The 72,089-nt window shown below is 46.5% G+C and overlaps 1 long non-coding RNA gene across 1 annotated transcript; it reads right to left on the bottom strand.

Annotated features, from left to right (window-relative positions):
- Positions 1-33,399: 33,399 nt before the first annotated feature.
- Positions 33,400-70,262, bottom strand: LOC139765136 (uncharacterized). Its single transcript, XR_011716585.1, has 3 exons — positions 70,098-70,262; positions 65,419-65,639; positions 33,400-33,720 (listed from the first exon to the last, which is right to left on the bottom strand). It is a non-coding gene; the product is annotated as an uncharacterized lncRNA (long non-coding RNA).
- Between the last annotated feature and the right edge of the window lie 1,827 nt (positions 70,263-72,089).

The raw sequence follows: 72,089 nt of genomic DNA, 5'->3' as shown, positions 1-72,089 counted from the left end.
TTTCCACGTACAACTTGGTACTTCCAAGCTGTTATGAACAACAAGATAACCTCAGCCTGCACTTAGACGAAAGTTTCAAGCTCACGGTATTCATCCTGGGCATCACTAATCGCTAATTTGCTGTAGACGCGGGGCAGCATCTGCATTAAAATCAGCCGTGCAATATGCAGCATCAGCACTAAAATCAGCTGCACACTATGCAGCATAGGCATCAAAGTCAGCCGTACAATATGCATTACCAACACAGCAGCTGCACACACAGCAGCTCATACAAACCAAAGAGAAGAGCACGAAACATAACACAGGTAATCATCGATTACAAACCTCGCCTCCCAGGCGTGAAAAAGTAGGTCAGGGGGGGAGGCCTACTTTTAGAGTGTGGGATGCTGAAGCGCTCTTTAACAAGCATCAACATAAAAAAAAAATAAAGGACGAGTCAGAACAGCAGAAAGAAATATCTACAGTGGCACTTTGCGACTGGCATAACATGAGAGAGAGAGAGAGAGAGAGAGAGAGAGAGAGAGAGATGGGGGTGGCATCAGTAATACACACAGCGTTACTAGAGGCATGGCAATCTGTCTCTGGCAGTAATGCCATGATAAGAAAGATGAAGAACGGCCTGGCTCTGTACCACATAAGAAAATATACCAACAGCACTTGCGACAGCAGGAGAAACGCGAGTAACGGCAGTAGTAGCAGTAGTAGTAGTAGTAGTAGTAGTAGTAGTAGCAGTAGTAGTAGTAGTAGTAGTAGTAGCAGTAGTAATAGTAGTAGTAGTAGTAGTAGTAGTAGCAGTAGTAGTAGTAGCAGAAATAAGAGCAACAGTAAGAAGCATCAACGGGAGAACAGGTAACGCTATAAGCAGCCACAGCATCAGCAGCAGCAAGCAAGCAAGCAACGGCAGGCAATGCAGTAGTACAGTAACGGCAGATAGATGAGGAGGAGGAGGAGGAGGAGGAGGAGGAGGAGGAGGAGCAGCAGCAGCAGTAGCATGAAGAAGAGAAGGAGGAGGAGGAAGAGGAGGAGGGGACAGCAGCAGTGGAAGCAGCGGCAGGGTCAGCCAGCCTCCTGCAGCAGAGCAGAGAAGAGAGAGAGAGAGAGAGAGAGAGAGAGAGAGAGAGAGAGAGAGAGAGAGAGAGAGAGAGAGAGAGAGAGAGAGAGAGGGGCCGTGCGAAAGGACAATCCCTGCAGAAAGCGGGGGCGGGCGGCGGGGTGCTTCCGCGGTTCTCCCCGTATTACACGCTAATTACAACCGTGTCGCACTACTCGCGTTGAGATCATAAATTGTATTTAATTACCTGTGTTATTACCGCAATCACCCGCCGCTTTATTCAGTGCCACACATACACACACACACACACATATATATATATATGAATATACACATCATCTTCCTTAATGATAACAGTACTTGGTTTTGTTTAATCATTCAAATCTGTAATTAATACCTCTGCAGTGGAATTCTTACATTTCGGAAAAAGATTGGACATCATACGAACACAAATGTAATACGAAAATAAAAAGGCAAATTAGAATCAACAGAATCTAATGAAGGAATAAAGATATGGAGATATGCAAAATGAAAGAGAGACGGACAGACAGACAGACAGACAGACAGACAGAACGGACAGACAGGCAGACGGACAGACGGACAGATCACGCTATGAAAGACGTTCCTAAGAACATCAAAGTGACCAGCAAGCTCCCCCAACAGATCGTGAGTTCAGTCTGCCTCCCCTCAGAAGGTCTGGCACTTCGACTGAGAGAGAGAGAGAGAGAGAGAGAGAGAGAGAGAGAGAGAGAGAGAGAGAGAGAGAGAGAGAGAGAGAGAGAGAGAGACTTGTTCAAATACAAGACTTACTGTTCCAGACTAAACTTAACCTTTGCTTATGAAAACCATGTCTTTGCCCTAGACTTACGTGAACGCGGTCCTCGCTTCGTTGTGTGTTTCCCCATTACCACCGACAAGGCCTCGTCAAAGTCTTCACTGCTTCACTAAACCAAGAAGTCTCACAAAGCCTTATTGTACCGTGAGCCTAATTTCACCGAGAGCGTCACAGGCCTCGTTAATCTTAACAAGTCTTTGTATCGTGAGTCTTACTTTACTATGATAAGCCTTACTGGCTTCATTTAATCTATCAGAGCCTTATTAAGCTTCATTTAACAAGTCTTCCTAACCTGTTTACTACATCGTCAACCGTATTCTAACTACATGCATCAATGAACTAACCCGTTTATCATATCCTTATAGTTACGTGAGACTTTGATCGCAGCAAAAGAGACTCATTGAAGCAAGAAGCCTTCCGAAGCCTCTTTCTGAAGAGCCTAATTGTACTGTGAAAGCCTTATCAAACTTAAGTACAAAAGCCTTATCAAACTTTAAGTTTTCCAGGTCTTATCCTAACAAAAAAAGAATATATCCATTTTCCGTGTCAGGTCTTACCAAACTAACAAGTTTTCTCGAGCACTTATTCTGGAGAGTCTAATTCTACTTTATGAAGCCTCATTAAACTGAGAAGACTTCAGCATGCTTAATCTACCAAAATCCTGATTTTATACGAAGATAAGTCTTATCAAACTAATCTAATCCTCCAAACCCTTATTCTTACGAAGACCTCATCTTACTACACATAATCTAGTCAAATTATTACGTATTTCAGAACGTTAAATGATCTAGTATCAACCTAATTCTACTACAACAAGCCTTATCAAACTAATAATGCTCCCAGTGCATTATTCCCCTAAATGACTAGACAACAATCACTCATTCTTCTCACAGCCTCTCATTTGACAAACCATCCTCATCTCCATATCACGGCCCCTCATTTGACAATAAAGATCCTAATTTACTACCAGAAAGCTTTATTGTATTGTGATGAGACTCATTTTCCAATTAGACAGTATAATATCCACGTTAAAGGTCCTCATTATCATCCTCACAATATCTCATTAACGAAGCGCACTGGTCTTCGAGAGAAGGAATCACTCTCCATCGTAAAAAAGATTTTTATGAGGTAATTCCCTCATTACTGTGGCAGCATTTGGATAAATTTAAAAAAAAAATAACATTACTACCAAATGAGTTATTTTAAATGACATTAAAAATAATTCTATTCATAAGCACGTTGTAAAAAAGGGCGTTTGTTTGAACGCCTTCATGTTTGTTCTTTTTTTTATGTATATTCTTTTATTCATGCGAGTATATCTACGTGCATATACACACTGTATATCTATTGTATATTCAAGGGACGCTCGGAGACGAGCCAGCTTAGGTTCGAATCCAGGACGCGACAGTCGGTCCGCACGCAACCCAGGTGCTCATTCTTCCCTCAGTGGCTAGTTGATATATTTATATATATAAATATATAAATATATATATATATATATATATATATATATATATATATATATATATATATATATATCATGTGTCTTCAGAATAGCCCACTCACTCTCACCTTAATTTGATTAAAGTAATTCGTGTCTTCGGGAAAAAAAATTGCGACATCTATACACACATGCACTGCAGACATACACATCCATACCCACATACCATCATAAAAATTACACCCTCGACGTTCACTTCAAGTTATGATGCCTCAGTTCCCCAATACTCCAGAACTGATAATAAACAGTGGTGAAATCCTGGGAAATCGCCAGAGATTATGACCTTCGATTATTATAATCAAAGATCATAATCACTCTCCCAAACCGAGCAGGAAGTTATTATAGATATGATGGACTGGCCTTTGACCTCACCTGACCTTCAGGGGGGGGGGGATCAGGTCAAGGGATAAGTCCTCATGTACTCAAGGGTCGATTCGTCGTGTTCAAGGGTCGTATCGTAGTGTTTTAAGGGGCGTTCGGTCGTGTTCAAGGGTCTTAAATGTCGTGCATATGTGTTATACAGTTCGTGCTCAGGGGGTCGCACAGTCGTGTTCAAGAATCGTACCGTTGTGCTCTAAGATCGTATATGGTCGTGCTCAAGGGACGTACCCTTGTGCTGAAGGATCATTCCGTCGTGCTCAAGGAGCGTGCCGTTGTACTCAAGGACCACAATGAAGTACTCTAGGCTCGTACCAACGTGCACGTGGATCGTACCGTCGTGCCTCAGGGCCGTACCGTCGTACCTCAGGCCAGTACCACGACGCGTTCAAAAGGATCGTACCGTCGTGCTCCAGGGGACGCTTAACCTAGCAGAAGTTCATTTTCAAAAGACAGTTTGAGAAATCGTTGTGTGGCGGGTGAGGCGAAGACGATCGCTGGGCGGACGGGCGTCACGAAGACCCCGGCCCATTTCGAACCATTAATCGCTGTCGTCATTTACTTCAAGAAGTGTAATTAACAGCAGAGAAACACAAGCCCACAACTTGGCGCCCAGCAGTACTGGGGAGGTCACATATTCCACGACCGTCTTGATGTTTCCGGATAAACAACCAGGGAGTCAAACATGTGCTGGACACATTTTGCACCACACATCAACTGCTGTGACCTCAGGTACCTCAGCTAAATACATCCTCCGAAGCCACGTCAAAGAAATTACAATCAAATTTTATAGCAGGGAAATAATCCAGAAAAAATAATCTAGTTCTCGAGTTCTTGTACAATAAAAATTAATATATATTTTCCTTTCTTGTCTCTCTCGTTCGTCTAAAAACATATTTAACACAGCCAACGGCACACTAACAAAGTCTAGGGAAAACCACCATATACTCCCGTATATCTTATGATAACACCGCCTATAGATAAACAAATGAAAAAAAAATCGTTATAAACCATTATAGGCTCCTCAGTGTGCAAGGCACTGTTGATGTTGCATAGTCTATGGTCAACACTCGATCGAAATGGAACTCGAAGTTAAGTGACCGATATATCTATATATACTTATGCCAATTCAGAATCATTTTGAAATAAAAACTCATTGTTTACTATGTCAATGTTTTAGATAATATCAAATTAAAAAGTAGTTTTGATTATCAACGAGCCGTCCGCATAAAGCTATATACGTCACACACACACACACACACACACACACACACACACACGGACAAATATTACGCCCATAAATTTCAATGGTATAGAGTTCGGTACCAGAGGATTTCGACTGCATTACGGACGACGTAAATCTTACCCCTCCGCGAGCTGCCGAATTTCGGTTGTCTAACCAAAAAAGAAAACCAGGACGAGCCGCGATGGCTCATAATTTCCACTAGAAAAAAAAAAAGTGTGGGGGTCCAACGTAAAATGAAGTTACGTCATTTCCTTACCAATTCTGAAATGAGTTCGGCCACGAATTCCCCCGGACACATCAGCCTCCTCTCAATAATGACCTAACTGTCAACTCCCCCAGCTGTCGAAACTGCATGATGCGATTGGCTGACGTGATGCCGAGGGCCGTGACGTCACATAATTATAGCTTATCGCTGTGAATTGTCATACTGCCCAATGATTGCACCCACCGCCATCGCTCGTACAATTCAACAGCCGGAGTTTGTCCACAAAAATACTGAACACTCCTGCACTTCACCTACGAAACACCTGCAGGTATAAAGTTGTTAATAACTTGTACAATAATGTCATGGCCGATAACCACAAACGGCAACCTCGTCACTCACCGTTCTCATCATGGTGTCTCGAGCTTGGGGGGGTGGTTACCAACTTCCCACCGAGTTTCGTCGGGTTTCTTATTAAAGAAAACGCGTCATGAGACCGTATGATTCATATACCGTGCCATCTAATTAAATCTTCAAACGAACAAGTTGCCGAGAACACCCGCGGGTTTTTTTTTTTATGTATATATATAAATCCTATACCAGAAACGAAAGAAATCCTCCCTCTCACTTGTTGCACTTCACATTCTCAATTCTACGCAAGGCGTAGAGTGTGGCGTAACCTGACGCCGCGTCGTCATTCTGGGAAGCAGATGAATACCTGATTGACTGACGTTACCACAGGCATGATTCAGTGCTCGAATTGACGCGTCCGTCTGTACGTCAACATCAAAACCCTTAAAAAAAAGAAAAAAAGAAAAAAGCCAGTGGACATTTTTTTTTTCAAATTCAATCAAACCACATTATAAACTGGGGTTTATTAATAACGGAATTGTGAGGCTGGCACGGAGTCGTACAAGGTCGTATAACCATTTTTAGACTTTTGACTTCTCACCGTTTCCTTACCTCTTCTTTTTTTTTTGTCCTTTTTTTTTGACGGATGGCGTCCACGTGGGATTGAAACAGATGAAGAGCCGCCACATTTTTGCCAATTTCGTCTGCAAAATTATTACGCGGCGGGAATTTTTTCTTTTTCTTTTTTCTTATCTCGACGGCACGTTGCTGGTGTGGGAGGGAGGTGAGGTGAGGGGGTGTGTGTTCCTAGATGGGAAGGGGGAGGGAGGACGACACGGTGGGAGGGGTTGGAATGAGGAAAGGGTGGGGATGGTGGATGGATGGATGGAGGGAGTGGGGGGGGGGGGGAGGTGGAGGGTCCTTCAAGGTGAGGGGAATGGATCTCGGAGGCGCCCCTGGGTTACAAGATACGTGTGTAGGACGCTGATATAAAAGTTTATGAGAGATATATCCTTCTCTTTTTTTTTGCGCTACTGCCCGCAGGACTGAGCGTGAAGTGTGCACTTTAAGTTTGCCGGTGATACTGGCGCGAATCCATCAAAGACTGAGAGAGAGAGAGAGAGAGAGAGAGAGAGAGAGAGAGAGAGAGAGAGAGAGAGAGAGAGAGAGAGAGAGAGAGAGGATCCGATGTGAAAGACCGCTCTAAGTTGTATCAGACTCGAAGTGGACACTTTGATAAGAATGAAAACGAGAGGGCAAAACCTGATATACGACTACTAAAACGTAAGACATCAAAAAAAAATATATATCTAAAAGCGGTGAAGAAGAGGGAAATATGAGGATATTCTCTCGTGTCCTGCCTGTCGACGGGTGAATGAACCCAACACCCGTCGGACACATAAGCGTCTCCGAGCCTCCCACTCCAGGTCAAAATAACTATTCTTTGACCTTCAGGTCATCCAGTATGGATGACGACCACCTTTCTTCCCTGTGGTCTTCTGACCCTTATGTCTTCCTTATACACCCCAACCCCTCAGCAGATTTCTTCTTCATTACGTAAACATCCTATTCAGTTCTTTTTTCCTCTTCGTTACTGGGTAAACGACTTCCCTTTTCCTCTTTGCGTGAAAAGCTTTTCCTTACTTTGATCTCCTTCCTAACTCATCTTCAGCATCCTTCAGCGGGTCTACAATTCAAGGCTTTGTAACAGTTTTAATCATCTTTGCTTTCAAGCACCACACAGGCCTACTTAAGTCCGTACGAGGATTTACGATGAATCAAGAGATAAGGCAGGACTCTTTGAAAAAAAAAAAAAGGGGGGGGGGGAAAGCCAAGATGAATAGATGGGGAAATATATAAATAAAGGAGAAAGAGAACAAGAAGAGAGAGGTCATACGAGAATAATGGAGTGGAGATAGAGACAGAGCGAAGGACTGGTTGATGGAGGAAGCCGGACGGATGATGGCAGTGTGTCATGACACTTGACAGTTTTCCCGGCTTCAAAACATTGAACTGTAACGGGCAAGAAGTTGGGACGGGAGGCAGAAGGCGAAGGCCACGTAGATGAGGAGGAAGGAGGATGAGGTACCTGCGATACAAGCCACCTCCTTACAGCTGCTTCGCAACGAAAATGGTACAGACCACGGCTGCTACAAACTACCCGCTCCAGCTGCTCTAAAACACCTCAGCTGCTACACAACCTGAGGCTAACCATGCTATGGTCACCACAGCCCACAGGTAAAGGTACTTCAACGAACTGTCGTTACTGACTACAACAGCTGATGCAGGCTTCAGCTATTACATACACTACGCCTGATATGTGATACAGCTACGATACACCTAAGAGGATATAGATGCTCCAAGCTGTAACTATACCGTAAGTTACGGCACACTGTAGCTGCTTCAGCGTGACTTACAAACGCGTTCTGGTGCCTACTGTCCTCTTAAAGAATACGAGAGTTGCTTAAATGCACAGATCCAGCGGACTGTGCGCGATCTCTACTAAGTTACAGGCTATAAGTGATACAATATGTGGGCTGAGCACGATGAGACAGATATACAAGAGTCCAGCAGAGAATAACGTTTCAAAATAGCCACAGATCTGATCTCGAGAGGTAATATACCGTGATAAGTAAACAGACGTCTCACAATCACGTTCACTGTGCTTCAACATCTTTAAGGCTGACTTTAGAGTTCATAATCTTCATCAAGTAATCAAATACCTGGTTTACCAACAACACGATGTCTTTAGTAATAACACGATACCTTATTATTTTTTTTTTTTTTTTGAGAATCACTGCAACATACAGAAACATCCTGTAATGATACACTGTATCCATTAGTTGAATCAGAATTAAGGAGGATTTATTTTCAGAGATAAAAGTGTTGTAAGCTTTAATCACAACTCGTTCTCGCATCATGTGACGTGTTACCTCAAAAAACCTGACGTTGTATGCAATACTCTTCGTAACAACAGTTTGTGTCATGCAAGAAGTGCAGCGAATACAATAAAAGAGGAAGCAGCTCTGGTGATTTACGAAAGATTCTTTATGCGAGAAGCCTTTTTTTTCCTAATGCAGGTGTTGGTCAGGTCTAGCACCCACCAGATAATGACCAATCACACACAGTTCACTGGGCAATGGCCAGATCCAGTCCACAACGCGTTAGTCTGGTGCCCTACGCACTCACATTCTCCCTCGATATATTGACCTAAAGGTTCCAAGTGCATTCCAGAAGCATGGCCTAAAGGTGGTACGAAACAGTCAACAGGTCGGATCATTCCCTAGGGTCACTTTCAGGTCTGTGGAACTTTAGGCCACGACGTTCTTCTGAGGAAACTGTACTTCATGTGGAGATGTATAGTCCTTCTCTATAATGGTCCTCTTCCAAGTGTATCTAAATGTCTCTCTCCTCACCACAGGGTACTGTACTTGGATTAATAACACTCTCCTTTACCCTTGTACCTCCTCTGTGTACCAGTAACTACCTGTTTGTAATCACCTATCAGTGCTGTGCGAAGAGATTCCGACATTCGTAGGGCCCCTATCTCAGGGCGACACCCACGACACTCGGTATCTAACGTATGGCCAAGACGCCCTCCCCTGTGGTCATAACACCTCACCTGAGGCCCCTCGCACCTCCCCCGGTGAGGAGGTGGTTGGCCTATGCAGAACCTGATGGTATCTCACCTTAAGTACAGCTGCGACCAGAGCGGGTAAACAAGATTGGCGAGGGACGCTGTAGAGGGAGGGAGGCAGGCTTGTCGGCGGGTCGTAATAGCCTTCAGACAACGACGAACCTCAAGGTTCCCTGCCATGATATACCCAGACCGTCGAACATTGGAGAAGGAGGAAGTCAAGCTACCAGATAGGACGAGAATGCGCCAGTACGCCAAGAACTGCCGAGGCACTTAAGACGACCCTGATATGGAGGAATTTACTGCTCACTTTTTATCTAGGAAAGATTAAGACATGTTCGATACAACGATTACTCTATGTTCTTTATCATAATATCTGCTATCTGCACGTAATAATGTACTAAATGTGTTATCTTAAGTGATAAAAAACTTAACCATGAACTTTTCTGATACACATAAAGTTGATATATGCTCGGGCTGTGCGTGTGTCCAGGATCCTCATTCCGCCAGGCTTCTTGATGTCACTGTTGACAAATCTAATCTGGAAGGAACATGTGAGCGCCATTACCAAATCCCCCCCGTGCTAGCTATCGCCTCTACATTCTCTTGAGGCAAAAGTTACGAAGCAAAGAAACAAGCTGCCACTGCTGAAACTAACCATGATCTGTGTGTAACTTAAGAGGCAAAGAAACAAGCTGCCACTGCTGAAACTAAGCTTAATCTGCATGGCAAAAAAAAAAAGCAGATAAAGCAAGCTGCCAATCTTGAAAGTAAGCATAAGCCGTTGCAACGGTAAAAAAAAGGTCACATTCAAGCAGGATAGCAAGATAAAACTCCCGATTAGCATTTCACGCTTTATCGGATATGATAACAACTTTCCTCGTTAGTGCTCTCCTCGTCGTGTCCTTACCACGCCCACGCACTCTATCTCTCTCACTCCTAAACTGCTCTTCGTCAGCTCCCTGCGCTGGCCTGATCTTCTCAAGTGCCTCGGCAACGGGGAGGGTAAATGATCCGTGGCATGAGGAACGTTTTCGTGTATTGAACACAAGAGCTAACGCGGTACAATCCAGCTCCGGCTTAATAGTCAAACTACTGTGATTCCGTGTAGCGTTAAGGGGGGGAAATGGGTAGTCGTGGGGGAATGCAGTGCCGGGGTTGAGAGGGGGGGGGGGGAGTAGTAGTGCTGGGGAGGGCGTGAGTTTGTTGAGTGAATGGAAGTGGGTTTAAAAGAGTGAGGTTTCGGTGGACGGGACGCGAAGAGGCGCGCTGGTGTGTAGGAGGAAAGATCAGGTCTTCGAGGACTAAGATATAAACTGAGGGAGAGGAGTCTCACACGGTGTTGAGCAGTAGTGAAGATAATGCTCATCAACATATACATTCCAGGCCAGACTATCTGTTAGCCACCTGGGCTCTCGACCTGCCGGACTCACAGGCAAGTTGGACTGTCGACCAGCTGGTCTATAGACCTGCCGAACTCTCGCAAGTAGCTGAACTGTCGACTAGCTGGGCTTTCGACCTACCAGACTCGACCAGCCGGTGGACTCTTCACCACAAGGATGTTCCGTGTGTCTGCCGTTTCTTTGTTGTTATCACTGTTAACACCGAGAGATACGCAAGACTACAGGAAGAAATAAACAGCCACTGAGGAAAAGAAGAGATAAAATCTGTGAAGGAGAAAAGACCTTAAGAAGATTAACTAAAGACTTGGAACGGTGTGAAATTCCAGTACCATAACTGACATTTACCAGTCATTTTCCAAATAAAGAAACTTTATGATTCATAACTACTATATTTATTTACGAGGATCGTGTTTACTTAAAACTCGTCCTTTCCAATCTGCATAAAACGATTACATGGGTTCTTTCTTCAGCAGAGGTATATGTCTTCCCTTTTTCTTCTGCTTTTTAACTCTCCGTTGACGTGCCAGATGAGGGGGACGATTTCCTCACGGTGAGGCAAAGACTGCTAGTCATTCTTATGTGAGGAGGACGCACAGTGATGGTAGTGTAGGGTGTGGCATGGGATAGTGATGGTGGTAGTGTGTGGCATGGGATAGTGATGGTGATGTACAGTGTGGCATGGGATAGTGATGGTGGTGTATTGTAGCATGGGATAGTGATGGTAGTGTAGGGTGTGGCATGGGATAGTGATGGTAGTGTAGGGTGTGGCATGGGATAGTGATGATGGTGTAGTCTGGCATGGGATAGTGATGGTAGTGTAGGGTGCGTGTGATAGTGTCATACTGATCCCGAGTGCAGTACAGAACCTCACGTACGCGATAACTTTACCTCAAGTGCAGAAACTGAACTCACGGACACAACCCGACCTCACGCACGGGAGATCTGAGACCCATTTACAGAACCTGATCTGACATTCAGATCTGAACCCTTGGTACAGAACATGATCCTACATGGGGATCTGAATCCTTGGTACAGAACCTGATCTTACATGCAGATCTGAACCCTTTGGTACAGAACCTGATCGTACATGCAGATCTGAACCCTTGGTACAGCACCTGATCCATTATGCACATCTGAACATGAATCACAGAACCTGATCTTATATGCAGATCTGTACACGAGGTACAGGAGAACCTTATCTTACATACGGGAGATGTGAGTATCAGGTACAGACCCTGATCTTACATGCAGATCTGAACCCCAGGTACAGAACCACCTTAACCTACGTGAAGGAAGATGATAATATACACGAGAGGGGAAGGGGAGGGAAAAAAATCGATGAGAACAACAGTGAGAGAGAGCAATAACCCAGCGTGGCGCAAGGTGAACCCCAGGGTGGCGCCTCCTTTGTCCCCCCCCCCCTCCTGGGACTGGTGATGTACGGACGTGTCTCCCCCATGGCAAGACTCCCCCGCGTGAACACCAAGGGGTCCGGCTGGTCGCTCCAGCCACTCCCCCTGGTGAGTAATGGTTGAGCACTGAGTGGGAGGGTAGGTGGCCTCCCTGAAGAACTGGTGCAATAATGCTGGTCTTCGTGTTATCATTTCTTCCACACGCTCCTCTTTCACACGGGGGAAGGAGGAGGGGGTGGCGGTGATGGAGTGGTGCACGGCCTACCCCGGGGAGGGAGACGGGTGCGGATAGGTGTAGTAGGGAGGAGGGGAGGAATGTGTAATGGGTGTCTACTGTGCTGGTAGACTGCGGCGGATATTGTGGAGTGGGTGCAATACTGAAAATGGGAGTCGGGTGTTAAGTGGAAGATTTGTGGTGGTATGATGTGTGTGGAGGTGTGAGGTAGGTGTAGGGTGCACTGTTAGGGAAGTAAATGTGGCGTGTACAGGGTGTAGTGTAATCCAGTGGGTTTAGCAAGAAATGCGTAAACATTAACAACGTAAGCGTACTGAATAGGGCTCGGGGGAGACAATTTAATATCAGTACTACGCAGGAGGGAGAGTCAGCGAAGGGAAAGTCTTACCCGGCCGTTTCAGCAGCGTTGAAGTGTGTAAGGCGTTGAGTGAGAGGTTTCGTCCGCAATATATATATACACATGGGGACAGGACAGAATAGGAGGCTCCTGCCCACTTACCACTCCCTCCGTTACATCAGCTGGCAGGGAGAGGGTAGCACAGTAATCGTGTCGTGTAGGCCTGGCAGCGGGTGGCGCTGGACAAAGGAGGCGTTTAAGACACAGGTGACCCCGCTCCCCTCACACCCCCCAACAGTCCCTGTTATCCTAACACTCCTTCGCGTGCGTGTGCCTTACATCCCGCGCCACCAGCAGGGACAAAGGGCCTTGGCTCAGGTGTAGGGAAGGAGGAGACCCACCACCTCCCACCCTCCGTCACACGGAGTAGTCAAGAGTCCGGCCCCCTTCCGCCCAGCTCCTCGATCTACCGCCAATCAGACACCGTCTGTCTCACTCGTGTGCTCAGCCAACCTCCTCACCCTGCCTTCCATTACGACCTAATACCACAAGTCTCGTTTCCCCCGACCGCCGTTGGCGGCTGCTCTGACTCCGCCTGGGGGTGGTGCTATCCCTGTCCCCCCCCCCCCCCCCCCCACACACACACACACACACACACACACAAAGACGACGAAGGACGATGCCGCCTTTGCCTGCCGGAGGCTCTCACGCACGCACGCAAAGCACGCGACGCGACGCCGCGCCGTCATTCAGCGTCCTAGAGCTGTCACCGCCAGCACGAACTTAGGAGACGTTCTGAGTATCACCCTCTAACATAAACTACGACACCGGAGCGAAGCTACCTGACGCTACAACATGCCAGGGATGAAGGAGAAGGAGGAGGTTAACGTCTTACGTATTACACTACCGCCAACGAGAAACATAAAACATCTAATCGAAAAGAAATGAAAAAAAAAATAGTGTTATGCGGTACACAAAATGCCGGAGTTCTCTCCCTGCAGACTCGACTCGGGGAATAAATTACTAGTGTCGCCCCACCGCACCGCCTCCCTCCCTCCCTCCCACCCCATCCACCCTCCCACCCCGGTATCATTTAGTAACTTGTGGCGTGGATCAATTTATTCTCACCTGGTCTGGATCCTAAGGGGATGGCGAGGAGGAGTAGGGGGCTGGGGAGCAGGCAGGAGGAGGAGGAGGGGGGGGCGGGCGAGCCCCGGCTGGTGGGAGCATAGGACCTAGGAAGGGTCCAGGGGTCCTGGAGCGCTGATTATAGAGTATGGCAGGGGAGGTGTAGGCCATAGTTTGGACAGCAGGTGAGAGACTGGGGTGTTGTAGGGGCCTGGCTGTTAGGGGCACGATTCAGCAGAAAGCGAGAGCGTTGCTGGATGATGGCTTCGCTCGCTCCTGGGGCGCTAGCTAATATTCGGAATGTGGGCGTAAAGGAATTTTCTTTCTCTCTTTTTTTTTGAGCGTCATGATGCGTAATAATACTTAGGCTCCGGATAATTTAGAGGCGTAGAGATAAGCGAGTCGGGGAAGAGGAGTCAGCGGCTGACGACGGTGAATGGCCGCGTGCGGTGTAAAAATGAACTCACCAGGTGTGTCTGGCGCAAGACTTGTGTCTGGATGATATTGCTAGCGTTACGAGATGCCAATGTGGTCCGTACTCGGATGTCTGAAGTAACCACAACAAACGCGTGTACGTACACACAATTAGCAAGGCTGACTATACTATGGTGTTCACCGACACTGTCCTGCAAGGGTACGGCGATCACAAGTGCTTCCCATAGTTTGTGTGTGTGAAGATCGGGCACACGAGGATTGATCGTTATGTTACCTCCATTAAACAACTAAGCTACAGAAATCTTTCCCACCTTTCATCCTTCTTCCTAATACCTTCCTACCTTTAAGCCTGGTCTACGCACACCTGTGGTGCGCCTACTAATTTCTAAACTCTTTCTTTTTTTCCTCTTACATTTTTTACCCCTCACACCCAAGACTGCCTCTGTTTCGCCCGTGTCATGCTGGTCATTGTATGAGAGAAAGAAAAAGAGAAAGCTACAGCTCAGATGTGTCGAAATAATCTCCTGTAAACGTCCCAGCGTTGCATATGAAGGTGAGGAAGTCATTTTACAAAGGAAGGCAGCAAACCAGGATGCGCAGACTCCACAAGATGAGAAGTCGGAGGCTAGGATCAGAAAGTGCTAATATACACCCGCCACAATATAGGAGTACGACAAACAATATAACCACCAGGAGATACAATCCACCAACGACTCCTCACAGTGACTCACAACACCCTCTGTGGGCTACACAATGCTACCAGGATATACATGAGGCAGGGAGAGGCACGGGAAATTCCACGTGCCGTCAAGTACATCATGGCCCAGACTTCCCGCAGTGAGAGAGAGAGAGAGAGAGAGAGAGAGAGAGAGAGAGAGAGAGAGAGAGAGAGAGAGAGAGAGAGAGAGAGAGAGATCCAGACTGCTCATTCTTCTTGCATTTCGTTTCCGTTCTGAGGAGCACCTACACTCGCTAAGCTCCCTGTACCTCCAACCCCAACGAATGCCTCCTCTTTCCAATGCATGAGACAACGTGGTAGAACGAAAACACTACTGGTGTACGATACTGCCTGGCGATGACGATGGTTTAAGGTTTGCCTGACGAGCAAGCAAGTCTACTTAATGTCTCATCTTTTCAGATATCTCCACCTACAGGAGGAGGGGACAGTGGTTGAGACTAGATTTGGCAATCCAATAGAATTCGCGTCTCCACTCTCATTTCCTTCCAGCTGCTGCATACGATCAGAGATAAACCTGCAAACGTTATGAAATTACATGACTCTCCCTCTTAAAGAGGACATGTGCACGGCAGTCTCAACAGTGGCAATCGCAGAAGGACCCAAAATGTAATAAACACAATGCTGGTTACCACAGCACCAGGCGCCGTGATTTGAGAACAAGTGTGGGTAAAATTGGAGGTGCCTGACCCACCCTGACTCACCTCTGACCCCTCTCGGGGACACGTGCGTCTAGCGCGTATGTCCGACCTGGTGACGTGACCCCCCACCTCCATCCCCCTTTTTGGAGGAGATGATTGGGATGGTAATGAAACAAAGAAATGATTCAGGATGAGAGTGCGCGGTCTAGCACGTCCCGGCCAGCGTGGCGTCGGCGAGCAAGAGACAGTGGTGGATGTGCCTCAGCCGCTGCACAGCGGTGCCTCAAGGAGCAGTGAGGCGACGCAATTGCACCTTTTCCCTAGTGGGGGTCCGGGAGGGCTGCCCGACCCCGTGTGTTTCACCTCTGACGACCACGGATGACAAAGCCATCCCTCCCACCCACACATCCCCTCTCCCCCCACCACGCCCCCTACACAAGCTGTTGTACCGGGGGAGCGGGGGCAGGAATTCCCCCCCGCCCGCCCTCTCCCTCCCCCCGCCGCTGTAGCACCAGGCGTCCCCTTGCTGTTTCCCCCACTGTGACCCAACAGCTGAGATACATGCTGTTGCTGCTGCCGCCGCCGATGGAGCTGCTGTGCAGCCACATGTCAGGCCTCCAACACCGCCGTCCTGGCTTAGGAAGCCACCACAACCACTACCACCACAACAACCACACCCACCACCACCACCTGGGAGGGCGTCTCAAACTCTCTTAAGAGTAGTAACTTATGAGAAGATGAGCCACGAGTCACTAAGAAGACGGTTAAAAAAGAATAAAAAAAAATCGGGTTCCGTGACGCTCACTACCTCGTATAAGTACGAGTCACATGATAAGATTTCAACCTCACTTTTATTCAACTTTGAAACTAAAAAAGAAAAGTGTTTTGGGTTCCCTAATTTTAGTAACGGTAAGGGGAGGGGAGGGGAGGGGAGAGGGTAGAACCCACCCCCCTCTCCCCAAAGTCAAACCTGGCCGTACTGTGTGATACACAAGTATCGAAAAGAAAAAAAATCAAAACAATCGGTCAAAGGAAATTAAAAGTTGGAGTACAGAAACCCGTTTTCTACAGACGACGTAAAACGAAGACGATGAAGGCGACAGACAACGCTTTTAAACCATTACCACTACCGGCTACATGCTGCCGTATAATACATAACACACACAAAAAAATCCAGAGCTAATCCAATCAAGGAAATGGTTATTCAGGTGAACTGAGGTAACTCACACGACGAGAGAGAGAGAGAGAGAGAGAGAGAGAGAGGAGAGAGAGAGAGAGAGAGAGAGAGAGAGAGAGAGAGGCATCTCCCCGCTGCACTGATTAAATGGCGGTGAATTATCCTAACGAAAAGATAATGTTACACACAATGTCTCCTTGATCGTTACCTTCCGGAGACCTGACCTACGACCTCTCTCTCTCTCTCTCTCTCTCTCTCTCTCTCTCTCTCTCTCTCTCTCTCTCTCTCTCTCTAGGAAAAAAAACAGGCGTCCCCTCCCGGGCATTTGGCAATACATAAACTAGGAATAACATCGACGTACGCTCACTGAGCACACAAAATTTCAGAAGGACCATAATTCTAGAAGACGAGTGAAAAACACAAGAGCACAATCACTCACGCGCCGTTCTCGAAAACTCGGCTTTAAAGAGTTGGAACAGATAACGGAAATTGATTTTGATATCAGCGAAAAAAAAAAAAATCATATAATCAACGAGACGAGCGATAGCAAGATATGGCCCACCCGCCAACGGCTCAACAATGAGACAAAATAGCTATGTAGCAGCTTCGGAATCCGACACCGTGTTTTCACGGTGGAAAACAGCGTTTAACCTTGTGATAATGTATTGTATTGGAGAAATTATTTCCTTTTTTTTTTCGGGGGGAAAGGGTAAACAAACTGTTCGTTGTATACGTATATATATATATATATATATATATATATATATATATATATATATATATATATATATATATATATACTGGAAAGGATCACAATTTTGCGCGTGGTCAAGATATTCCTATGAGTCCACGGGGACTGATGATGTGATTATTACACGAAAGTGCACTTGGGAACTTATCGTGTTTCATTTTCCTCGTGGACTCATAGGAATATATATATATATATATATATAAATATATATATATATATATATATATATATATATATATATATATATAAATATATATGGGTGGTGTTGAGAGTTTGTTCTGATACGGTAAGAGTATATTATGACCGAACTACATACAATGAAGTGTGATGAGCAACGATACCTTGTGCCATCATACATGTTACTATGGGGGGGATTGGAAAGACTGCAGAGATAGATAGATAGATAATAGATACATGTCTGGCCGGGCTGGGCTAAATCGTGCCTAGTGATCGATGGTCCTTTAAGTTAAATGAGGGAGAGAGAGAGAGAGAGAGAGAGAGAGAGAGGTGGGGGGGAGCTAATATATCTTACATATTTCAAGGGAGAACCTATGAAAAATACACGTTTCGAAGGGCAAGATTTATCACACCTCTTGCTGCTGGCGGGTCGCCGCGGCTGCTCGTATAGTTCTACACGGTTATGTATTGAGCCTAGTGTATATATATATACGTATATGGCGTGATTATAGGATGTTTATAGCCAGCCTCGCGTCATATATCATTATCCTGGGCACAAGGTGTGTTGCTACGGGTGTATTTTGGCAGCCATAGCGGGCGGCCGGGCCGCCATTTTTTTATTTCCAGCCTCCACCACCAACCCTCACTCCTGTCTCTCTCTCTCTCCCTCCCTCTCCTACGGCTTATAACACCCGTTATTTCTGTCCTCCTAATTGTTCTGTGAGGCAGGGCAGGTGGGTCGAACGGGCCCGTAGAATTCACCAGCGCGCCACGTACGCTCGCGGGGCCCCGGCAATGAATCACGGTAATTTGACTAAGGTAAACACACACACACCCCCGGTAATCTTCCTCACCCTCCGTGATGCCCCAGCGGGGAGGAAGGGCCCAAGACGGGTCATAGGGGCGGAAGATGTCGAGGGGTCTTTTACCTCACCTAGACGCAAAGGGTTGACCCCCCCTTCCTTCGGGCGGGCCAGCGGTGAGGCGCATCCGGGCCATGTCTGACCTCCTCCACAATTCAGCTACGCTAATGTGCGAGATGTACCTCATGCATACCTCGCGCGTACCTCATGAACGACGAGGGGGGGTTCCTTTGTCCTCATAATGACCAGGAACTCCAGAAAGGTGTGTTGAATAAGGGCCATGACAGCCTTGGGGGCTAAGGGCCATGACAGCCTTGGGGGCTAAGGGCCATGACAACTTTGGGGGCTAAGGGTCATGAAAACCTTGGGGGCTAAGGGTCATGAAAACCTTGGGGGTTAAGGGTCATGACAGCCTTGGGGGCTAAGGGTCATGAAAACCTTGGGGGCTAAGGGCCATAACAGCCTTGGGGGTTGACAGGTCATGCAGAACGCCCTCTAAAGGCCGACAAGCCATGGGTTAAAGCTCCTTAACTAAGGGTGGACAACCTATGTGTGCAACGCTCCCTTAGGGTGGACAGACCTAGTGTCACGTTTCCTTAAGGACCAAGATGGCGTGGTATTGGTAAGGGCATGGTACATATAGAGCTAATTTACTGTATCTAACACTTTCTCAAAAACCTTATCGAGAGTCATGCACATTTTTCTATTGTGTGTGTGTGTGTGTGTGTGTGTGTGTGTGTGTGTGTGTGTGTGTGTAAAATTGGATGAGTAACAGATCTTATCTTCACCGCTCCCTAAAACAGAGATTAAGATAAAAAAAAAAAAAAAAAAAACGTAGCGAGGGCGTCGAGATCAAAAATGTTAAGTATCTTGAGACTATAAACATCCGAGAGGCAGTGCATCGCTAATTGGTCCACGAGAGAGAGAGAGAGAGAGAGAGAGAGAGAGAGAGAGAGAGAGAGAGAGAGAGAGAGAGTCATCGCGAGCGTTGCACTGCCCACACTGTGGTCTCCTCTCGTGCGACGCTGTTTGATTCCGATTCGACTCTTTACCAGCCTCCCTCCTCCTCCTCCTCCTCCTCCTCCTCCTCCTTCCCTCCCCCACCCCCTCACCCCCCCATAAAACAAGTGAGCAAGCAGGAACAGTGCTCATTAAACGTACTTTATTGCAGAATTTGTTATCATAACGAGGCAGGTTAATCACCCTCGCAATTTACAGCGTGTAGGTTTCTAGAATCACAGACAACCTCACTTTGTTTTCAGGTGTGTGTGTGTGTGTGTGTGTGTGTGTGTGTGTGTGTGTGGCCGTCACAGCCAGATAAAAGCCTGTTCTATAACAATGTCTGGGAAAACTCCTCATAACATTCCTAATTCTCTTTCCCCCGTTACACATTACCTCCGCCAACCAAGTCAAGCTCAAACACAATGGCTCATTAATATATATATATGTATATATATATATATATATATATATATATATATATATATATATATATATATATATATATATATATATATATATATTATCCCTGGGGATAGGGGAGAAAGAATACTTCCCACGTATTCCCTGCGTGTCGTAGAAGGCGACTAAAAGGGGAGGGAGCGGGTGGCTGGAAATCCTCTACTTTCTTGTTTTTTTTTAATTTTCCAAAAGAAGGAACAGAGAAGGGGGTCAGGTGAGGATATTCCCTCTAAGGCCCAATTCTCTGTTCTTAACGCTACCTCGCTAACGCGGGAAATGGCAAATAGTATGAAAAGAAAAAAAAAAAAAATATATATATATATACACACACACACACACACACACACACACACACACACACACAAACACACACACAAAAAAAGCCTTTGGTACAGCACCGTTTGGACTTGAATAATAAGACTTGACAGTACTGATCAGGCCTAGCCAGCCAGTCCAGCCTTTCTTTGGGTAATGACCTTCGCCCCCTCCCCACCCCCAACCCCCTCCAATTATCGGTAATGACAGGTGAGATGGCTGGCGTCGGCCGGCCACACATATACCAGCCACCCACCCGTCACATACCCTCCTCACACCTGTCGCATACCCTCCTCACACCTAACCCTACGTCAGCCACAAACCCCATATGAACCACACATGCCTACGGGACACTTAAAAAGTACATACACACCCAACACACTTCGGCCTTGTATCAACATACCTCACACGAACCCACTATTACACTCACCATACACTGTGTCGTGCATTACTCACATACCTGCCAAACACACGTACGAAGAGAAAGGCAGCCACATACATCATCACCAAAGCTACCGTCAACTACACACAGGCTGTGAGGAGTCTACAACGTAATTTCTACCCAAGAGGGAGTATGCCACACCATTCTAAGTCTCCCTCCTCACCTGAAGAAGCCACAAAAAAAAAAACTGCTGGGGAAAATGTCCCATGGAAACGATGCAGTAAAATGAATATATAAAATGGTGTCAGAAATGATGAGTGGAGAAGGGAAGATATCAATCTACCCACTTAAAAAGGGAGATAAAGGAAGACACGATCACCTTTCTATAAATTCCTTGAGGATCAGGAAAACGACGACGAAAAAAAAAAACAGTTGTATGAAGTGAAGAACAGAAACCACAGCAAGGGGGACAAAACTGTGCTTAAAACTCAGGTGAGAGAAAAAGTTCTAAGGGACATAAAGATGAAATTCTTCAGTAAAAAAAAAAAGAAAAAAAAAGACTGGGGTCACACGTAGCAACGCTAAACGAAGAGGTTGATGAGCATATTACTGGAAAAATACAACAGCCTGTATCATAACAGAGCAAGGAGAAGGTGTGGGAGCCCACGAGTGACGAAAACTTGGACGTGGAGAGACAGGTCGACAGTTTCATACGAGAATACCAATCATGAAATTTCCCCGACACGTTAATATATGATAACCAACACAGACATAGAGTCGTAGGAGCCATGATCTGGGCGATCAGACAGGCCTCCTCACTGGCAGCAGGAGGGGCGGAAGTGGGTGGTGTCTGTCCTCGGCAACACACAAGACGTCTCCTGGGGGGGGGGGGGGGGGGAAACACCCTGTCCTTTGTTGGGTATATAAATGGCATCTTCCACGTGCCCCCCCCGACCCCCACCCAGTTTATGGCGCATTGTCCACAGGCGAGCGTTTAGGCGCAAAGAGCGAACGACGTCTACGCTTCACTTTATCCTTTTCTTTTTTTTTTTATTCCCCCGCACAAACAACCACACACATACAGTATGCATACATCATACATGAATTTAAGATCTATGACAGCAGAGAGCGTTCAAGAGATGGGGGCCCCCATGAGTGTTAAATTCCCTCCCCGTCCAGGATAAATACGTAATTACACACACACACATACACACACACACACACACATATATACTACTGTGGTCTCCATGGTGTATAGTTAGCCTTTCTGACCATAACTCAGCATGGACCCCGCCTGAAGTCAGGCCCGCAAGGGTTCGAATCCTGGGCGCGGCAGTGGGCCTAAACCCAAGTGTTCATCCTTCCCGCGGAGCTGGTCGATAAATGGGTACCTACCTTAAGCTGGAGTTTGTGTGTGTGTGTGTGTGTGTGTGTGTGTGTGTGTGTGTGTGTGTGTGTGTGTGTGCATACATACATAATACATAGGAGGAAAGACATGGTATATGCCTATAGGGTTAAGAAACGGGGGCAACATGGGTGTATAACTCTCCCCCCGTAGCACACAAATAGTAATCATAACTGGCAATCACACATGGCCATGTAAATACACATAAGAATAAAGCTATGGTACATATATTCAAGAGGCGGAGCACTGAGGGCTTAAATGAGAAACTCCTCCCTTGACACACACACACACACACACTCACACACACAGAGTAATCGCGAGTCTCACTTCGCCACACACACCAGACACGTCGCCTGCAGTAGGCGAGGTTCTGACGGGCGATTATGCCTCCCACACCTGATGTATTACGGGAGTGTGTGGGTGGCCAGGAGGAGGAGGAGGAAGAGGAGGTGGTGGTGGCGGCGGTGGCGCTTTCAGCGTCAGCTCCCGTTGTAGGCCTAGTGTCTACTGCCCATTGTCCCCGGTCACACTGCCTTTCCCAGGTGAGGAGGAAGTGTGTGTGTGTGTGTGTGTGTGTGTGTGTGTGTGTTCCACTCATTCCTTTACCTACGTTCAACAAATATCTCTTTACATCCTTCGAAAACATGAAAGCTGCCACCTACGACTGATGTACACACACACGATCAGATACGTAGCTCAGTGGACAGACAGACAAAGAAACAGGCACAGAAATACCTGGGTGCTGATACCACACTCTACATTTACACATCTTGAGTACCTGTGCGAGGTATGTGTGTCACAACCGGGAACCAGGTTGTGGACTCTGCTACCCGTGGCTTCCTCTCCCGACCCCCTAGTACTCTAACCAGTACCGCTACGCTCAGGTAGAACATGGGCGTCACCCACTGACACCTGGTTATTACCTGTTCCCCACTGGCCACTGAATGCTTCGTGGATAACATCTGGAGGCTCCATGCCCCACCTACCTCCTCCTCCTCCTCCCTGTATGGCGGACGGTAATTATTTTCTAGTTAATACGTGTCTAGTCTCACACATATTTTCCTACACGCTAATTACATTCCATTTTTTCAATTTTTTTTTCTTTATTGATTACATCAACGAATGCCGCTCTGAACATCTGTCCGAATGTGCTGTTATGAAGCTTAAAAAAATCTTTTGAATAGATAGAAGAAATTTACATTCTCGCTAAAATCACATTATTTTTTTTCTTTATATACGTGAACCACGAGATCATCCATGCTAACGTGTTTCTTCCCTGCACACTAGTTTGATCCGGGACCAGTAAACCGCCGTTAAAGCTACATAAACCAGTATGAGACCCATGTATGTACTTAAATCACGGCGCATCTGTGCCTCTTGACCCACGTACATACTCCACAACGCCCCCATCTATGCCTCGAGACCCATGTATATACTACGCAACACCCCACCTACGCTTCGAGACCCACGTACATACCGCACAAAACCTCAATCGAAGCCTCGTTACCCATGTAGATTCTCCAGAACGCCCCCCACCTGTGTCTAGAGACCCACGTAGATACTCCATCACGCCCCACCTGTAACTCGAGACCCACTTACATCCTCCGTCACGCGTCCCGTGCCCCACTTACCGCGTGTATACCCGCACCGTAACACTGAATTCCCACACCTAAAAACAATTACACCCGAACCCTACAATGATGTACGGCGGAGGGCGCGGGCGACACGGTCACGGACACTTTATTCCCAGGGCGGTCCTCCGGTACCCACGACCACGGGCAAGGAAGAAGGCAGTAGGGAGAGAGAGAGAGAGAGAGAGAGAGAGAGAGAGAGAGAGAGAGAGAGAGAGAGAGAGAGAGAGAGAGAGAACGAAAGATAGCGGGGCAAGGGGTCGAGTGGTTGGGTGAATGAAGGAGGGGGTATGAAAAAAAAAAAAAAAGAGCGGGTTTGCGGAGGGGAAGTTGAGGATGAGAGCACAGGTAACGAAGGGTGTATGGGAGGCGTGTAATGCCATGTGTGATGGGGTGGGGGGGAAGAGAATAGCGTGAGGAAGATGAAGGACCAGGGAAAGTTCCAGGACACGAGGCGGTGTTAGGGCAGGTGTCGAGAAGGGATGTCCGGCGCCTTTCGGAAGCGAGGAGGATAAGGGAGATGACACACTGGAGAAACGTTAAAGGAGTTAGGAGAGAGAATATGATGTCAAGTGAGGTGAGGCATTTACATCATTCAGGACTAAAGGGAGATGATACAAGGAAGGAAAGTGAGGGTTGTAGGGTGATGATGTATTAAGGGAGATAATGAAGCTAAAGAAGTACTTATTAAAGTGAGCAGAAAGAGTGACAACATACCGAAGGGAAATAGGGAGGTGTCGTGTAAAAGGAGATAATGTAGTTAAAATGTCGAGGCATTTACAAGCGGCGTGGGAGGTGAGTTACCTTATGGAAGATGGAGGAAGAGGAGCTGAAAGTGGGGTGTGATGGTTACGACCTGGTGGGGAGGGACCCGGTGGGAAAGTACCTGGTAGGGAGGTACTGGGCCAAGGCCCTGTAGTGTAGAGGTGTAGGACGTAATAAGACAGCATATCGTGGTGGGCGACAGTCCCTCACCCCTGGTAGTGACCTCACCTCCCCACAGTATATACTGCAACCTTCACGCCTTTATAAATCACTTAGAACCTGCCGAGGTGTATAATATCGTCCGGGACGTTGACACAATTGCCGGGTGACGCAGCGGCCGGGCCTTAAATTGTCCCCTGGTAAACTGCTTTATTGAACGCGGCTTCTCACGTATTCTCTTTCTTCTGGTCTCTCTCTCTCTCTCTCTCTCTCTCTCTCTCTCTCTCTCTCTCTCTCTCTCTCTTCCCTTTCTTCGTATTTCTATTCTTGAATCTCGATCTCTATGTCTCTCCATCTCTATTTATGGCTCTCCATCTCTCCTTTCCCTACCTACGCCACTCAATAGCCCCGGTCTTTTCGTACCCTGTATACCTGTCTCTTTGTCCCTTTATACCTCCGTCTCTCTGTCCTTCCGTCAACCCGTCTGAGTGCCTCCAGCACTCTGTACCCCGTCACTCTGTAACTATCACTTTTCTCTAAATACCTCCGTCCTTACGTTTTCCTTTCCTTCCTATGGGTCAACCTCCTCCTCTCTCCCTAGGGGAGAAATGCCCCCTTCACATTGCCATCTGGGAGGTACCTCCTCCTTCGTCATCACATGACAGAGGTACCTCCTAATTTTCATCGGCGAGGAACACCTCCCAACCCTGGTATGAAAACAGAGGAAGGGAGTAGCCACCTCCAGGTGTTACATGGGAGAGAGGCAGCCACCTCTAGCTGTCCATTGGAACAGGAGTAGCCACCTCCAGCTGTCATATGGGAGAGAGAGGCAGCCACCTCCAGCTGTCCACTGGAACAGAGCAGCCACCTCCAGCTGTCCACTGGAACAGGAGCAGCCACCTCCAGCTGTCCACTGGAACAGAGCAGCCACCTCCAGCTGTCCACTGGAACAGGAGCAGCCATCTCCAGCTGTCATATGAGAGAGGGGCAGCCACCTCCAGGTGTCACACGAGAGGGAGGTGGCAGCACCCGCCTTACCTAACCTGTTTCATGGAAGAGCGAGGGAGGTACCTCCTTATTCAAGCCCCTGCGGAGAGAACGACCTCGAACTGTTTTCACCTACAGGGGAGATAGGTACACCCATCCCCAACACCACTTGGGAAACTTTATAATGTCCCCATTCAGTCCCCTGGGATTTTGATTCGTGACTGCACCACGGGTAAGAATAACCATTTTTCCACGACCATTAGGAACAATACCCTCCTCCCCCTCTCTCCCTGCGAGGGAGAGAGGGTACAATCTCCCCCTCCCTTCCTTCCACGCGTAGTGGGGGTGTTGGGGCCCATCCACCGTCAGCGCCTCGGGGAGGAAGGGAGGCGCGCCCTGTGAACACGTTATCACGTCTGGGCATCTGGCCGGCCCGACAGCCAGCCAGCCAGCAAGGCAGCCACACATATAGGCCTAAAGAGTCGCACCAGTTTAGCGGTATAATCTATTGCCCCCCCTCCTGCTGAATAGGCCCAGTAATCGGGTCCATCTATATAGGCCTACAATCAAGTCTCAGATCTCTATAATCACAGCGCCGGTCCAACCGTGGTCGACGGAAAGACCCCGAACGCCCGCTGAAGCCGTGGACACTAAACCGATTCCTCCACGGACTTAAGAGCTGGGGGTGGCAGGCGCCAGGCGACCTTGAACCGATCCGTCTCGAGGATAAACTCATGAAAAAAAAAGAAAAATCAATTAGAGAGATAACTTTGAGGTCAGCTGAGACGATTAAATGACTGATTACTGAATAATTAGGCCTCTCCTGTAGTCACCAGGTGGAAGGCTGGCCATTAGGAGGTGCGCCCTGTCAGGTGATATATATATATATATATATATATATATATATATATATATATATATATATATATATATATATATATATATATTCAATTTGGTTGAGAACAAATCGTTTGGTGTGGAAACACGTCCCCCCTTATCCGGCCCGGGCCCCTGAACCCTCCTAGCCACAAGGATCTGCTAGTCATCCGCCATACCACGACTCCCTACTATACAGGAACACAACTATATTTTTCCCCTCTATTTCATAAATCGTTGCTTTTAAAGAAAAACCGTCGTCATTTTTACAAAATATATAACTTCTGCCCTATTCCACCCATTCCTACCATTTCCCTTTCTTCACAAAACAGGATTAACTTCCCATTCTTCTGCCAACCCGGGGAAGAAAAAAAAAATCTTGTCCTAGGTAATCTCCTATAAATCAAGAGCGTCACTTCGCCCCTTCTATCTATCCATGTCCGACTCTCAACAAAATCTCGGAGGTTCCTCTGCCACACTCTTATAAACTTTCCGTACTTTCATCACCACACTCAACGACTGAGAAAACAACAACAAAAATGAACAAATATAAATTACGAAGAGTATACTTCGAAATGGATGCAGGACGCATATATATGAGTGGTTTCCAACAAGCGAGTCGAGCGTCTGGTAGCGGGGTGTGGGCGTGACTCGGCCTGTGATTGGCTCCCGTCGTTACCCGCCACGTTCACAAATGACCCAACATTTTTAACACGTACAAGAGTGAGTTACTCACCAGAAAGATTATTACCGGTATGATCATTACCTTTTCGACAATCGGGTTTTCTATAAATACCAATTTATTGTTCCAACATGACCTACATATTTGCAAGATTCTCTAAACAGATACTTTGTTTTTTATCTGTTTTACGAGGCTACGAATACCATGTAAACATCTTAAAAATGTATCTGAGTTAACCCAGAACTAAAATGATTAAACAAAAAATACGAAATGACAGTTTTTTTTCCCCCAGACAACCTCAGGCAACACGACCAAAGACTACGACACTCCGCCATTAATCTTTGTGGTCTTAGTGATTCTCTTAACTCACTTCCATCGCGGCGGGACAAGACTTACGCTCTCTTGAGAACACACTGGTCGACACATATATTATTCTGGAGATCACCATAAATTCCCTGACGCAGAAATTATTTTCTGGACGAATCGAGGGTGGGGTGGGGGGAGAGAGAGAGTTTAGTTTTCAGACGCAATCATTATCTATACCATAAATTTCTCCCAAGTACAGACGGAGTTTTCTCCCCATATGAACGTAAATTTCTCCGCGCACGAGTTATTCCCCAACCAATCACGAATTTCCCTGAAACTGATCGCGTCACCCCCTACCCCCTCAGCATAGCCATGATATTTCCTGGCACCCAGATGATGGCTTTCCAGGAAGACCCACCCCCTCCTCGAGTGATCGCCCTCAGGGAAGTCATTAGTTCTTAAATAATAATCATTGAGGGAAAAAAATATATATATATTTTTATATTTCTAAAATTGATTATATAACTCCCGGCGTAAATGGTGTTAATTACTTATTCTTGACCTCATTAATGATTCGTTTTTTTGTTTTATTTTAACTTTTCCAAAAGAAGGAACAGAGGGGGCCAGGTGAGGATATTCCAAAAAAGGTCCAGTCCTCTGTTCTTAACGCTACCTCGCTAACGCGGGAAATGGCGAATAGTTTAAAAGAAAGAAAATATATATATATATATATATATATATATATATATATATATATATATATATATATATATATGGCAACAATGTCATCAGATCTCGACATGGGAATACGTTGTTCATCACCTAACGTGCGGTTGCTGACTTGAACTGTCATCATTTTCTTTAAATGCCTCATTAATATTCACACCAAAATTTTACTGTTCTTCGCATTTCATTCAAACACGAAACTAATTTTGTGAAAGTCAAAATATCAGACGTCCTTAAACTCGACAAAAATAAAGCCAAAATAACCAACCTTGTTTTTTTTTTGTGTGACTCTTCAAGTACAGAGTAATGGAGTGTACTTTGCATGAAACCTGAGGAACGATACAGCACAAACCACTACTATAAGACCATTTTAGTACAAGGTCAGCATTACGTTTGACCTAAGACAGCCAAAGGTGACCTCTGTGACCCACTCAATTCAACTCAGGACAGTCTCAGGTCTCTAAACTACTCTTTTACCCTCACACATATTACCCAACGTTGCATATATATATCTGGGTATTGAATACAAAAGGATGTCAACCCACCTCTGGAACTTCCCTCATATTCGCCTACGTTTGCCCAACTCCAGATACTCCCGTTTCTCCCAAGCCTTTAAAGTCGCGTCCACGCCATGATCTATGCGGTGGTTAATGAAGTAACTAACTCCACACAAGTAGGATTGCGTCACTCAATACGCAAGCGTCCGGATCTCACACGCTACTCTTAGCTATCATTTGTCGAGAGCGAAAATGCGGCTACAAATGGATCTTTCGTTCCAGCATCTTCAAGAATACTTTCCAGTCGTAATCCTAAAAACGATTAGGCTGGATTACCCATACTGTTGAAATTCCACAAGCCATTTTTCCAGCGATTAATGAGAAAATCCATCGAGAAGTTGAGTACATGTGACGAAAAAAAAGACACTTTCAGCTTCCAGAGTCGTGCTGGAACTCTTGAAAATAAATACCATCTTCAGTTCAGAGATCTGGAAGAAGTCTGGTGGCTGAATTGCACATGCACTTGGCAGATGTTAACCTCCTCCAGTGGTGGTGGTGGCGTAGTGCCAGCTTCCTCCAGTGGTGATGGTGGTGGGCATAGTGCCAGCCTCTGGTGGTGGTTGTGGTGGTTGTGATTTACAACGTGTACATCTAGAACAGGACAAAACAACCCTTGATCCTTGAGCACGGCGGTACGATCCTTGAGCACGGCGGTACGATCCTTGAGCACGGCGGTACGATCCTTGAGCACGACGGTACGATCCTTGAGCACGGCGGTACGATCCTTGAGCACGACGGTACGATCCTTGAGCACGACGGTACGATCCTTGAGCACGACGGTATGATCCTTGAGCACGACGGTACGATCCTTAAGCACTTATGGACGACGGAACGACCCTTGAGAACGACGACTGAACCCTTGGGCACAACGGAACGACCTCTGATTATGACGGCGTGACCTCTGACCTTGACCAAGGCCAACAGGTCAAAGGGGTCAAGCAATCGCACCCAAAGGAGGTTGTTAGAATCTTGTCCAACATACGAAGAAAGGATCAAACGACACATTCAGATATGGGGTACTTAGCATCAGCAATTACGTCATCTAATTCCTTAACATAACTCGAAGTTGAGACAAGATAATGCTTACAAAAAAAAAAACACACACACAGTCCTTACAATCGGCTATAACAACTTACAAATACAAATGACTGCTTTCATGCCGAGCCAGCTATACATTTTTCACACAACTGTTCATCCGTAAGTAGTGTGTGTGTGTGTGTGTGTGTGTGTGTGTGTGTGTGTGTGTGTGTGTGTGTGTGCGCGCGCGCATGCGTCTGTGCCTTACGTGTGTGGCAGATATTAAAGTGTAACCGCGTTGGGAGATAATTTATGTTCACCTTAAATTGAATACTGTCAGCCATGACAACCTTGCGGGAGGGAAGGAGGGAAGGGTGGCCTCCCCCCCACACGCAAGGCTTTCGTCCACACCCACGCCTCGTCCACACCCACGCCTCATCCACGCCGGCGAATCGTCCACAATCTTCCCTCTTGCACGCCCACGCCCATTCCACAACAGCACCCACCCTTCGTCCACTCCTTCCCCCTGCCTCACTACATCCGCGTCCCCGCCCACACCCTGTTCACACCCGCGCCCCATCCACATCACCCCCCGTGTGTTCCGCCCACGCCTGGGCGTGAAGAGAGTCCCAGGGCACGGGACATTGCGCTTTACAGTAACAAGCAGCAAGTTTACTCCCGCTCGTAGTATTACCATCCGTGTTCACTTTCACTCCTTAATTAAGCCAACATGGACCCAGCCGACAGCTGGCGAGAAGAAAAAAAAAAACGCATACATGTAGTTTAAAATCTTAACTTCGCATGAAAGAGAGAGAGAGAGAGAGAGAGAGAGAGAGAGAGAGAGAGAGAGAGAGAGAGAGAGAGAGAGAGAGAGAGAGAGATGTAATGAGCCGATAGCATCAATGCATCACATACGGGTCATCAGTACAAGCAGTGCAAGATGCACTTCAAAAGACAACAAATTAACCCGCTTATCTAAAGCATCATAAGATGATAAAGAGTGAAGGCTTAAATTACCTCCAGTCGAATGCTGTACTGCGGACTGCAGGATGGAAAGTGAAGCAGAATCGTCTATCAAAATGTACGTTCCACGCTTATCTGGCCACGCTGGACATCGCTTGAGCATGTGTATGACCGGTGTTCAAAAACGCAACCTGATCCATGGAGGCGAAAGTGACAACCACTGTAGTGTTGGCTCACTGCACCCCCATGTGTGTGTGTGTGTGTGTGTGTGTGTGTGTGTGTGTTCTGGAAGCACACAAAAGGTGCCGGTCGATTACCGCGAGCGCCACAGCAGAACACGTCAGGGGACAACACGTACCTGCGAGGCTCGCACCGCCACCACGAGCACGCCAGCGAGTGAAGCAACGCTGGAGGAGGCCGTGTGTGTATTCTCCCTTGAGGCAACTCCACCACGGACACACACCTTCCGCAGGAGAGTGACCCCCAGATGCTGTGGATGGACACGACGAACATAAACGCTTATCGCGTCCTACTCGCCTCTTATTATTACATCAACAAACATTCCCACCAACCCAGAACCATACGACTGGATAAAGAGAAATTATATTCATCCATTACGATGGATTTCAGTATCTTAAATCCCAACATGAGACCGTCGTCTGTGACTACCTGTAAGTGGAGAGAGAGAGAGAGAGAGAGAGAGAGAGAGAGAGAGAGAGAGAGAGAGAGAGAGAGAGAGAGGTATGAATGTCTCCCTCACTGGTCGTCGTCTCGTGTGTGTGTGGGGGGGGGGGGGGGTTGTGACACCATTCAGCGACTGAAGGACGCGACCCTGAAGCGGACACAAACTGTTGGGGTCTAATCTAATCTACCACAACAACGCCAGACACACACACACACACACACCACCACCTACGTGATGTGTGTAGACGGCGCGCCTCGCGTGACCAAAAATTAGCAGCTGCCTTGGTCGAGGACGCAGGAGGGCGAGTTTACTGCCGAGCCACAGGCGGCGAGGCTGTCGCAAAAAAATAAATAAAAATACGACAGCAGTCCCAAATACGACTCTCTTATGGTTATACATGAAAAGGAAAATTGTCGCTAGTAACAGTACTGTACACACAAGAAAAAAAAAATAATCCTGTTCCAGAAACCCGTTTATTTCACGTAAAACGTACGTTAAGAATACAATTTGTTCCCATACAACAGACGACTGAAGAAAATAAAGTATTCAGTAAAACAGTTGTGAAATTTATTCCAACCCCAAGATTTACTTCATCCCAACCCACCACCAGCTCCTGACTGGTTCCGTACTTGCTATTCCATGATCCGACTTTCCTCACCCACAGCTGACCATATCACTCTCATTTCCTACGAATGTCTAAACTTCACGAAGCCCTGAATTGTCCCTAATTCTTCTTCCAAAAGGCCTTAGCACACACCCATGCCAGGAGCTACCCCAGCAGTGTGCGACTGCCTAATCAAAACATAAACAAGTTCTTCAGGTTGTCTGTATACTATCATCCCGCCTGGTTTGCAAATCGTCTGTCCAAAGAATGACTGGACTGCTGAGTCTCTAGCTAATATCATTCACTTATCAACACTGAAAATGGCTGACATGTAAAGTCCTGAGACAGGCATGATGTCCTGAGACGCATGTAAAGTCCTGAGAAACACGTTACGTCTTGAGACACATGGAAAGCCCTAAGACACGCATGAAAAGTCGAGAAAAAATATGTCCCGCGACACATGTAAAAGTAGATTCTTGTTTTGAGAAATTTTGTATGGCTTATGCTGGAACGAGAGGCGTCAAGAAAAAATGGTTCTCGTTGACGAATCTTTACTACAACTCTGTTCAACTCTATGATACCTGGATCCTCGGTCCTCAGACATTTCTCACACTGGAAGTGGAGGAGAACTTTCCTCAGCGTAAGCCACAAAAGGATGAATGTTCCAAACAGTTGGTGTATGGCGACGCAAAGTACTTTCTCATCAACTCCACGATATCCCCGAATCCTCGGCCCATCCTAAAATAATAAGCAGCGACACCTAAGCTGGCTCGCTCGTCCGGCGCTCCCTCGGTGCTAGTGGCTCTGGCCGTGCCCCCTAGTATCACCGCCCATCTAAACCAGCCAGTGGGCGCCGCCTTCCCCCATACAGTACCTGGCCGGGGCGCATGAATCCCAAAGGGGACGTGAGGAACACGGCCACCTCCGTCACCCTACACGCCCTTCAACCCGTCCAAGTTTTTTTTTCCTTTCATTTTTCACATGTCCGTCGCTATGGCTCCTCCTCCTTCTCTTCCTTCCCCCTAGGGCGTCCCCCACTCCTCCATCATCGTCGCCAGCAGCCCCCTTTCCTTCCCTCCCTCCTCCCTCCCAGCGCCCCACTCACGCTCCGGTATCATTACCTGAGATTGTTGCAAGACAAACGTGTCCTCCGGCTCCCTACACACCCACCGACCGCCGACCCACACACACACACACTTACTTCCAATGGTCTTCGTTGGTTTCAATTTGACCCACAGATCTTGTCAATTACTGAACAAAAGCCCGTATGGACTGGTCTTTTCTTGGAGGAGAAACTCAATTAGAAAAAAAAAGGCACAATGTTGTCTGCCAAGGGGGCCAGACTCGGCTGTAAGCAAGGCTTTACAGGTGGCTGATATGATTTTACTGAAGTGGACGACGATGACTTACCTGCGGGAGCCGGGTCGGACGGCCTTGGGACGATCGTTTGTCAGCGAAGTGCCCTTCGGACTCCCGAAGCCACCATCACGGCACAGTTTCCGCACCGCTCAACTGCTTGTTAAGGCCTGTAAGCGACGCCCATTAGACGGTGACAAATCGCCGTGCCCGGGCAACAGGGGGGTTTGGGCCGTGTGACTCCCCAGCTCAGGGCGTGTCCACGCTCGCCAGGTATGTGTGTGGTGCTGGAGAAACCCGCGCCAACTCTCGCGCCGCAGTACCACACTCACGCCACGATGGGCTCTCTTGGCAGAGCGGAGAGTCAGGAGGTCAGATGTCGGTCTATACTTATGTGGTATTTGTCAATATAAAATGTTAGAGAACCGACCACAAGCCTAAATGTTCCTAAAGAGCAATGCAAGAACGTTTTACAGTCATATTTTTGCATATAAACCTTGTCTTAAATCCTTTCTCCTACAGAGATGAGGAACGTAAGACCCCATTACTCTCCTCCAGCAGATAACCTGGTTATAAACCATCTGGTCCTCTGTTATCTGCTCTTCCCATGCACTGTCCTCCTGCAGATAACTTCGTCAGAGACCATCAGGTCTTCAGTCATCTCTCCTTCTCAATGTACCGTCCTTCTGCATGACAACCTCGTCACAAAACGTCAGGTCTGCCGTAATCTGTTCTTTCCAGGTTCTGTCCTACAGCAGATAACATCAAAGACCACCAGGTCTTCCGTTCTCTCTCCTTCCAAAGTGCTCACGTGTATACCAGTCCAAACTGTGTGTGTTCCATTACCAACTCATCCCTAAAGAGACCTAACTCTCGGAGGAACCATACTTAAGGTCAGCACATACAAGATGATGAAGAGGAATAATATGAAGTCACATGATCCACAAGAAAACGGACGGCGAGGACGAAGAGACACATTTATACCCACACACACACACACACACACACACGTAAAAACACATTTTACACATAGTTACCCCGCTTCCGCTACGCCTGCCCCCCTTCTGTGAAAATAAAAGAGGTGCTACGCAAGGACCCCAAGTTATGCCCAGACAGAACCATCATTCCACCATTACCGGAGTCTTGCGAAAGAGCCGACGCCTCTTATACTAAAAACATTACGACGTGGCAAACTCCTCCGGCGCCCTGGGGCAAAACGCGACGGCCAAGTTTTCTAAGAAGCGGTATGAGGTTACGACACGACACACTTCCCCGTCGTAATGTGGCTTTACGTCAAGGAAAAGTTCCCTAGTGTTGTGGCCTTACAACACAGGCGTAACTTTACGGATCTGGCGAACGCGCGACGCGCGCACTCAGCTTCCCTAGTACATGACGGCCTAATAAACACCTTCCTACAGTGAGTGCCTCCGACACACTCAGCGTCCCCAGTACAGGGAGCATGCGTTGTACTTGACGTCCGTAGCACTGAGAGCCTCTGACCCACTTAACGTCACCAGTACTGAGAGCCTAAGGCAACAATAAACTTCCCTTCACCAGTCCTGAGAGCCTAAGGCAACAATATACTTCCCTTCACCAGTCCCGAGAGCCTACAGCAACAATAAACTTCCCTTCACCAGTCCTGAGAGCATACAGCAACAATAAACTTCCCTTCACCAGTCCTGAGAGCCTACGGCAACAATAAACTTCCCTTCACCAGTCCTGAGAGCCTACGGCAACAATAAACTTCCCTTCACCAGTACTGAGAGCCTACGGCAACAATTAACTCCAAACAGACTACTGAGAGGGAAAAAAAATATAGAGCGAGTGACGGAATTAACTTTGGAAAACGTAACAAAAATCGACGGAGACACGAAATAATCAGAAAAGACAATAGAGAGAACGAAATGAATAAAAACCTATGAAAAACGTAACAAAAGAAGGGAGAATGAATGAACTAAAGAAAATAATGAAAAAAGCAAGCAGGAAAACATGGAGTACAGAAAAAGAAAGAAAATATGTACTGAGGACAAACATAAGAAAAAGGTAGAATGCGAGCAAAAATATATAAAAGAACATTACAGACAGACAGACAGACAAGAGGAATAAATCCCCCCTCCCACACAAAGAAAGAAAAAAAACATCCTCAGAAAATGGAGAAAGGGGAAGGATATCGTTATAAAAAAAATCGTTTTTACGTACGGACAAAAATCACAACCTACAAACAAGAGCCAGATTTTCCCCATATCCCAACACCTGGGACTGCTGATCGCTTCTGGGATCAAAAGCCTCAAACGTTCACATGAATTCCATGTGGTCTCCTCATGTTCTGCTTGATTAAAAAATAATACACACACACACACACACACACACACATATATATATATATATATATATATATATATATATATATATATATATATATATATATATATATATATATATATTTATACTGTTCGCCATTTCCCGCATTAGCGAGGGAGCGTTAAGAACAGAGGACTGGGCCTTAGAGGGAATATGCTCACCTGGCCCCCTTCTCTTTCCTTCTTTTGGAAAATTAAAAAAAAAAAATGAGAGGGGAGGATTTCCAGCCCCCCGCTCCCTTCCCTTTTAGTCGCCTTCTACGACACGCAGGGAATACGTGGGAAGTATTCTTTCTCCCCTATCCCCACGGATATATATATATATATATATATATATATATATATATATATATATATATATATATGTATCCACGTGTGCCGAGGACATAAAACCCGAATCATTACCTCGTTCTACCATTACAGATGGGATTAGCTCGCCCCTCCCACTTGGTAAAATATATAAATACAAATGGACAAATAAGAACGCCGGCCGAACGAATGACCATGGAGATATAAGACCTAACCTTCATCATACTTGAGCCTTATGTAATTGCGCTAACCCCAAGGAGAGGAGGGGGGGGGGGAGAAAAAAAGAACACCACGATGGCTGGGCTAGACGTAAAGGCCGTGTCTTAAAAATACTGCAAATAATACTTCTGTTTAATTTCAGACGATGTCTTCTTTCTTTTTCTGGTAGTTTTTGTTGCAACTGGTTTTAAAGTGAAGTCAGATAAATTCATGAGTGTGTGTGTGTGTGTGTGTGTGTGTGTGTGTGTGTGTGTGAGGGCGGAGGGGCGAGAGAGAAAGAAGAATCTAACTGTTTTACGCCTGACGTCTAACATCGGCTCTTGCTCCATAAAGATAAGTACCACAATTAAGATTAAATTAAATGAGGTACTTGAAAGAAGTTAGGTTGGGAGCCTCCCGCTAGACGAAGCCCTCGTGTTGCTGCATACAAGGGAGTACAACTGATGCTCGAGGATCCAGAAGAAAAAAGAAGTCTAGAACCCACTCTTTGTGGAGTTCGACTCAAAGGAAGCCCAGTCGAAGCTTCGCCAGGTGGCTCTTCTCCTCTACAAGAAACCAAGAGGTTTAAAAGGGAACTTAACTGTGTCACTTGAACAAAAAACTCACCTTGCCCCCCCCCCCCCCACACCCCTCTCGTAGGGTTTAATCTAAGTAGGTGAGGTGGAAGCTTTCCTGAAGCCACTGGAATTTGAACCCGTGAACCACTGAGGGAACTGACTCATCCCACCAGACTCCTGCAGCTTCGTCCCGGTGTTGGGATTCGTACCGAGTCAAGTGAGGTTCATGGAGCTTCACTTACCGTTTTCTTTGTTTGTTTGTTTGTTTGTTTTTTGTCGTTCAACTTTTGATACCGTGACTTGAGCTAGTGCCACTAAGGGTTTTTAAGTCTTCCCTTAAAGCGCTTTCTCGAAGTTAATTTCGGAAATTTCGGGATAAAGAAAACGGTCCTCGGAGCTTCAACTGCAACGTTAGTGTGTTCAACAAGGAGTCAAATGCACCACTTTATCAAGGTTTCACCAGAGGGCTTACATTCGGCCCAACGACTTTTAGCAAAGCTTTTCTCCTAAGCCTCCTGCTCAGGAGACACCTCTTCACCTGGATTCAGGTGAGGTCATCTTAGGATTCACGTGGCATAATTAGGTCACACGCAACCTCCAGAAACTCCAAAGTCTGTCGGTACCATCTCGACCATTAACCATCACTATCACCAACATGGGCAATAACGACAAGAACAATACCATCATCATCATCCATCATCACCATCATCATCATCACCATCTCCACCATTATCACCTGACGTCATCACCAGAAGAACAAATGATATCATCGTCATTTTTCACCCTCATTTTCACCCTCAGACACCATCACCACGACGCGCTACTATCACTAACCATCGCTGCCAACCATACGACCATCACCAACCACAACTACACTAAACTGCAACCGCCACAATACACCACTGCCACCCAGCGTCAATACCACCTGAAAAAAGAAAAAGTCTCCACTACCACCCACCACCACATCTCTGCTACCGTACAGATAGCACCGCCCGTCTCAACCACCACCACCTACCACCACCATCTACCACCACCATCACCAAACAACAGCAACAGGGGATAATGTGCCCCCCACCCCCTCTACTTCCAGCAAACAATGGGGCAGTTACGGGCCTTCCAATCGCCACTCGAAGAGACGATCGAGGAATACCGGTCTGGGTGAAATGGCCGAGAAAATGCGATAATTAGACTAACTTTACCATTCTAAACCCAAGGGGAAAACAGCACGAAATACTTATGCAAACGATCGATACTTCAAGATATATACATATACAATGCTTCACTTGGCTTACCAAGGTTCACCTGGATGTGCAATAATTGACTGAGAGAGTTTGTGCTTTCAAAGGAATACAATCTGATCGTAAAAAAAAGGGTAGTGCTTGCAACTAGATTCTGTCTGCTTCACTTGGCTTACCAAGGTTCATCTGGATGTGCAATAATTGTGATTGAGAGAGATTGTGCTTTCAAAGGAATACATTCTGACTGTAAAAAAAAGAATATGGAAGCGCTTGCAACTGGATTCTGCTTGTAACTATGCGCTTCTCCAGGAATGCTGATATATACGATGGCTAGGGTCTGGGGGTAGGTTTGCAAGTGGCTGGGCCACTTATATCTAGCAAAAACAGTATTTAAAGTAATTCACTGTATGGGTATGTTCTTCCAAGACCTCGTGCCCAATGAAGAAGCACTCACTCAAGCCAGAGTATGTATAGGGTGAAGAAAAGCATCCTCTCAGGTCACAACGAGGAAGGGGGCATCGGAGAAAAAGACCCACAGAAACCCCACTCATGCCACACCCACGTAGGAGGCACCAGGAGGGGATCCTCTCTAGTCACACCCAGGGAGGAAGCACCAGGATACCCTCTCAAGCCACCCGAGGAAGGAAAGGGGGCATAGGGCGACGCCCTTTCAAGCCACGTCCAAGAAAGATTCACAGGAACGACCCTCGACAGCCAACAAGCTCTGCACAACGGCAAGCGGCGAAGTGTCAGGAGAGAGAGAGAGAGAGAGAGAGAGAAACCCGCCTCCAACAGAAGAGACCAGCACAACTACACGCCGTGCAACCTCTCCTCGTGATCCCTGGAGGACTGCGAGCTCTCCTGCAGGAGTGAGGGAGGGGAAGGCAAGGCAGGGCAGGGCAGCACCAGCACCGCCATACATATTATCCTGCAGGATCATGATTCATCTCCTATTGTCCTGGGTGAACCCTCCTGTAACCCCCGCAACACGCATTACCCTCCATGACTGGGCGGCGGCGCCCCTAATTTATAAACATCTGTCAGCAAGTCCCGCCAACATTATCTCGGTGGATTTTCCGTCCGGAGGCGACCTACTGTCTCGAGGTTATGGAATAATGAGGTGGAAAAAATAAAAAAAAGGCGATGATAGAGTGAATAATGGTCCGTCTGCCGAGAACGGTGGCTCCGGGCGTCCTTAAAGGAGGTCTTGCTACCCCCATTTTTCTTTGCCTCTTTCGTTATGATGCTTGTTAAAGCATAATTCTCGTTCAGGATATAATTCATGCGGTGGAGATAACATTGTCTACGACCTTCAGAAGACCCCAATGAATGATCTGGGTATAAGGACTCGGCGAAGCACTGAATGAGGCACTCTCGGTGTAGCACCCTGAATGAAGCACTCTCGGTGTAGCACCCTGAATGAAGCAGGGAGAAGCATTCCGGATGAAACACCGAGTGAAGCACTGAGTAAACTACTATGAAGTACAGTGAGTGAACCATTCTGAAACAATCTGAGTGAAGGAACGGCGAAACAGCACAAGGATCGAAGCATCCTGAGTGAAACATCCTCAGTGAAGCAATGTAACGGCCTATGTACGAAATGTAAACCTTTAATAATAATAATAGTAATAGCAATAATAATAATAATAATAATAATAATTTTTTTTTTTTTTTTTTTTTTTTTTTATACTTTGTCGCTGTCTCCCGCGTTTGCGAGGTAGCGCAAGGAAACAGACGAAAGAAATGGCCCAACCCCCCCCCATACACATGTACATACACACGTCCACACACACAAATATACATACCTACACAGCTTTCCATGGTTTACCCCGGACGCTTCACATGCCTTGATTCAATCCACTGACAGCACGTCAACCCCTGTATACCACATCGCTCCAATTCACTCTATTCCTTGCCCTCCTTTCACCCTCCTGCATGTTCAGGCCCCGATCACACAAAATCTTTTTCACTCCATCTTTCCACCTCCAATTTGGTCTCCCTCTTCTCCTCGTTCCCTCCACCTCCGACACATATATCCTCTTGGTCAATCTTTCCTCACTCATTCTCTCCATGTGCCCAAACCATTTTAAAACACCCTCTTCTGCTCTCTCAACCACGCTCTTTTTATTTCCACACATCTCTCTTACCCTTACGTTACTTACTCGATCAAACCACCTCACACCACACATTGTCCTCAAACATCTCATTTCCAGCACATCCATCCTCCTGCGCACAACTCTATCCATAGCCCACGCCTCGCAACCATACAACATTGTTGGAACTACTATTCCTTCAAACATACCCATTTTTGCTTTCCGGGATAATGTTCTCGACTTCCACACATTTTTCAAGGCTCCCAAAATTTTCGCCCCCTCCCCCACCCTATGATCCACTTCCGCTTCCATGGTTCCATCCGCTGACAGATCCACTCCAAGATATCTAAAACACTTCACTTCCTCCAGTTTTTCACCATTCAAACTCACCTCCCAATTGACTTGACCCTCAACCCTACTGTACCTAATAACCTTGCTCTTATTCACATTTACTCTTAACTTTCTTCTTCCACACACTTTACCAAACTCCGTCACCAGCTTCTGCAGTTTCTCACATGAATCCGCCACCAGCGCTGTATCATCAGCGAACAACAACTGACTCACTTCCCAAGCTCTCTCATCCCCAACAGACTTCATACTTGCCCCTCTTTCCAAGACTCTTGCATTTACCTCCCTAACAACCCCATCCATAAACAAATTAAACAACCATGGAGACATCACACACCCCTGCCGCAAACCTACATTCACTGAGAACCAATCACTTTCCTCTCTTCCTACACGTACACATACCTTACATCCTCGATAAAAACTTTTCACTGCTTCTAACAACTTGCCTCCCACACCATATATTCTTAATACCTTCCACAGAGCATCTCTATCAACTCTATCATATGCCTTCTCCAGATCCATAAATGCTACATACAAATCCATTTGCTTTTCTAAGTATTTCTCACATACATTCTTCAAAGCAAACACCTGATCCACACATCCTCTAATAATAATAATTTGATTCAAACTAGATTCAAGTCATTATCCTATCCTGACAACTTCCACTTGCCTTAACAGCCTTAAATTAAAAAAATAATAAGAAAATCGGTCATTATATAGTATCATCAACATCTTCAATATACGAAAGTTCACTGCAATAAGCTTCTGACGGGATGTGGCACTAGGGTCTGGTTTGCAACCTTCCTTATTCTGGCTCTCCTTCGTCGCTCACTACCCTCTCATTCAGCCTCCCTCTACGGCCAGTCTGCCTCCGTAATTATTCATGGATCTACCTCTCCCTCCCTCTCTCTCTCCCTCCCCAGTTTAAAGAGAGTGCAGAAAAAGAGAGAGTGAAAAAGTGAGTGAAGTACGTTCCTCAAATACGGCCGGGACCAGGTCCCCATGCAGTGAACCACCTCACTCCAAACTCTACGGACAGACTGTGTTTCATTTCATTCGTTGTGTGTGTGTGTGTGTGTGTGTGTGTGTGTGTGTGTGTGTGTGTGTGTGTGTGTGTGTGTCCTGGGAACTGAACTACTGTCCCTTACCTACTAAAGTCCGTAAAGTTTAAAACAAGTAAATTTCCTGGTCCTGAACGTGAAAGTATGAAGGCATAAGTCTAAAACATTAAGCACATCTCGAAAGCGAGGAGGAGGCAGCCCAACATGGATGGACTTTCGACGAGGCAAACTGCGAGGCGTTGAGAGAGCTGAAGACGCTCAAAGAGTAATAGATAAGCGAGATAACGTGTAAATTACTGAATGAGATATGAGCACACACGCGTGGACAATGGCGCTCATGAAAACAAACTTGTATAAGGTGATTCTGAGGAGTTTGTAAGGCGCGAGAACCCAACACATTATTCAACGTCCTTTCAGCAAAAAAAAAAAAATAAAAAAACTATATATATATATATATATATATATATATATATATATATATATATATATTGGCTTCCCTTAAATGCCATATTTCCAACGCGTTTCTTTAGCCTTTGCAGTTATGTGCTTCCAAGGCACATCTAGTCTGCTATTCATATCTGGCATAATCATCTATTCCTCTCACACGATTACTATCGTGGGCTATAAACTCTCCCATATAAGGTGCCAGATGGACGCTCTTCAGCCTTAGGTAGGTATCTGGGTACTGCGTCACCGATATGACCGGCATATACAGGTCGCCGGCAGAATCCTACATTCTTACGCTCTTGGGCGGAATGCGGGTCCGATACACATCCATGCTGGCGGATTAAACTGTGTCGGCGGCGGGCCAAGGACTTGACACAGTTCTCCAGGCTCTGGCACACCTTTAAGAGAGAGAGAGAGAGAGAGAGAGAGAGAGTCGGGGGCGTCAACAAGAAGGCAGGAATATGCCAAATCGACACAGTCTACGAAGCAGCCAAGGAATCGATCCCTGACCACCAGGTAAAGTCCAACAGAAAACTGCTTGAGAGATAAGACAAAAAGAAAAAAAACAGTGGGGAACCATCATCATTATCCGTCATCGTCCGTCCGGGAACAATTAAGAGTCTTAACAACCGGAGGAACAGGGAAATGAAAAGAGTGATGGCATTTTCTCCAAAGCCCAGTCGTCTATGTATCTCTGACGCAACTGAGCCACCGACCATGAAGGAAAAGACATCTATGTATATATATAAAGAAGAAATCACCATCTACAGAGAATATAAACCAACATTCTCTAGAAAGGTCTTGTTCTGCTATGTCGGTCGACACAGAACATATGATACGAAACCACGAGTCTTCAGGAAAATCAAACTATTGCTATCACCCAGGAAGGAATGATGCCGTCCTCATCAAGAAGGAAAAGTAAACCATTTTCTGTATAATAAAAATAGTCAATAATGACATAAACCATCTTCATCTATATAAGAAACATAGTCAATAATGACATTAACCATCTTCATCCTAACACTGAGAGAACCCAATACAATCTAGAGTTTGGTGTAAACAAACCACAGCCTAGAGAAAAGGTTTACCATCTTCGTCTACCAGACGGGCATGTGTCACTTATCATCTTCGTGAGAAGAGGCCAGCACTATCTACGGCGATGGGGCGACTCTTCGCAAGCACCACAGACGCGACGCCCACCACAAGACGGGCACAAAACCACCGCTGCCCCCTTCAGGCAGAGCGTTAAAAGAACCCGACCCAAGACTGGATCCTGGCTTGCATGCGAGGCAGTTAGGATAACACCTTTAGGAGCCCCCCTTGCACCCAGGTTGAAGGTGGGGGCTCTTACACCTGACCTTGTCCGACACATTTGTGCCTGAGGAGAGTGGCTTCCCATTAAGATCTGGAGACGTTATTCACCTGCACGGCGTCTGCCAGACATGAGCTGCTGAGGCCTTAGCAAAGTGGACCCTTCTTCCTCTAACACCAAGCTGCTTTTCCCCCTCTTTCTTTCCTCCCTTCTTTCTATTCTCAAATCCTCTTTTACTGATTTTACTCGTAACATGCCGGGCCGTAGAGTGCACTTCGTCATGCTCAGAAACAACACACACAGGAACCCCAGACACACTCAGGAACACCACACACACACACACACACACACACACACACACACACACCCAGGAACACTACACACACACAAGAACACCACACACACACACACACACACACACACACACACACACACACACACACACCCAGGAACACCACATACACACACACACACACACACACCCAGGAACACCACACACACACACACACACACACACACACACACACACACACTCAGGAACATCACATACACACCCAGGAACACCACACACACACACCCAGGACCACCAAACACACACCCAGGAACACCACACACACACACACCCACGAACACCACACACACACCAAGGAACATCACATACACACTTATAACCTCCGACAAATCCAGTGTCAATGTTACTAACCAATTATCTAAACAAAGTATCAGCTAAACTATCCCTGTTGTGAGTCAGGATTATATTTCCCTCCTCTATTTCTTAAAAAGTAAAGTTAATCACGCGGGAAAAGTTACACCTGCACACACCTGCGTGTGAAAGGGTATGAAGGCATTAAATCTGGATTCACGGGTGTTTTATGCCTTCCTCCTCTCGCAAATTTAGTGTTAACTACACGTGCATAATAATGGCGTATCTCATGGTGTTCTCACATGATGTATTCGGGAAGCCTGGCGTCGTCTCATGAGTACATTATCTCTTGATGTATGTACGACGGTAAACATGTCACAGCGGTACCAAACAAGCTGCCGGTTTAAAGAGTCTTGTGGTAACTTACACTTTTCCTTTTACTATTATGCCCGCACCTGTGGTTCTGCCATCCATAACTGCCCGTAAATTGGGACTCAATCCCATTACCCAAATATGAACGTCTTCCAGGAGCAGCGACGCTCCTCCAACCTCACACACACACACACACACACACACACACACACACACCATCTTCCAAACAATATTTTTCCTTATAGCAATACGACGTTTTCCTTCCTGGTACCCCTCGCACCATAACCTTCTTATCTTCACTGGTGTGTCCCTTACCTTCAAGAAAGTCAAAGCGACCAGCTACCAGTATGATATCCAGTCTATGAAATAACCTCCAATGACCTACCAGTATGATACCCAGTCTGAGATATAACCTCCTATGACCTACCAGTATGATACCCAGTCTAAGATATAACCTCCTATGACCTACCAGTATGATACCCAGTCTAAGATATAACCTCCTATGACCTACCAGTATGATACCCAGTCTAAGACATACCATTCCCATAACAGCCGTCTAAGCCAATTTGAAAATACATCAATTGATTAATTTAAAAAAAGAAAATAAGAAAAGGTGATTCATCACAAGTATTCAAAATTACAGAAGACTTTGAGAAACTTGTATGCTCTACACTTGCCTCCACCTAACCTTTGGCCACGTACCCTTCACCCACACTAACACAGAAATGCTATGTATATCTACACAATACGATTTGTAAAACTAAAATATTTGATCTAAAAAAAAAAGCTATTTAAGGCTATATCAGTCTGAACTCAGCCAAAGTAATGAACAGATAAACTCGTAGATGAGTGCTTTTTTGATTCGAATGAGGCTGCTAAGTCCTTTATTTATACTGGCATTTTCCAGTGCCTAAAAACACCTAAAAAAAAAAAAAAAACCGAAAACTGTAACTTCATTTCCTCCGTCAAGCCCTCCTTTACGTACTTAATACTACCCATTCCAACGCCTCGTGTGTCAACCCTTCGACTCGAAATTTTTCCTTTTCTTAACCAATAAGTCTTACGTCAACACTCATTCATTCAACACACTCCATCATTATCAAATCAATACTCATTGATTCAGTCATCCCATCACCCATTATACTTAACCACAACACTCAGTGAACCATCACTTACCTTTATCTGTATTTCTCACATCAAATATACTCACTTAACAGTTTCTTACAGGAACACTTGCTGCAGCAATACCCTTCCTTCACTTACAGTCCTGTACCCTCCTTTCACTGTAACATCTGTATCTTCACTACGTTCCTGTTGTACCTTCCTACTATATACCGACACTTCTTATTGTGTACTGTAACCGCAATACCTATATATTCGACCTCTGACCCCAATCAATCAAGGGTCGAGTTATCATACTTAAGGGTCGTGCCTTGGTGCTCAGGGGTGGTCATACTGTCGTCCTCAAACTCAAGGGTTCATTCTCTTGTTCCAGGGTCACCTATATTGTTCAAGGGCAAATTATCTTGTTCAAGGTTACCTATCTTGTTCAAGAGCTAATTATCTTGTTCGAGGGTCACCTATCTTGTTCAAGAGCTAATCATCTTGTTCAAGGTTTAGTTATCATGTTCAAGGGTTAGTTATCATGTTCAAGAGTTAGTTATCATGTTCAAGGGTTAGTTATCATGTTCAAGGGTTAGTTATCATGCTCAAGTTTTCGTTAGCCACGCTCAAGGTCTATGTCATCGTGCTTACAATTAGGACACTCACCTTCAGGGTCAGTCCACATATTTCTCATGGTAAGTTATCGTGACTAATGACTCCAAAGGTCACAGGTCAAGCCACACTCCCAGCCAATCCTCTACATTGAACAGTCAGTCCCTCACACCTCGTTTTTCCTCAAATAATCCATTTCAGTTTTTCCATGGTTAATAACGTGACCACATCATAACATAATGTGACCACATCACAACATAATGTGACCACATCATAACATAATGTGACCACATCATCATCACAACATAATGTGACCACATCATAACATAATGTGACCACATCATAACATAACAGCAAATCTGTGCTTGCGTGTTTCTCAAAACCAGAAAATTACAGCAAAAGAGGTCTAACAACTTGAAAAAAAAAATATATATATATCATGTAGCGGGAAGACCTGAAGACTCTGACAGTCTCGAAGACTTTGACGATCCCGAGAAAAATACTTGATGACCTCAATTTTGATGGAGGGAAGGAGGGTGGAGGTGGTCATCAGGTCGCCAAGACCGAGAACCCTCTGCTATACCACTTCTCCTATGATATTTTCAGCAGGAATGTACCTTAGATCTCTAAGACAATCTTGGGTTATCTACTCCGTTTCTGTACATCAGGGTCGCTTACGTGCAGTTGTTAAACAAAAACGCGATGCTCAGCAAACTCGGCTGACAAAAATCGCCACGTCCGACGCGAACAGCAACGCGTGGTGGAAACTGAAGAAGAAGCGTCAAGAGTGTACTTACTCATGCTGCGTCCTCGGAGTGTTCAAAATCTTGAATGCAAAGGACAATGAAAAAAAAAATTACAAGCGCCTGTGCAAAATGCTCGGAAGAAATGAAGGTCCAAATTCGCCATGCTTCTTTATAGCTCTCGCAATATGGGGGCAAATGACACGAGCAAAGGAAATAATTAATTGAATTAATTATGAATTATTAGTCGTATATAAACATCATTAGTCGTATATAAACATCATTAGTCGTATATAAACATCATTAGTCGTATATAAACATCATTAGTCGTATATAAACATCATCAGTCGTATATAAACATCATTAGTCGTATATAAACATCACTGAGACAAGACGTGCGTGAAGTCGTAATTCTGAATAGATCTCAGTAGGTTGGGTCGGCTCTGGGCCCCAGCAGGTCCGAGTTTGTCCCGATCGAAAGCTGTTGTTCTCTGAAGCTATTCACGGATTCGGTCTTCTAATTGAATCACCTCAGGAGGGAGCGAGCCAATCAGGCCGTGCCTGACTCACGGATAACATCCTCTCCCTAGTTCTACAGGAAGAAATCATTACAAAACTCCAAGGATGAGAGGAGAAAAGAAAATAGAATAAAAGGAAGGAGTCTTCATAATAATGGGTCACCATGGCGCGAGGGGAACGTCGCTTGACACCTAGATGGTCACTTGACATCTAAGGTCACTTGACATCTAGGGGGTCACATGACAAGGAGGGTTACCTTGGCAACAAAAGGTCTTGACAAGGAGGGTTACTTGATATTGAGGATTACTTGGCCTCGAGTGTCACTTGACAACGAGTGTCACTTAATGCCGGGGGTCGCGAACACACGGCCGAACTGGTCATCAAAGGTCATTTTGACATGGGTGGGGGTCTACTGACACCGGGGGTCACTTGACACAGGGGATCACTTGACACAGGGGGTCACTTGACACAGGGGGTACTTGACACGGGGCACTTGGCACAGGGGATCACTTGACACAGGGGGTCACTTGACACAGGGGTTCACTTGACACGGGGGGCACTTGACACAGGGGATCACTTGACACGCGGGAGGTCACTTGACACAGGGAGTGTCACTTGACACCATGGACTCACCTATCGTCAAAACATCTACTTCATTCCCGGAGTACAACTTGTGTGGCAGCGACAAACAACAAATATTCGTTCACGACTCAGGGAAACCATAAAAGCAGTTGTGGCAGAGAACACAGCAAGAGTTTTCTTTACTACGACACTCTACATACCGTAGTTGTGACGCGGAAAACAGAATACAATAGTTTCATTAATTCTCAGGAGAGTATTACGTCACATGTTCTCCTGTAACGAGGAGCTTTAAACGTCTGGGGAGGAGGTCTAACTAGCTTTATAAAACCAGAACAATTGGAAATTTCAGTCGAACGGCGTCCATTCCAGTCTGACCTTAACACGGAAATTTTTCTCGGACCGACAAATCAAGTGAGAGAAAAAAAAAGAGAGAAACACCGACTGGTAAAGCCCCGGCCAAGAACCGTCTTCTTGAGCCATTCACCCGCTGGAAAAATCGTTCCCAGAACTAATTATACATAAGTCAGGGGCACAAAAAGTTAATTTTTACCCATGTGACACGGGCAATAACTCCGGTACAAAGAGGGCTCTCAGGCACCCATTACATAAATATTAGCAAGGAATGTCGGCTCGTAAAGCGTCCGGCCACGAATACTAACAGGTCGGTCCGACAGGGTATTGCCACCGCCCACACACACACACACACACACACACACACACACACACACACACACACTTGTGGACTCAACCTACTTCCCTGCAGGTGTGGGTGCTCTCCACTTCTCCTTACACACCTGCAGGTACACTCCCACTCCTGTCCTCTCTCCACACACCTCCTAGTATCCCCCACCTTAGTCATCCCTGTACACCTGCAGGTACTCTCCCCTAAACCTCCCTCTATACCTGTAGGTACCCCTTCGACTTCCCTCCACACCTGCAGGTACCCATTAGTCTAGTCCTCCCTCTACACCTGCAGGTACGCCCAAGTCCTCCCTCTACACAAACAAGTACCTACCCATCCATACTCCAACAACATTGCATTTTCCTATTACCGATGTATCTCCACTTCTCCAACATCCTCCCTACATCTACATCTGTCTGTAACTTCTCCCCAATCACCAATGAATGTACACTCCCACACTCCATCTTCACTACCACTGATATTCATTTACACAGCCTATCATCACTAACACTAGTATTTGCACTACCCTCTCCACCACTACGGATATTCTCACTGCCCATCTCTCCACCACCACTGGTATTTCCACTGCACATCTCTCTGCCAATGGTATTTCCAGTATTCATCTCTACACCAGCAGTGGCATTTCCAGAGACCATTTCTCCACCAGTACGAGTATATACTCCCACGGCCCATCTCTTGACCAGCCTTGTATCTCTCCTCTCCTACCATCCACAGGGTGCAAGGCTCACCTCGGAACAACACTCTCCCTACCCACCGTACTACCTCCATATGCAAATGCGAACAACATGTCTGTGTAACATAAGAATATGAGAATAACACTGTAATTCACGTAAAAAAATAACATACAAAATGACAGTCTCATTACCACGTTTTCGCAAGACGGTTTTCGATTTAAACTCTCGGGGTATAAACTGACGGGCGTGTTTGTCCGTAACTCTAACTGTTTGGGAAATGCCAAAGGCGTCTCCCACGACAAAAGCTGACGGACAACTCGGGCCAGAAGGGAAACTCCTCCTGAGCGGCTGGTGTGGATGACAACAACGGTGCCCTGAATGGCGCGCGCGACTCTCGCTGCGGAGGAAATCCAAAAACCCAGTAGCGAGGTCAGTAGGAGGCAGGCATCCACTAACGCGCCCTCTCTACATGCCCTGGATTCATGTGAGAGGCTTTTGACGACTGTATGTCTCCTAAAATCTTGGGGAAACTAAGAAATCCTACCACGCTTCCCGAGGAGGACGAGAAAAGAGGGTCTACTAACCGACCGTCAGTACGTGTGTCTTATCGGAGGAAGATCAAAGTGCCCCGACGCGTCCTGTAGATGGGGTCGAAGCGCACTAGCATGTCCTGCATGGGGGTCTGCAATGCCCAGACACATTCAGAGAAGGGACATGAAGGGCCTTACATGTCCAATAGGGGACCTGGCAGTCCCTGACATGTCCACTGAGTGGGAGGAAGCGGCCCTGATCTGCCTAGAGACCTGAAAAAAACCTGATATGTCCTGTGAGGAGAGCCTGGGATCCTAAATGCGTCCTACGGGAAGAGGAAATAGTATGAACCTACCAAGGAACCGGAGGAAGGAGAGGGAGAACGACTTCCTCGCCCTGCAGGGGGTACTATGTCGTGGGGCGAGGCTCTGAGCACAGACCAGACCCCCTTCCTCCCTCGCGTGTCTCATTCTGAACCCAGAGTGTCTCAGTACGCGTCGCTCCAAACGTGGTAAAGTGGACAAAATAGCTCTAGGTAAAGGAGAGAACAAAGGGGGTTTAGTGAGCACAGTTCTTTGATGTTACTCTCTTGTTATTTCTTTTTTTCTTTTTATGTACGAAGTTGATTAGAAAACGAGGTGGACATGAGGTGAACGTGAGGCGAAGGTGTCACGAAGGAGAGGTGGAACTTTACCGTCGACTCCTGGCGTTCCACATGTTCCCCACGACAGTGACGTCCTCGAGGATAAGTGTACCTGGCTACAGCATTGTCATCGTGATGACCAAAATAACCTACCTTCGTAGTTCTGATTCTCCCTCTACAGTTCTTCAATGGGAAACACTACATAGAAAACTCTGTAGTTCAGTGGGTATTTTTTTTCCGTAGGGGGGTTTCCGGGGGGATTGCAATGGGGTCTCCAATGGGATTGTAATGGGGTTTCCAGGGGGATTGCAATGGGGTTTCCTGAGGTATCGCGAGGGGGTCTCCCGTGGGAATGCATGGGGGTTTCCCCCGCCTTCAAACTCCATACCCACCAGGCCCATCAACCCTCCCCCGCGCCTACACACAATCCCTCTATCACGCCCACTAACCCCCACCCACGCCTTCGAACTATCCTACACGCCCATTACCCCTACCCCACAGCCCACGTCTTCACACACTCCCTCACCCACCACGCTAAACTCCCTCTCAAACCCCCACCACACTCACGCACGGAAACCCCCCTCAAAAAAAAAAAAAAAAGTTACCCCAAGCCTTCACATAACGCACACAGATACGCGCTCGGTCCTCAACCCTCCAGCGCGGGAGCCGACGCGAGCAGCACCGTTAGGTGAGGCGGGGTCGCAGTATCGTCCCGCGCTAATGTCTCGCGTTCGAGAATGCGCTCCCCTCCTCCTGCTCCTCCTCCCTTCCTCCACGCCTGTAGCATACCCCGTTCACTCTGCTCCTCCCTCTAATTAGTAACCTTACACTCTTTATGGTCGTCGTTAACCGTAGGAAACCCCCCCGGTTCACGCTGGTTAACCGGCCTAAAATTAACTGCGGCTTTGTCCCAAATGGGTGACGCGTCACTCCGGCCGTTCGAGTCATAAATTAAGGGGGAGGTCGTCTGCGCGTCGGCCCAAAAAAAAAAAAAAAAAAAAAAAAAATATATATATATATATATATATATAATTTAAATGGACACGCAGGCGACGGCTTGGTGATTGAGGCGTGGCAGGTCTAGGGGGAAGGGAGGTGGTGCTGCCAAGGGGTGAGGGGCGAAGAAGATTTTTGGGAGGGGAGACAGCGAGCTGTGTAGCCAGTAGACACGTGAGGTATGTGTAAGAAGATGTATGAGTTTCCGCTGGGGGTGTGCGAGGGGAGGGGAGGGAAGGGGGTTAGTATGTGTATTTTACATAGGTATATGTGAATAACTCTTTGTGAAAGAGGGAGAGAGTGAGTGAGTGAGTGAGTGAGTGAGTGAGTGAGTGAGGGAGGGAGTGTGTGTGTGTGTGTGTGTGTGTGTGTGTGTGTGTGTGTGTGTGTGTGTTTGTGTGTGTGTGTCCCCACTCGTGGATTTAACCATACTCCAGCTCATTCATGGAAGCATATATGCATATAAGCCTGTCGAATTATACAATGGATATAAAACCTGCTCTCTCTCTCTCTCTCTCTCTCTCTCTCTCTCTCTCTCTCTCTCTCTCTCTCTCTCTCTCTCTCTATGACCACGATGGCGGGAATCACGTAATGGCAGCGGAACAGAGGCTGTACGAGAGAGTGTATGTGTATGTCTCTCAGTAACAAGCATTACCATCAGACATACGTAGACACATTCACCATCGCATAGTTTCACCCAGGATGAGAATGTCACACATATGTCATCCACCACAAACACACACTCACTGGAAGCTTAATGAACGAACTTAAATTCATCAGGCACGCGAAGTCGCTTTCAACACTTCAGCGTAAACAACCTGGGTCGAAATTCCCTCCCGATATCATATATATATATATATATATATATATATATATATATATATATATATATATATATATATATATATATATATATAAACACCCTAACACCATAAGGTGACTCGGTGGAGCGGAACAATTAGTTAGTAACATTAGCGCAACACCCAAGGCTAGACTCCCCCCCCCCCCCCCTTGGCGTTGCTTGCCGGAAACGAAAATAATCGAGGCAAATTATAGAAAACAGAAGGGATTACGTGATGTACATTAGGATTAAGTCTCGTATGTTGCTAAGCCTAAGAGTGTTAACCTCTTGAGCGGGCCATTACTGTGACTTAAGTTTAATCTGAATCTCTTGAGCATTCAGAACGAGGATCTAACACGCTATTTCGTATTTTCACACGATGAAAATAAAAGGACATCTAACTCAAGAATAAATTAAAGTGTATCTTTTTATTATTCTGAACTTACCTTGTTAATTTCACACACACACACACACACACACACACACACACACACACACACACATAGCGTTGCTTGACCATGAGTCACTGCGAGCCAGCCCGGGACCGAAAACCGCAAGGGTTCGAATTCTGAGATTGGCAGTCAGCCTACACACAACCCAAGGTTTTCATCTTCTCCCCCCAGAGCTGGTCGATAAACAGCTACCTGGATTTGTGTGGGATGCGCGCGTGCGTGTGTGTGTGTGCATACATACATAGAGGTAAAGACATATATAGAAACCTTAGAGACGAAGCAACAAGAGATATAAACTCTCTCTCCGCGCGACGCAATAATCGCAATCACACAGACATAAACACGTCTGTAGCAACGTCAAACTTTCCAGCTACTGCCTCAACATCTTTCCAGCTACTGCCTCAACATCTTTCCAGCTACTGCCTCAACATCTTTCCAGCTACTAGCCTCAACATCTTTCCAGCTACTGCCTCAACATCTTTCCAGCTGCTGCCTCAACATCTTTCCAGCTACTGCCTCAACATCTTTCCAGTTACTGCCTCAACATCTTTCCAGCTACTGCCTCAACATCTTTCCAGCTACTGCCTCAACATCTTTCCAGCTACTGCCTCAACATCTTTCACTGGCAAATACGAAACATAAAAGGATACAGTAACTACCTATATACTATCAGGTTCTGTACTGGTATATAGTGTGTCATAAACCGCATAAGGGAGTACTTGGCAAGGAGAGATAATAGAAGACCTGATGGTCTTTGTCGAGATCATCTGCTGGAGGACTGTACACGGGAGGGAGAGATAATAGAAGACCTGATGGTCTTTGTCGAGATCATCTGCTGGAGGACTGTACACGGGAGGGAGAGATAATAGAAGACCTGATGGTCTTTGTCGAGATCATCTGCTGGAGGACTGTACACGGGAGGGAGAGATAATAGAAGACCTGATGGTCTTTGTCGAGGTCATCTGCTGGAGGACTGTACACGGGAGGGAGAGATAATAGAAGACCTGATGGTCTTTGTCGAGGTCATCCGCTGGAGGACTGTACAAGGGAAGGAGAGATAACAGAAGACTTGATGGTCGATAACGAGGTCACCTGCTGACGGAGGACGGTACATGGGAAGGTCAACTGCTTACAAGAAGCAGTACGAAGTAGATCGTCCAACGCGCGAAGCCCCCGGGGGGGTTTTGCCCCTGGGGTGGGTGACGGTTAGGTATGGCGGTTGGAGGAGGGGTTGGTGGGTGGAGGGCAAGAGGAAGCAGCCTTACAGCCATTTCCATGCCACAACAAAAAACGGGTATTGGTAAGGTCGCGCGTGGCACATCAGTCAAGGGGGAAGGCTCTGGCGTGAACCACAAGCCGCCTATTAGCTCGTAATCGATAGTCAGCTCAAAAGCTTATTTCCATCCCCTGCTTTAATTCAACTGACAATTTAAGCTTTCTTTACGATGTTCGAAGCATTTTCGTAAAACGTAACGGGAGACTGTGAGGTGCTATTACACATAGCTGCTTACACTTCGTTACCGTGTTTAACATTGCATGCACAGCATCTGCGTGATAACGTCCAATTTATATATATATATATATATATATATATATATATATATATATATATATATATATATGTGTGTGTGTGTGTGTGTGTGTGTGTGGATAGGCCATTCTTCATCTGTTTCCTAGCGCTACCTTGCTGACGCGGGAAACTGCGATTAAATATAATAATATCTGAATTCATTTTGTCGTTTCAAGACATTGTTGTTTATATCAACTTTATTACAAGAGATGCATAATAAATAAGCATATCTAAATACAACTCCTATGTTAAGCTACCCTAATACTAGACGAAAAAAAAAAGGGAATATTATGAAATATATAATTGGTGGACCTGTCATTATTTTACGTACGTTTTCCCCTCCAAATTTGTCATTTTGGAGCCGTAACGCGAGCCGAGTGCGAAACAAATGACTTTAAAATGACTAATTAAGGGGAGGAGTCATGATCGTTAAAGTCGCATGTGGAAGTCGTTTGACTGGTGGCGGGGAGTGGTGGAGTCAGGGGAAGGGGAGGGGAGGTGGTTGGGTGATGAGGTACAGCCTGGGGAGAGAGGGTGGTGGTGGTGAGAGGGTAGGTACAGCCTGGGGAGGCGGTGGTGGTGGTGAGAGGGGAGGTACAGCCTGGGGAGAGGGTGGTGGTGGTGAGAGGGGAGGTACAGCCTGGGGAGAGAGGGTGGTGGTGGTGAGAGGGGAGGGAGGAAGAGCTTGGGGAGAGGGGGTGTGGTAGAGTCAAGGGGGGAAGTACGGAGAGAGAGAGAGAGAGAGAGAGAGAGAGAGAGAGAGAGAGAGAGAGAGAGAGAGAGAGAGAGAGAGAGAGAGGTAGGACCGAGGGGGTTCGAACACCGACCACCACAAGCAGATGTGTAGAAATACCCGCACCTGGCTTCTTCTTTTTCCCTTTCTTTTTTGGAAGGCGTTTAAAAATCTCGTTGTTTGCACCAACATGATTCAGAGGGAATATTATTACCACAACCTTTTCACCACAATATCATGAACATCGTGAGTCTATAAATACGTTTCCACGCTTAAGACTTTAAAAAAAAAAATAATTTCCTCACAAGTACCATAGATTGTTTTTTTTTCATCTATATTCTATGGATACTTCTCTTCGATCAATAAACAACGTATACAGTGGCCCAATTTAACGACCCATTACTCACGAAACCTGAAGTAATGGCGCGTTTGAAAAAATGTTTAAAAAAAATCAGTTTCGGAAACAAGGTCATGAAGTTCTTAAAATTGTGGTCCAGAAGTTGAGACTTGTGGTCGTTTAAAAAAAAAATTTTTCTTTTTTTTCAGCATATTAAGGCAACACTTGCCCCCCCCCCCCCCCCACCCGGCTTGTTCGCTCCTCGCGTACCTTATGAGCCAGGAGACACATCATCATCATCTGCCGACCTTGACCCCTGTCTGACCTGACCTGTGACTAATAATTCATCCACCCTCTTTCCTGACCACGAGGCAGAGCGTCAGCCACAATGACCCGCTCCGAACTAAACGACTGAAACTTCTCCCTGACCCTAAGATAACATGCACTTTATTAATATATCTCCGTACAGTATAACCTTTCTGCCGTTTTCTTACTATCACTGAGTCTGGAGTTTCAACGGTATCTTAACAATGAGAGCTTAACACCATAACGAATAGCCTTTCTGAGGGTGGGCCAAACCCAGCTGATTTAAAGAGCTCATTGGCGCTCACTATGCTGTGTTAGAATCATGTTTACAGTAGGCTTAACAAGCGATATATTTGACCCCTGACCCTCAAAATGTCAAATCAAAGGTCACGCCGTCGTAGCCAAGGGGGTCGTAAAGCCGAGGTCAAAGGGTCGTATATGGCTGTGTTCAGGGGTGATTCAAATCATCCCTTCTGCACGTGCTTTACCTCGGCCCTCTGATGTCATCAATCGACGAGGACAATATAGCGGGTTCGCTAACCTAAGCACCGAGAAATTCCGCACCAAAATAGGATAAGGCTATATGGAAATCACTTTGATACGCGCAGCGGCCATGTTTGCTCACGGTGACAGGGATACACTGCTCTTTTCTCCAGTCTAATTGCTCTCCTAAAACAGTCACTTCACCCCCTCTCCCTCCCTCAGCGGCCCGACCCTGGTGATAACGGGCCCAACTAACCATTGTAAACAAACCGACGCGAACACCGTTACAAATCTCCCCGCCATTAATGAGCATCCGTTTCAAATCTTTAAATGCACCATAAGAGATGTCAGCCAACAATGTGGTAGAATATTTAACTAACCAAGTGCTGCGGTGAGCACGTTCTGGGCTGATTCCCACGTGACCACGTAGGAGCAGACCCCACACCGTGAACCCGCAGGGCCGAACCCTACGTGACAAAATGTTGGCAACTCTGACAGCCATGAAATATCACATGAACAGAAATAACAGATAACAAAACATAACATTATATGGACAAATAGAGTCACAAACATGAGTGGGCAGGTGCCTCACAAGTACATAAAGTCATAAGACATATGTTGCCGATATCAAATCATGGAAAAGATATAGTTGTTCCAAAGAACAGAAAACGGAACCTTAACGCATAAGTGCGTAACGTCACATAAAACAAGTGTCGCCATAACTTTAACGCTTCTCTTAACTCACAAGTACAACCTAAATGCTGTGTCAATACTCACCTACTATCAATATCTCCCAACACCAATCAATTCAAGGTTCATACTCTCAAATAATGATGAAAAGATTACGGAGTCACATACTCCCCCCGTCCACTTCCGCGCCCTTGGGTATGATATGCTCACGCCGCCCTGTAACCCATATTACGCCGCCGCAAAACCTAGTTCCTGACTAAACCTTCTTTCAACGGCCGATGATCAACTTGCATCAGTCCACGCTACAACAGAATCTTTTCTGCTACATATTTCGAAGCAAATTTGAACTCTAATCTCACATTACCGGTTATATTCATCATTTGTGACATATATTCCTCCGCGTGTAATTGCGCCAAATCTTCAAATGTCGCTCATCAGAGGCATCGCATCTTTCGAAACCTATACACAAAAGAACATTTAAAAACCGGCACATATATATATATATATATATATATATATATATATATATATATATATATATATATATAAATCAGACGTGATATAAAACAAATCCTTATCACAAAACCTGTTTAAACGGAGTTTGTGCAAAGTGAATTTCACATTGATGGTGATCTTGTAAAAGGAGGGAACTACCTCAGACCTTCATTAGGGAGATATTACAACTGATGTTATACAATTTAAATAACCCTGTGGGGAAAGAGAAAGACAACAGCCTAGTGGACACAAGGAGAGAGAGAGAGAGAGAGAGAGAGAGAGAGAGAGAGAGAGAGAGAGAGAGAGAGAGAGAGAGAGAGAGAGAGAGGCGTCACTAAGAACACAAAATGATGATGTTTGAGAAATGGATGGAAACATGAAGACCAGACGACGGAAACAATTATGAGCTGGCACGCGGGTGAGGCTGAAAAAGAGTAATGCCCAAAAGACTCAGTCATGGTTGAAAATTGGAAGACTTGGAAGAGCAGGTGTTGAGTACCACCTAATTAACAATATACAATAAAGCGAGAAAAAAAAATAAGAGAAAATTTTCCTGTAGCTCCAACTAACAATGTCACCGAAGAATCAAGATGAAACAGACTTACAAACAAAATACATAGAGAACCAATTTGAGATGCACGTCAAGTTTTGAGATCAGGTCAACGTACCACAGGAAAAAAAATCCTGTAGATAACTTAAACCCAAGCCCGCCAGGCGTCAAGCGACCAGCAATGTACCAAGAAGAAGAAGGAAAAATACCCAAAGAAGAACTTCAGGGAAGCGCCGAACACCTGAAGAGTCTCCAGGTCGGGGATGGGACTCCAACTGGTGTTCTCTCGTAAAGTGAGTGAGGGGGTTGGGGGTTGGGGGTTGGGGGGAGATGGCGTTGCCTGGGTGCAACGCTTGGGTGGGAGACGAGACAGCTACCTCCTAGAAAGAGTGGAGACACGTTCAGCAATTTGTCCAACAGGCGAGCAAAGGGTAAGACTGAACGCCGTAAATTAAAGAGAGGGGGATATCTGTGATGGTTCACACTGAGTATGATGTACCAGAGAGAGAGAGAGAGAGAGAGAGAGAGAGAGAGAGAGAGAGAGAGAGAGAGAGAGAGAGAAACATTATCGTAATGAACAAGGATGGACTCAGTAGAGCGGTGGGTAACGCGGCTTGAAACCCAGGGAAACGAAGGGTTTATCTCGTCTCCACTCTGGAAAATTATCGTCGAAACAAGTTGCAAGTGGAGTAGGAAACATACCTGAATATTTCAGAGAATCAGAGAGTCTGTGTGGGCAAATAACTGTGGGTAACATTGTAAAGTGGATGACTGTAGCCACAAAAACTCATCGGATCAATAACCATGCAAGACAACCGTGAATGCAGCGATAATACAGGAGTGGGAGAGACTCTGGGGGGTTCCGACAGGGAGGTGTGCTGTCGCCTCATCTGTTTTTGGACTGTGTACAAATGCTTGAAGCAAATGTGTTAAAATGAAGATAGATATAATCGATTACTGCAGATAATGCAAGCTTTTGGATAACATGAGTTCACGGGAGACCTAATTCCAGGGAACAGTTACCGGACGGAGTGAAACCTTGGGGAGATAAACGAGCGAAGATAAGTGAAGGAAAAGGTGAGGTCCTGGTCTGTTTGGAGGAACCCCGTGCTCAGTTTCAAGCGGATCGTTAATGATCACGAACTGAGGCAGGTCCAGAAGGTCTGAATACGTGGGACTCAACCCTGATGAGAAGAAGACAAGCTAGTTCAAGCTCAGGAGTAAATGTGATGGCTCTAGCGGAGATCTTATATATATATATATATATATATATATATATATATATATATATATATATATATATATATATATATATATATATATATTATTATTATTATTATTATTATACTTTGTCGCTGTCTCCCGCGTTTGCGAGGTAGCGCAAGGAAACAGACGAAAGAAATGGCCCAACCCACCCCCCATACACATGTATATACATACGTCCACACACGCAAATATACATACCTACACAGCTTTCCATGGTTTACCCCAGACGCTTCACATGCCTTGATTCAATCCACTGACAGCACGTCAACCCCGGTATACCACATCGCTCCAATTCACTCTATTCCTTGCCCTCCTTTCACCCTCCTGCATGTTCAGGCCCCGATCACACAAAATCTTTTTCACTCCATCTTTCCACCTCCAATTTGGTCTCCCTCTTCTCCTCGTTCCCTCCACCTCCGACACATATATCCTCTTGGTCAATCTTTCCTCACTCATTCTCTCCATGTGCCCAAACCACTTCAAAACACCCTCTTCTGCTCTCTCAACCACGCTCTTTTTATTTCCACACATCTCTCTTACCCTTACGTTACTCACTCGATCAAACCACCTCACACCACACATTGTCCTCAAACATCTCATTTCCAGCACATCCATCCTCCTGCGCACAACTCTATCCATAGCCCACGCCTCGCAACCATACAACATTGTTGGAACCACTATTCCTTCAAACATACCCATTTTTGCTTTCCGAGATAATGTTCTCGACTTCCACACATTCTTCAAGGCCCCCAGAATTTTCGCCCCCTCCCCCACCCTATGATCCACTTCCGCTTCCATGGTTCCATCCGCTGCCAGATCCACTCCCAGATATCTAAAACACTTCACTTCCTCCAGTTTTTCTCCATTCAAACTCACCTATATATATATATATATATATATATATATATATATATATAGTACGACCTTCCTTGACGTCAAGATGTGAATCACGGATCTGAGACTCCAAGACGAGACATCGACTTAAAGCACTGGAGGTGAAGATGAAGACACGAGAAGGCAGCACCCAAGTTACCGACTCGTGTGCCCGGGCAGGAAGGGAGAGGAGGAAAAAAGGCTGGGAGCGAGGGCCGTCTGAAGAGCAAGGTCCGTGGCCAGGCTAACGAAGACCACGAGAACCTTCACCAATAAAAGGCCAGGTTATCCGGGGGAGACGCACGGTACATGTGGCTCCTCCAGACAACAGATATCCGGACGTGAAATTGACTGATGGGGGTAAGTACCGCGGGATCACAATGCCCGAGTGGATTACTTTTATGAACGCGAAGATGTGGAAACTTCGCTACTCTGTGATATTGGCCCACTGAGCATGACGCTACGACCCTTGAGCACGACGGTACGATCCTTGAGCACGACGGTACGACCCCTTAGCAGGACGGGACGATCCCTGAGCACGTCGGTACGATCCTTGAGCACGACGGGGCGACCCCTGAGCACGACGCTATGACCCTTGAGCACGACGGTACGATCCTTGAGCACGACGGTACGATCCTTGAGCACGACGGGGCGACCCCTGAGCATGACGCTACGACCCTTGAGCACGACGGTACGATCCTTGAGCACGACGGTACGACCCCTTAGCAGGACGGGACGATCCCTGAGCACGTCGGTACGATCCTTGAGCACGACGGTACGACCCCTGAGCACGACGGGACGATCCCTGAGCACGACGGTACGATCCTTGAGCACGACGGTACGACCCCTTGAGAACGACGGTACGACCCTTGAGCACGATGGTACGACCCTTGAGCACGACTACGACACTTGGAAACGTAGATTTGACCTTTGACCTGATCCTCGAGGGCCAGGTCAATGGCTGGGTCATTGTATCCGAGACTGACACCGTTTTCTGATCAAGGATCGTACCTTCTTGTTCAAAGGTCGTTTTATCGTGCTCAAGGGTAGTATCGTCGTACTCAAGTGTCGTAATGTGCTAAACAGTCGTTATGTTCGTACTCAAGGGTCGTAACGTCGTGTTCAAGGGGGTTACGAACTAATAAGAACGGAAGCTGAGTCAGTCTTTAAGGTTTTCGGTTCCCATCTAATGACCATTTTACAGACAAAGTCTGTTGATTACGGATAACATTTCCGTGTACAGAAGTGCATTGCGTTTCTATGTACGTTTCTAGTTCCCAGTCCACCTTGACCTATAGCGACAAAATCGAAAAAAAAAAAAAAAGTCCACTTCTGTAAGTTAAGGCAATAGTTCGTCCGGATTACAGAACAATTCGTCCGGATTACAGAACACTTCGTCCGGATTACAGAACACTTCGTCCGGATTACAGAACACTTCGTCAGGATTACAGAACACTTCGTCCGGATTACAGAACACTTCGTCCGGATTACAGAACACTTCGTCCGGATTACAGAACACTTCGTCCGGATTACAGAACAGTTCAACCGGATTACAGAACAGTTCGTCCGGATTAATGAGCGACTCATCCGGATTACTGAACACCTCGTTTGCATTATCGTACAGTCAGTTCGTCCGGATTACTTGTTGTAAAGGGTTCATACATCGCCTGGGGCCTTCTCTGAACCTCAAGGTAATTAGAAGTATTTACGGGGTCATCAGACGTAATTTGTGGAATGGAGGGAGGTGCTTCGGGGACGAAAGGATCGCGCGATGTATGTTTCCTGTCAGGGTACGCAAGCACTTCACAACACGTATAATCTGGTGCCATAATTAAGACATTAAGGACCACGCCCCGATATCCATCACGTGTTTACCACGACGAGGCTAACGAGTGCAAGAAGCGACGACTCCCGTAGTAGCGCGCCCACATCAGAAGTGGCCACGCTGCCGCCCCTCCACCCTGACAGCTCCTCCTCCTCCGACAACGGCGCCCGCCCAGCAACACCTCCGGTCAGTCAGCGCCCACTGAAGAAGGCGCCTCGAATGACCACACGTCGGGAACGTCGATAGTTCGTTGGGGGGGTCGGATGGGTGTGTGTGGGGGGGTGTAGTCGGCTTCACACATGCCGCGTCCGGGGGGGGGAGGAGGAGGGGGAGGGAGGGAGGGGGGGATGGCCGTAATTATCGCGCGCTCCGCCACTAATGAGTGACGACCGTATTACCTAAATGAGACACTCCTAAATACTCTCGACCGTCGCCGGGAAAAAAAAAAAGAATTAATAAAAATTTCTGCCCAGGAGACAGCTGGGGGGGGGGGGGGGGCGGAGGTGGCGTCTGCTCCTGGCGCAACCTCGGCCCACGCGGGAAACGGCCATCAAGTATGAAGGGGAGAAAAATTAAATATTCCAATACCATGTCGTGTGGCTACGGTACAGAAGCGGTCGCGACCGCTCGGGGAAAAACAAAAAATGTTTTGAATAAAACATATCAAATATTATAAGGTTACAAAGTCACTGTAACTGGAGAGAGAGAGAGAAAAAAAAAAAAACGCTTGTTACACAGCAGAGAACATATGGTAAATGTAGCGAATGGTGGCGAGGGGGGGGGGGGGAAGAAAGAGAGAGAGGGAGACAAACACACATCTTTGGGCATCACAAAACAACCCCCCCCCCCACTCCCCCCCCCTTAAGGAGCGACCACAGTGTTAAGAGAGAAAAAAAAAATGAGGAATTAGTGAGGGGGGGGGGGGGGGAGTTAAGGCCGAGCGAGCGACGCCAAGGATGACAGATCGGGCCAGCCATGAAAGGGTAGGGGGAGGAGGAGGAAGGAAGCGGGGGTGGAGGCCAGGGAGGAGGTCAAACAAGGCTGTCCCTCTAACAACCCCCCCCCCCCACTCCCTCACTCCCTCCCCCCCGCCCCCCCTCAAGATCTATCCATTGTCCGCGTTCGATTCCGTCAACACGAACCATATATTTCAGCCCGGGACGATAATGCGTTTTCTATCACGCTTATCGACATGTTCAGACGCGGACATATGACCTGAATCTCTCTCTCTCTCTCTCTCTCTCTCTCTCTCTCTCTCTCTCTCTCTCTCTCTCTCTCTCTCTCTCCCAGGAGGTTATTCATCGATTTTCGGACGGGCACTAATTCATGACGGGGGTTCCTCCTCCTCCTCGCCGTTTTCATCCCAGTCCTCAACTCGTCAAATCCTCCAGCGTCACGACCTGATGATGTCTTAACTGGGCTCCGTCTGGCAGATACACTGGGCTCCGTCTGGCAGATACACTGGGCTCCGCCTGGCAGATACACTGGGCTCCGTCTGGCAGATACACTGGGCTCCGTCTGGTAGATACACTGGGCTCCGTCTGGCAGATACACTAGGCTCCGTCTGGCAGATACACTGGGCTCCGTCTGGCAGATACACTGGGCTCCGTCTGGCAGATACACTGGGCTCCGTCTGGCGGATACACTGGGCTCCGTCTGGCAGATACACTGGGCTCCGTCTGGCAGATACACTGGGCTCCGTCTGGCGGATACACTGGGCTTCGTCTGGCAGATACACTGGGCTCCGTCTGGCAGATACACTGGGCTCCGTCTGGCAGATACACTGGGCTCCGTCTGGCAGATACACTGGGCTCCGTCTGGCGGATTCACTGGGCTTCGTCTGGCAGATACACTGAGCTCCGTCTGGCGGATACACTGGGCTTCGTCTGGCAGATACACTGAGCTCCGTCTGGCAGATACACTGGGCTCCGTCTGGCAGATACACTGGGCTCCGTCTGGCGGATACACTGGGCTTCGTCTGGCAGATACACTGGGCTCCGTCTGGCAGATACACTGGGCTCCGTCTGGCAGATACACTGGGCTCCGTCCGGCAGATACACTGGGCTCCGTCTGGCGGATACACAGGGGCGCAGGGTGAGTACGATGTAAATTCGTCGAGTTATTTTATCACGAGACCCGCGTCAAAGAAGGCTAGGTAAAGGATAGATAAGGTGAGGGATACAACGCGTCTATCGGGAACCTGGGTAAGGGTAGAGAAGATAAGGGGAATACTGCGTCAACTGGTATACTGAATAAGGATAGACAGGACAGTGGAAATCTAACATATACAAGGAATTCCTCCCCACAAAAAATATTGGGGTACCGTTCCTCAGGCTATGTTAAACAATAACTAATGTACCTTTATCTGCGATATAACCTTATACGCTATACAGATACAGTCTATCTATACAGCTAGCTAGACCGTTAGCACCCCCCAAAAAAATATATAAGGGGTCGCGTTATTACTAAAAATCATCATACCTGAAGTAATAATTAAAACACATCAGTAAAAACAAAAGACTCGATTCCTTTGATGTGAACTATTTCACTGAGAGAATATGCAATATAAATCATTTGTACTTTTTTCCGGAATTAGACTCTTTTTTTATATGCTTTTCTGAGCCATTTTAAAGAGATGTTGCCAAAACAGAAAAGGCGAAGGACTTATGTCGCTTCATGATATGTGGTAATTTACATATATATACAAATATAAACGCACTTGATTATTTACACATATATACAAATATATACGCACTATCATTATACAATATAGTAAGACATAGGACGTAATCCATCCCTCATAACTAACCCTATTGCCCTCACAACGCACCCCCTCTCCCCTCATAATCCCCTCCCACGTCATTTCCAAACACTCAGCCCTCACAACCAACCCCCTCATGCAACCACGGCCGTCGCCACCGGGTACATGAAGGGTCAAATATCCTCGGTACAGAGTTTCAGGACCCGGTACAGCGGGTCATGAGGCAGCGGGAGGGGACAACAAAAACACTGCCCTGATGTCCAGTTGTTGAAATTAATGCTGGAACGCAGGCGTGTGGGTGCGAGAGCGGGAGGGAGTTAGAGTGTGGCCCTGTCGGACACCCTTCACCCTGCACGCTCAGGGGGGCATGCCTACCTGAGAGAGAGAGAGAGAGAGAGAGAGAGAGAGAGAGAGAGAGAGAGAGAGAGAGAGAGAGAGAGAGAGAGAGAGAGAGAGAGAGAGAGGACGCAATGAGGAAGGAGAACGAAGAATGACATCCTTGAGACAAAAGAAGAAAACAGGAAGTGATAGAATGCATCCGTGGAAGAGAAACACATGCTGGGGGTGACAACGATACAGCGGGACGACAGATAACAGACGGTCTGTGACGCGTTCTCTACTGGAGGACAGGACATGAGGAGGACAGATAAGGGAGGACCTGATGAGGACCCGATGTTCAATGACGAAGTTATCTGCTGGAGGACAGGACATGAGAAGGACAGATAACAGAAGACCTGATGGTCTGCGACAGACAGGTTATCTGCTGGAGGACACGACTCCCCAGCCTCTCCACTTACCTCCATCCACCAGTCATCCTGCCGTCCGCTTCCCTCCATCCTTCCACAAGGATCTTCGCTTCTCAAAGTTACCCCAGTGCAAATCTTCCTCCATCTTGCCCGCTCCACCTCTCATCCTATATAAAGACTTCCTACCCGCGCCCCAATTCCTCCTGCAATACCGACCCGTCTCCATCTAGGTCGATAGTCCAGTATGCCTCAGTCTAGAGGCAAGGTTGTACCTACGGAGAAACAACCTTCCATTAGAGCACTAAAAGTATACAGTGCACAACTATACAAGCATAACAATACAGCGTATCACAAAAATGTGGCAAGAAAATGCATATATATATGGATGAGGCACCAAACTTTTGATCATGAGGAAAATAAGGGCAACCTGGCATGGGTTCGAATCCTGACTGTGGCAATCAGTCCACAGTCAAACCAGCTGTTCATCCTCCCCAAAGGGCTGGTCGATAAATTGGGTGCCAGGCTTAGGCAAGGATATATATATATATATATATATATATATATATATATATATATATATATATATATATATATATATATATATATATATATATAATGGGTGTGTATGTGTGTGCGTGTGTGTGTACCAATCCTAGACAGCCAGAACCAAACCAGTTCCCGGTTCCGTTTTCTTACCAAACAACATGAATATTTAATGTTAAACAATAAATGAGAATAAATAAAACATGAAGTTACATGCTAGCCTAATGATGTATAGGGGGGGGGAAATAATTATGATACAGAAGCGGACTGTAATTTTCAGGGTTGACTCAAAGCTACAGTCATAATTTATTTGTGAATAATCACACGTCAGCCGGAGATTAACGGGCGTAACAAGATAATTCGCGGGATGACACATTCCCGGCAAACGATACATAATTATCGTCCAGTTTTTGCCCCGGCACGGAGGTAAGGGCGGCTGTCTGTTGTTACCAGGTTGTGAGGCGAGGCCCGTGGCTGTTCGACCGCCCCTAGCGTTGCTCCAGTCTAGGAGCAACACTTGATGTTAAGACGAACACACACACACACACACACACACACACACGTGTATATATATATATATATATATATATATATATATATATATATATATATATATATATGAGGAACACATCTCCCTGCATCCTGCCCCACAACCCACACCCTCCCCCACACCCATACAACCCACAACCTCCTCTCCTCTTCCCCACCACCACCACCATCTGACTGTCTGGCTCACGGGGGATCTGATTCAATATTTTGCATTTAAATTGGGGATTAAACTGAAGCATTATGCCGGCGTGTGTCTTGCTACGGCGCGCCTCCCGCCACCACAACCCTTCACTCCCGGGAAACACCCGGCCTTTTTCTCATTTTTCTCTGCAGTATGCAAATACCCGGCCAGCTTAATGGATGGAATCATATACAGATGTAATGGCTCCGAGGAGGAAGGAAGAACAGGAAAGGAAAGAAATCAATTATAAGTACCATTCATATATATATATATATATATATATATATATATATATATATATATATATATATATATATGTGTGTGTGTGTGTGTGGACGTGTATGTATATACATGTGTATACGGGTGGGTTGGGCGATTCTTTCGTCTGTTTCCTTGCGCTACCTCGCTAACGCGGGAGACAGCGACAAAGTATAATATATATATATATATATATATATATATATATATATATATATATATATATATATATATATATAATGCAAGCCCAGGAACCATTTTTTGGACCTCCCGTAACTGTGAGGTTGCGCTGCACGCGGGAGCAGTGAGATGTTGGTCTCCTTACGAACGAGTAGGTTCTTCGTGAGACTGTATTTCCCTCCGTTCGAGAGGATGATACAGTCTCGCCGAGGTGAGCCCTCTCCCAACGGTGCAGGCCTGTCCGTTAAAACACACACACACACACACACTCACACACACACACACACACACACACACGTGACTGTCATACCCACCCATCCAATTCTGCAATTCTCGGCCGAATGGTTACCTAAGTTCAATAATTAACCGTTCATCATCATCAACATCAATCATCATCATTATCCATCATCATCATTAATCATCATCATCAACATCATCATCATTACACTGCCATCATTAACTAGGGCTCGTATCAACACTACACTGAAGCAATACACTATTCGTTCCTTCTGTGTTGCTGACCTTAGGAGAATCACTTGGTAATTAGCCGTTCTCATGACCGACATAAACATATATATATATATATATATATATATATATATATATATATATATATATATATATATATATATATATGTGTGTGTGTGTGTGTGTGTGTGTGTGTGTGTGTGGGTGGGTGGGTGGGTGGGTGATATACACACTCGCCACCGAGACACAAGTCGCACTGGAAGACGTAAGCAACGCGGAAACACCGCACGAATCAATTCGAATCCACGGAGGCTGAGAGCTAGCCAGCTGTTCTGCTTACCCTCGAGTCGTCTGATGTCAACACCTGCTGAGCACCAGCGGCATTAAGGAAGACCCACACACACACACACACACACACCATCGCTCACCACGTCACACCGTCACGTCTCGCTAAGGAGGGGAAAGGGGCTACTAAGAAAGACATTTACAATCTACAAAGGAGTTTTTTTTTTTTTATTCATTTTAGAATTGTGGTGAGAAGGAGGAGGAGGAGGAGGAGGGGGGGACGCTGGCTGGCTGGCCCGTACCCTCGCGTCACTGCGGGACGACGCTTATGAATATTTAGATTACTTGTCACTCTTAAGAATACGACTCCAACAACCCCCACTCCCCCCTCCCTCCTCCAACCCCCCCACCCATGAAAAAGAAAAAAAATGTTTATTCATAAGAGATGCTTAAAGTCTTCTGTGGTTGGCTAGGGAGCAAGTGTGACCAAAAAAATATTATTTTGTAAGGGTGGGAGATGGTTAACGAGGCATCTATGAGCACCGTACATATATATATATATATATATATATATATATATATATATATATATATATTCCTATGAGTCCACGGGGAAAATGAAACACGAAAAGTTCCCAAGTGCACTTTCGTGTAATAATCACATCATCAGGGGAGACACAGGAGAGGAATATAACAGTCAGTTGATATACATCGAAGAGACGATGTATATCAACTGACTGTTATATTCCTCTCTTGTCTCTCCCCTGATGATGTGATTATTACACGAAAGTGCACTTGGGAACTTTTCGTGTCTCATTTTCCCCGTGGACTCATAGGAATATCTTGATCACGCGCAAAATTGTGATCCTTTCCAACATATATATATATATATATATATATATATATATATATATATATATATATATATATATATATATATATATATATACGCATGTGAACTGTGGCCCTGTGTGACTGATGGTGGTGTGTTGCGAGGGGGTAAATATATGTTTACGGGGGAAGATGATATGTTAAGGTGGGGTGGGGGGGGAGAAACTGAAAATTTACAGCGGGAATAGAAATGTTAATCTCTATACCTAACCTTCATTTTAGGTCAGTCAAATCAAACTCATTTCTCTTCTTTTTTTTTCTAGACCAGAAATAGTGAGAGATTTTCGACCACAATTCATTTCTCCATTTTCCCAAACTGACGGATGACGGGACACCAACCAACCCCCAGCAGAGGGGGATCAAAAAGACTGAATGTGACACGTCGCCTCCGCCCTCTCACGTGACCCCCCCACACACACAGACACACACACACAAACAAACGTCGGACGTGCTATACTCCCTTGCCTACGGCCGGCAGCAGCAGCATGATACGCACACACACCCTCCCCGCGAAGTCATTAATCCGATACAAATGGGCGCCACATTTGGGTCTAAAAGTTACCGGGAGGCGGCCATGGAGGAAAGGGATTTAAGAGTCCACTAAGGGGGTTCATTAATCTAAGAGCTCCCGCTAGAATTACATGTATATACATATGGGCATTAGATCCGTCTATCACCGATGCTCCGCTTGTCGTTCGAACGAAGACAAAACGGTCGCGCCGTTTACTGCCAGTCGCGACTAGGATAAAAGAAATGAGCTTCGGGGATACAAAGGGGATCCAGCACGCCTTTCACAAGCCGTCACACTCCCATTATTTGCCAATCTGCCGCTGGATCCCGTCCTGATCCCCCAGGCTGCAGCGACCCTGACAGTCACGGTAAATACGACAGATTTGCAGATCTTTACAAATGGCATAACATGGCAACCTTATACCACTGAAAAACATTGATAGAAAATATATAAATCATTTACATATATATATATATATATATATATATATATATATATATATATATATAATAAATAAGTGGAAATTATACTTTTTAACGACCATTTTACCATAACAAAACAGTTTGGGCCCAACACGGAACCTTATCAAATGGTATCAGAATGACAGACAGGGCGAGAAAATACATTCGCATCTGATGTGTTCCTTATATATATACTTATACTTTATGCCCCAGGAGTCCCCTGTATCCTCATGACACTCGTACAGCACTCAGGAAGTTGGCCACGTCCACCGGTCTGGACCACCAGGTCATGAGGTAATGTCATCTGCATGTGTGTGTGTGTGTTCGTCTATGTATTTCTGTCTCGCCCTCTCCTACTCTCCCATGTGTCTCCTTAACCTACCCTCTGTCTACCCTGTCTTACCTTCCTCCGTCAGGAGATGCAGACGTCCTCCAAGCTTCTCACCACTCACCTGGCGATGGCCTTGGGGTCTGACTCCCTTTGTGGGATCGGCTGGCGTTGTAGTGGACCTTCGGATGAGGATTCTTCCGCACCACCAGGGGCTCAGCTGAAGTGAGGGAGGGGAGAGTTTCCTCCGTCAGGAATCGAGGGATGCGATAGAGAGAGGTGCTACCATTACTGATATAAGTATTTCTATTGTTACATCACAGACATACGGAAACCCCTAGTCGCCTAGCTCAATGCACACACGCAAGGATGGGAAGCACACCAAACATCCACAGAAGCACCCTCAACATCCACAGAAACAGCCACATTTCGACGTTCGACCCACGACAGGAACTTTCTCCAAGTGTCACATACGAATATTTTCTCGAAAAAGGAATGTTCCTGGGAGGCTGTGTCGCCTCCTCGTAGGCTGTGCCGCCTCCTCGCAGGCTTTGCAGCCTCCTCGCAGGCTGTGCAGCCTCCTCGCAGGCTGTGCCGCCTCCTCGTAGGCTGTACCGCCTCCCTACACTCTACCTGTTTCTAACCGCCGCTCAAAACTGATATTCATTTAATAAGTTCGCCTCCCGGACAGCTCGGAGATTCCACCATACTAATGGCGATTTAAAATTCAAATGAGAAAAGAAAATCCTAAAGAACTTTCGGCGTTCCGTTTTCTTGGAAAAAGTCCTCATAATTAAAAGCGGTCTCCCGCTGCCAAGTGAGGAGGAGCACTTCACGTGATTACAATGGGAAACTTGTGGCTACGCCGAGCCTGAAGTACCTAATGGACTGGAAACATTGGCGGAGCGCTGGAAATTCAGTCATTCAGCCAGTCACCCGTGCTTTGTTGTTGCCCCCAAGAGGTGATGTGCTGCAGGACCCGAACTCGGGGGTTGCGACACTGACAGCCTGGATCACTCTTGATTTATGTGAGGTTTTCCATGGCTCCTTCCATGACCCAAAGGTCTTGAACCCCATCCCTGAACGTCTCCGCACAAGGAAAAAGATCGTGGACACTAAAGCGAAAAAATATATTCGTAAACAGTCCGGAGAGAGAGAGAGAGAGAGAGAGAGAGAGAGAGAGAGAGAGAGAGAGAGAGAGAGAGAGAGAGAGAGAGAGAGGAGGTAGCGCGGGCCACTGACCACTTGACTTCCAGAAGCAGTCTCTGGTCAGCGACGGTCACGTCCACAAAAGACCACAGACGAAGGAGGAGGCAACGAAGTACAGCTCCCCAGGACCTTGTTTCCTCCTCGATCAAACTCATGAAACGCCGCGGAAAATTAGAACGAAGATCACTGCCACGATCTATCAACGTTGCCGGGGCTGCTCGTAACTAGTTCTACCCCACCCTCTCACACGGCCGGACTCATTACCCCGCCGGCAGAAGGTCCACAAGCAGCACACACCCACCCCTGCTGTAGGACGAGGCCTGCCGTCGGCGCGCAGTCTCCGCCGTCGTGTTGTGACTAAGAGACGAAGGTCCTCCGCTGAGGGTGGCTCGACGTCGCTCGTGGTGCCCCGGGCATGAGACGCGTGTTGCCTGTACCCTGTGTGACTGGTAGGGGGTCTTGAAGCATAGGAGTGGTGGGTGGTGTGTCTTGCGCTGGTCGGGGGCGAGGTGCTCTGTCTTGCGCTGGTCGGGGGCGAGGTGCTCTGTCTTGCGCTGGTCGGGGGAGGGTCTTATCACCGTCTCATCTCACATCAGCATCTCGTGGATTCTCAAGAGCTTGCGACTGATACATTCTGAACCACATGGATGGTTGATCCTCAAGGTCTTAACTCTGGGATTTTCAATCTTAATGTCTGGGTTTTCTGACTCATGATAAATCAAGTCTTAGGCCCATAATTGCTGGATTCCAGGTACACTTGTTCATGCAGATTCGGGAACGAAGTAAAATGTTCATCTCCATGGTTTATTTTCTTTGCATACATTAATACATGAAGAAAAGACGAACATGTGACAGCAT

This window comes from Panulirus ornatus, chromosome 53, assembly GCF_036320965.1.
Source record: "Panulirus ornatus isolate Po-2019 chromosome 53, ASM3632096v1, whole genome shotgun sequence".
Taxonomy (NCBI): Eukaryota; Metazoa; Arthropoda; class Malacostraca; order Decapoda; family Palinuridae; genus Panulirus; species Panulirus ornatus.
The sequence above is the reverse complement of the archived record's forward strand: the minus strand, read 5'-3'. Positions and strand labels throughout refer to the sequence as shown.